Source organism: Cetorhinus maximus, chromosome 20, assembly GCF_964194155.1.
Source record: "Cetorhinus maximus chromosome 20, sCetMax3.hap1.1, whole genome shotgun sequence".
Taxonomy (NCBI): domain Eukaryota; kingdom Metazoa; phylum Chordata; class Chondrichthyes; order Lamniformes; family Cetorhinidae; genus Cetorhinus; species Cetorhinus maximus.
This window is the reverse complement of record NC_135898.1, coordinates 45,107,079-45,179,167: the sequence shown is the minus strand read 5'-3', so window position 1 is coordinate 45,179,167 and position 72,089 is coordinate 45,107,079. Positions and strand designations below refer to the sequence as shown.

The 72,089-nt window shown below is 44.0% G+C and overlaps 1 protein-coding gene across 1 annotated transcript; it reads right to left on the bottom strand.

The window, feature by feature from the left end:
* Positions 1-38,653: 38,653 nt before the first annotated feature.
* On the bottom strand, positions 38,654-62,516 carry htr7 (5-hydroxytryptamine receptor 7). The gene is made up of 2 exons (XM_078565254.1): positions 61,969-62,516; positions 38,654-39,407 (listed from the first exon to the last, which is right to left on the bottom strand). The coding sequence occupies exons 1-2, from the start codon at positions 62,514-62,516 to the stop codon at positions 38,654-38,656; spliced, it is 1,302 nt and encodes a 433-aa protein (XP_078421380.1).
* Between the last annotated feature and the right edge of the window lie 9,573 nt (positions 62,517-72,089).

Sequence of the window (72,089 nt, the reverse complement as noted above, 5' to 3'; positions counted from 1 at the left end):
TTCCTGCCAATCTTTCGTTCCAGTCTATCCGGCCCAGCTCCATTCTTGACCCCATCAAAGTCAGCTCTTGCCCAGTTAATTATACTTACTCTGGATTGCCTGTCGCCTTTTTCTATCATTATTCCAAGAAGTACAATACAATGATCACAGGAACATACCATCATGCTCAATAGTCTTTGTGATGCTGGCTGCCACATGCTTGGTTATCATCTCCTTTTACAATGCTCAGGAGAAGGAGGCTTCCTTGTCCACTACAAATTCTGCTCTCCACCCTTCTATTGTGGACCAGCTTGTCCAGAAAGATAGAGGCAGAATGTCATTAATTGTGTAGCAATGACTTTGGGTGAATTGCCTACCATGGCTGAAGAGCAAAAGGCATATGAAAGCAATGAGTAGTGGGTGTGAGGCTGACAGCATTGGTAGGTGTGTGAGGGTGAGGTGGAGTAAGTAAATGTTAGGCTATGATGTGACTCCTGGGGCAGAACTTTTCGTCCCGTGGGCTGGTGTGCACCCACCTGGGGAGTAAAATACTGCGCGATGATAGCATTGCACGATATTTCGCTCGGCGGGTGCGTGTGGGTGTCGGAGCGGTGCCCGCCATTAATTAAGCGGTCACTTAAGGCCCTTAACAGTGCAATTGGCTGTGATTTTTCCTTCCCATATGACTTTCTGCTCGTCGTATGGACAAAACGGGCAGGCGGCCAGCCGACATTTTCACAAACCTCATCCAAGGGCGGGATAAAAAGGGTCAGCAGCATTGTCAGTGTGAGTAGTGAGGAGTTTTGGAGATAGTTTGCAACTGGTTGCGTATTGGGACTTGGCAGCTTCATCTCTGTTCGGGGCTCCATTCTTAACATTTCCAGGCCTCATTGCAGGACTCATTGCTGCCTCCAAGGCCCCCAGAGGATTCAGACCGTGTGGACCCTTCCAGGTATCAGACAGCCTTCTGTTACCCTGGTAATGGGGATTGTGGTCTCCACTGGTGGCACCTCCTCTGAGGAGGAAGAGACGGGAAGAAGAAAGAGGAGGTCAGGTGTCCCAATGCAGCTTCCTGGGGAGGGACCTGTGGGAGGAGAGGTGCAGGTACAAGGGGTGCAGGGCCAGCAGGCAGTCCAAGGCAGAAGGGGCCACAGAAGCCACCAATATCCTGCTGCGAGGGTTTTCAGGCGGCGTTGCAGCTACCTCAATGCATCCGAGGTGCAATGCAGAAGGAGGCTCCTCCTCTCAAGCAAGACCGTGACCTCTATTTGCCAGGTGATTGGTCCTGAGATCAGCTCCATCTGTGTGGGTGGACACCCCATGCCAGTGGCGCTGATGGTCACAGTGGCCCTCAACCTCTATGCCTCCAGCTCTTTCCAGGGCTCAGTGGAGGATCTGTGTGGAGTCTCCCAATCAGCTGTCCACAGTTGCATCAAGCTGGTGACAGAAGCTCTGTTCAATGGGTACTGACCTTTATTCATTACCATACGGACGAGGCCAGTCAAGCTGAGTGAGCCAGAGGCTTTGTAGCGATTGCTGGCTTCCCCTGCATCCAGGGTGCTATAGACTGCACACATTTGCCCATCAAGGCTCCAGCAGGTGAGCCCGGTGCCTTTGTCAACAGGAAGGGCTTCCACTCCATGAACGTGCAGATAGTGTGTGACCATAGGATGCAGATTCTGCAAGTTTGTGCAAAGTACCTTGGCAGCTCCCATGACACATACATCCTCAGACACTCCCAGGTGTCAAGGCTTTTCAGTGAATGGATGGCTGCTGGGTGACAAGGGCTATCCATTGAAGTAGCATTTCTGCCACTCAAGAACAGAGGCAGAGAAGCGTTACAATACAAGTCGTGCTTCCACAAGGGTAGTTGCAGAGAGGTGTTATGATCAATGCAGTTGGTACAGCTGAGTTATTTAAAAATCCCAGAGGGAAACTTTAAACAACTGTCATAAACTATCATTTTAAGTGTTATGTTTGAGATGTGACTCTAAATTCAGGAATCAGACCACCAGTTCTCGAGGTTTTACATTAAACTTGATGAAACATTTTATTAATTTACACATGTTAAAATATATGTACACATGGCTTCAAATTACTGCTATCACAACTTTTAACAAATTCCCAAACTAATCTCCATTAAGGCAACAGCAACCCATAGACTCAACCAGACACCAGACAAAGCATCTTCACCTTACGAATTCAAAATTAGATTCTTTTCACTTTGGTTCCTGTGGAGACAGTTGAAGGCTTACAGCTGCTGTTGACCTCACATTGCCTCTGCTCTGCACACCCGAAAACTGCTAAAGTTATACAAAGTACCACTCATTGAATGTAAATTCTCATTGTGTCACCAGCATCTTCTAACAATTTAAACACCTTTCATAGTTCCAATTTATTATTAATATAAAATATTGCTTGGTATCTGCTAGATAGGTATTAGTTTTCATCCCACTTCTTGAATGCTCTATTCAAAAAATGCAAATGAACACTATCTCTCTTACATATCAAAACTATTACCCATCAAAGCACCCAGACTAGCTGGCTTTAATCCAGTTAAGACACACCCACAGACTAAACCTCAATTGTAAAAGAAAAATATTTTCCAATAATATTATATACATAAATAGCTTCATGACATCCCCCTCCTTATTGGAAAATGAACCGTCATAATTCTAAAAGATGGCTTCATTTTAATAACCCATCTCACACTATCTCCTATAATTATTACACTATTACATTACCAGATGTATGCATAACATAAGTCCTTGGTATCAACAGAAATCACTCCAGTTCAATGTCCAGATTTTTAAAAAAAAAAGTCCCATTTTCTTTTAAGCTTCAAACTTTTGATAATGTACCTGTGAACAGATTTTCTCTTTCAGCAATATGTATGATACGTAGATTAAATGGTTGTAATAATAGACTCCATCTGAAAAGCCTTGCACTTTTGTCACAAATTTGTCCAAAAACTTCAAAGGATAATGGTCTGTATAAACAATTGTTTCTGATGAATTGTTTGCAACATAAATTTCAAAATGCTGCAATGCTAATACCAAACCCAACGTCTCTTTTTCGATTGTTGAATATCTTCTCTGTTATACATCCAGCTTCCATGAAAAATACCCTATCAGTTTTTCAATTCCAATGTTATCTTCGTCTAATAGTACAGCCCCAATGCCTATATCATTAGTGTCAATGGCCAACTTGAAGTGCTTGGCATAATTGGGTAGTGCCAAAACTGGTGTTGTAGTTAATACAGTTTTCAAACTATCGAATGATTTCTGACACTCCAGAGTCCATTGAAACTTGTTCTTTTTTAATAGCTCAGTCAGTTGAGCAACCACTTGGCTAAAATTTGGTACAAATTTCCAGTAAAACCCACTCATGCCCAGAAATCTCAAAACTTCTCACTTTGTTGTAGGCACTGGGAAATCCACAATAGTCTTGACTTTCGTTTCTCTCAGAGGCACCTTACCATATCCCATTGTATGGCCTAGATGTGTAACTTGCGCTTTTGAAAATTCACTTTTAGACAAGTTCATCACCAAATCAGTTTCTTGTAGTTGAGTAAATAATTGTTCCAGATGGTGTAAATGCTCCTCCCACGTCTGACTGAAAATAATTAGATCATTAATATAAACCGCACAATTGCTTAGATCTGCAATTACTTTGTTAGTCAGTCTTTGAAATGTTGCAGGTGCATTCTTCATACCAATAACATGACTTTAAACTGATACAGCCCACTTGGCGTTACAAAAGCTGATATCTCCTTTGCTTTCTCTGACAACGGCACCTGCCAACACCCTTTTAGCAAGTCAATCTTTGTGATAAATTTCGATTGTCCCACTTTCTTAATGCAATCCTCCAACTGTGCTATGGGATATGAATCCGCTTTTGTCACCGCATTCACCTTTCGATAGTCAACACAAAGTCTTTGTGTTCCATCTGGTTTCGGTACCAGTACAATAGGCGAACTCCAGTTACTGCAATTAGACTCAATAATATCATTTTGAAGCATGAAATCAATTTCTTTTTGTGCTTGTGATAACTTTACCTGATTTAATCTATAAGGTTGTTGCCTTATTGAAGATGATATTCCAATGCATACATCATGTAAAGCTAAATGTGTTTTTCCCAACTTATTTCCACAAATAGATTTGTGTGACTGCAATAGCTTTTCCAAATCACTTTGACACTTGCTTGGAAGGAAACTCAACATTTCATTTAAATTTTCAAGCACCCCCTCATTATCCAAATTGATTAGAGGAAAAACAGTTTCAGAGTCCTGCACTTCTACCTCTTTCTCATCATCCACCATCACTAATATCTCTTTATGTTCCTCTTCCCTGTCAAAGTATTTTTAAAGCATATTTACATGACACACCCTCTACTTCTTTCTTCTGTCTGGAGTATTTATTAAATACTTTACTTCACTCAATTTCTTTTCAATCCTGTAACACCCACTAAATCTTGCATTTAATGAATCACCTAGTACTGGTAACAAAATTAGTACTTTCTCTTCATAAACAAAACTGTGAATTTTAGACCTCTTATCTGCTTTCACTTTTGTCACTTAATGTCATATCTTTAAATCTTCCCTAGCCAGCTCACATGCTCTTGTTCAATCTTTCCCTGAAATTTGATACGTAATCTAGGAGAGTAGTTTCTGAAATTTTACCCACCAATTTCTCATGAATCAATTTCAGGTGTCCCCTTACCTCATGACCATAAACCAGTTCAAAAGGGCTAAAACCAGTCAATGCATTAGGAGCGTCTGTAATAGCGAGTAACAAAAATAGAATTCCTGTATCCCAATCCTGTGCATAATTCTCACAGTATGCTCTTATCATAGTTTTTAAAGTTTGATGCCACCTTTCCAAAGCTCCTTGTGACTCCCGATGATAAGCTGTTGACTTAAACTGTTTTATCCCCAAATTGTTCATTGCTCCCTTAAACAGCTGTGACATGAAATTTGACCCCTGATCTGATTGTATTTCTTTGGGAAAACCATATCTTGTAAAAAGTTTAATTAGCTCCTCCACAATCTTCTTAGTTGTAATATTTCTTAAAGGTATCGCTTCAGGAAACCTAGTAGACACATCCATTATTGTCAATAAACACTGATTTCCACTTTTAGTCTTAGGGAGGGGGCCTACACAATCAGTCATGACCCTGGTAAAAGGTTCTTCCAATGCTGGTATTAGGATTGAAGGCACCGTCTTAATCACTTCTTGCGGTTTCCCTGTTATTTGACATGTATAACAGGTTATACAGAATTTGACTACATCCCTATGCAATTCTGGCCAAAAAAATCACTGTATCTTTTCCTGTGTTTTCCTAATTCCTAAATGTCCCCCCATTGGAATTTCATGAGCAATCCTCAGAATCTCATTTCTATAGCCTAATGTGATAACAATCTGATGCACTTCTCTCCAGCTTTCATTTGCTGAGACGTGATCCGACCTCCAAATTCTCATCAGAATACCTTTCTGGAGATAATAACATACCAGAATACATTTTGCTTCAGTTTCTGAAAAAGCTTTCTGATATAATTGTTTTAATTGCAAATCATTTTTCTGTAATTCCACTAACCTCTTTGACTTAAACACTTCAACTGCATTCCTTCCCCCTGAACAATGTTATCAAATACAGTGCCAGCAAATTGGATTTCAGCACCTTATTCTTGCCTTTGAACTGCCCACTTATCTTGTTTATCTTGTTCTTCCCAATGGGCCTTTGATCTCATTATAACACAATCAGGAAACAATCCAGGATGTTCCTACTGTAACTCCTCTGTTGAAAAAACTTCTACAGGCTGCTCAACTACCAAAGGCATCACCCACATTTGCAATCGAGCTATATCATTACCCAGAATAAATTGAACCCCTGTGAAGGGCAGTTTTTCCACCACTCCAACTATAACTTCACCATTCTTCGAATAGCTCTTTAAATTTACCTTCCACAGTGGAATAGATTTAGCATCTCCATGAATTCCACTTATTATTATCTTCTCCTGCAACACTCCCTTTGAACAACAAATATCACTAATCCACAACATTAAGGATTGACTAGCCCCTGTGTCTCTTAAAATTTTAACATCTTTACCTACTCCACTCTCTACACATGGAAAGACTTTCCCTTCACATACAAAATCTTTATACATTTCTGCTACCTGCTCCTCAGAATTCTCTTGAGTAAACTGTGAACACATTCTCACTTCTTTACCTTTCACTGATTCTCCCTGTTTCACCTGCACACAAACCATTGGTTTCTCATGTGCCTGAACCTTAGAACCCACAGTACTTTTACTTCCAGAGCTTTTCTGTACCCCAACAATTCCTACAGATTTTTCCTGAAATCTCCAACACACTGACTTCATGTGTCCCACTTTATTACAATGAAAACACCTCAATTTTCAAATGTCACATCTACCTTCAACATCTTTTTTATTCTGAGAAAAGACTTCCTGGGAACTTCCAGCTACTCCTTCTCTTCCCTGACTACCTGCCTTCCTTTCACCATCCCACTTTTTATCCTTTTCCAATTTGAAAGGGTGATGAAAAAAAGGTTTAGCTCTATGAACTAGCTCATAATCATCAGCTATCTCTGCTGCTTGTCTTACAGAATCAACCCTCTGTTCCTCCACATGAGTTCTCACTACTGAAGGGATTGACTCTTTAAATTCTTCCAAAAGAATGACTTCCCTAAGAGCTGCATAGGTTGTCTCTATTTTTAATGGCCATATCCACTCATCAAAATTACTTTGTTTTACCCTTTCAAATTCAATATAAGTTTGCCCAGGCTGTTTTCTCATAGTCCTAAATTTCTGCCCATATGCTTCAGGAACCAACTCATATACACTCAAAATAGCCTTTTTCACCACATCATAATTCACCAACATTTCTTCTGAAAGTGAAGCATATACCTCAAGTGCCCTAACAACCCCTTCCAACCTAACAACTTAGACTGTAATAATAATGTCCAGTTTTCCTGTGGCCATTTCATCTGCTTAGCTAGCTTCTCAAATGAAATAAAGAATTCTTCAATATCTTTTACCTCAAACTTTGGAAGAGCTTGTACAAATTTAAACATATCTCCACTGGGTTCTTCACTGAAGATAAATCCTTCCTCACCTACTGACATCTCCTTTCTAACTGCCAACATTTTCAGTTGGAATTCCCTATCTCTTTCTCTTTCCTCCTTCCCCATCTTCGCAATTTCTAATTCCCTTTTAAAAGCCATTTCACTGTCCGTTGCTTCTAATTCAAGCTTTTTCATTTGCAACTGAAGTCTCACTGCCTCCAGCTGTGACTCACTAGTGTCAGGTTTCACTTGCAACTGTAGATGCTGTGCTATACATTTAATTATATCTGATTTCCTAGCCCCTGCAGGTAACCACAATTTTAACTTATCTGCCAATTTTGTTATCTTACCTTTGGTTATTTTCTCCAACCCAATCAGTTATCTCTTCTATTCCCAGACAAGTCTTAGTAATTGCCAAAGCCATTTTGCTGTCTCACCACTTCTAAAATACCTCACCAACTCCTGAATTCAAAGTGCCTCTCGTACTCATAACTTCAAGATTCACCAATTCCAAGCCAATCAAGGATTTAGAAATATAATTTATCCTGTTAGAGCCCCCAGTTGTTATGACTGACGCAGTTGGTACAGCTGAGTTATTTAAAAATCCCAGGGGGAAACTTTAAACAGCTGTCATAACCTATAATTTTATGTGTTATGTTTGCGATGTGACTCTAAATTCAGAAATCAGACCACCAGTTCTCGAAGTCTTACAGTAAACTAAATGAAACATTTTATTAATTTACACATGTTAAAATATATATACATATGGCTACAAATTACTATTATCATAACTTTTAACAAATCCCCAAACTAATCTCCATTAAGGCAACAGCAACCCACAGACTTAACCAGACACCAGGCAAAGCATTTTTACCTTACTAATTCAAAATGAGATTCTTTCCACTTTGGTTCCTGTGGAGACAGTTGGAGCCTTACAGCAGCTGTTGATCTCACATTGCCTCTGCTCTGCACACCTGAAAACTGCTGAAGTTATACCTAGCACCGCTCATTGAATGTAAATTCTCATTGTATCTCCAGCATCTTCTACCAATAAAATCCCTTTCATCGTTCCAATTTTATTAGTAATATAAAATATTGCTTGGTATCTGCTATATAGGTGTTAGTTTTCACCCCTGCTCTATTCAAAAATTGCAGATGCATGCTATCTCTCTTACATATCAAAACTAGTACACATAAAAGCACCCAAACTAGCTGGCTTTAATCCAATTAAGACACGCCCACAGACTAAACTTCTATTTTAAAATAAAAATATTTTCCAATAGTATTACATACATTAATAGCTTCATGACAAGAGGACCTTGGGTCTTCTCAAGCTGCGCTTCTGATGCCTGGACTGTTCAGGGGGAGCACTACAACAACCCCAGAAGCGGACCTCACTGATCATGGTTGCATGCTGCGCTCTCCACAATCTGGCATTGGCAAGGGGGAACCACTGGTGGAAGGGAATCTTGACGCAATTACACAGGCCAAAGATGATGAGTCCAGTAGTGAGTCAGAAGAGGAGCATGGTGAGGAGAATGCTGAGGGCATGGAAGCAGACCTCGGTAACTTCCAGGAGGCTGGGACACCAGGGATGCCTTGATCCAACGCTCCTTCAGCGAGGCTACCAAAGATCAGCTTCAACCATGTGCCTGGGCTGCCTCCTCCATCCCAGATGTCTGAAAGGACCCTTTCATTTAAGCACAAAGCACACTCAGTGCCTGTGCAATAAAGTTCAGAGGCACTTACGTCCGGCATCACATACTGGAATACCCCGCACCAATAAAATAAAAAGGTGAAGCATACTCAGGCCATGACGCCAAAAACGAAATTTATCTCATGTGGAAAATTCCAAACTATTTACATAGACTTTTCTGGCCCTCATTCCCAGACCAGTATAGGTAAAATAAACATAAATGAACATAAAATCACCCATTACCTGTCCCTCTTGTGCTCATGGTGCCTTTGACTTATGTTTGCAAGTGCTACATCTAGATGCTCCCCCCTCACTGTCAACAGCATTGGAGACAGCCTGCTGACTCTACTGTCTTGTTGGCCTTGATGACCTTGGCAGTCGTCCTCTGGCCAGTAGAGCCAGTGCTGGCCCCGCCTAGGAGGGAACGGCCAGTGCCACGGCTGGCATCTCCTCAATCGCCGCAGCCTCATCAGATGCGACCGTCACTGGCGGAGGGGCGGAGCTGCTGTTGCCATCATCCGGAGCACCCAGATAGGAGCCCGCAGAGACAACAGGCAGACCGTGCACCAACATGAGGTTGCTCTCCCTGCAAGCCATTGATGGACGGGCACCTAGCTGAGATACTAGGTGCTTCATCCATCTCCCACACGGACACTGACCGCCTGAGGTCAGTGCCTGTGTGAGGGTTTGCAGGTCTGAGCACAACCCAGGAACCCCTCAATCTGTCCCTGGATCTGCCGCTCCATGAGAGTCGCCACTCCCTCAAGGGAAGAGGCAGTGCACTCAGCCATGAGGGTCAACGTAGTGTCGATGCTCCGCATGGACTCCTCCACAACGGAGACCATGGCATCCAGACCCTCATGGATCTCTGCCAGATCCTCCTACACATCCCGCTGGACATCCAGCATCTGCCGCCTAATGGATGACTCCAGAGGCTCATCATCAGCCTTCGACTGAGCATCATCCTGATCCCCAACAGTCCTCTGACTGCTGGCGCCCTGGGCACTCTCTGTCTTCACCTGTACCTCAAGCGACTGAGAAGTGCCCTCACCATTGTGCATCGAGATACTAGTCATTGAACTAATGCCCATCGAGGTGCTGGTGTCTGCGCTGGTGCCTGCTACAGAGAGCGGGTGTGACGCAGGTGAAAGTGATGCCCGGTGGTCCTCCGATGTCAGGTGTGGCCCTTCGGGGTCTGCAGATGAGACACCTGCTGGTGAACCTAAAAGGGAGAAGATGGATATGTCATCAGTTAAAATCATCACATTGTCACTGTGCATGCCAGGCACATGGGTGAGAAAATGGAGATCTGCATCATGGCGCCATCCTCTTTCAATGATGAATGGGAACTCCAGGCCCGAGGCTCCCATCAAAGAAGAGACTATGCTAGAATGGTTGCACAATCCAAAAGCCTCACCTCTGTGCACTGCGCTCTTACCTTCATCTGGCACCCCCGCCTCTCCACTCCCAGTTGCATGGGAAGAATGCTGGCTGTCCAGCTCTAGGGTGTCCTGTTCGAAGCTGGTGAGCAGCAGCAGGTTGGGCTGGCCTCTGCCTGTATGTGCCCTCTTGGCTTGGTTATGGCTCATCTTCTCCTGAAAGGGCAGAGGAGCATTGATTAGTCCACTCTCTACCTGCAGCGCCATTGCAGCCTGGCCAACCCCAGCTGAAGAACACCTCGCAGTCATGGCCCTTGAGCCACAAGGCACTCAGCCCAACAGCTAGAGCTCACCCCCTTGGCCAGTTCTAGTGTGATTGGCAGTTGGCAGTCAGACTCTAGCACCCTAGAGTCTGGGAAGAGTGTCATGCAGCTAGCATCGCTGCGAAGCAGCCTGGGAAGAGTGTCTTGCAGTCATCATCACTGTGAAGCAGTCTGGGAAGAGTGTCCTGCAGTCAGCATCACGGTGAAGCAGTCTGGGAAGAGTGTCCTGCAGTCAGCATTGCGGTGAAGCAGTCTGGGAAGAGTGTCCTGCAGTCAGCACCATGGTGAAGCAGTCTGGGAAGAGTGTCCTGCAGTCAGCATTGCGGTGAAGCAGTCTGGGAAGAGTGTCCTGCAGTCAGCACCACGGTGAAGCAGTCTGGGAAGAGTGTCCTGCAGTCAGCATCACGGTGAAGCAGTCTGGGAAGAGTGTCCTGCAGTCAGCATTGCGGTGAAGCAGTCTGGGAAGAGTGTCCTGCAGTCAGCACCATGGTGAAGCAGTCTGGGAAGAGTGTCGTGCAGTCAGTTCTTGTTGAAAATAATGAGTGATATCATAAGACAGCGCGAGAGAGCATGAGGTCCTGCAAGCAGAATTTAGGGATCTAGGAAACAGATTAAAAAACAAGACCTCAAAGGTAGTAATCTCTGGATTACTTCCAGTGCCACACGCTGGTGAATATTGAAATAGGAAGTTAGTCCAGATGAATGCGTGGCTGGAGGGATGGTGCAGGAGGGAGGGCTTTAGATTTCTGGGACATTGGGACCGTTTCTGGGGGTGGTGGGACCTGTACAAGGCGGATGGGTTGCACCTGAACCAGAATGGGACCAACATCCTTGCAATGAGGTTTGCTAGTGCTGCTGGAGAGGGTTTAAGCTAACTTGGCAGGGGGATGGGATCCTGAGAGGAGGTTTGGCAGGGGGAGATGCACAGCCAAAATTAGAAGAGAGAGCAAGTGAGTCTGGAAGGCATAGAAATTATAGGCCAGTTAAGGCACAAGGAAGTTTGGCAAGGCTGAATGGTATTTATTTTAATGCAAGGAGTCTGATGAATAAGGCAGATGAGTTGAGGGCACAGATTAACACGTGGAAGTATGATGTAATTCCTGTCACAGAGAAATGGTTGAGAGAGGGGAAGGATTGGCAGCTCAATATTCCAGGATACAAGGTCTTCAGGCGAGACAGGGAAGGAGGTAAAAGAGGAGGGGGTATCGCAATATCGATCAAGGAATCAATTACAGCACTAAGGAGGGATGACATCTTAGAAGGCCCCTCAAATGAAGCCATATGGGTAGGACTGAAAAACAAAAAAGGAGCAATTACATTGCTAGAAGCTTACTATAGGCCCCCAAACAGTCAGAGAGAAATGGAAAAGCAGATATTTAGGCAAATTTCAGAGAAGTGTAAAAATAATAGGGTAGTAATAGTGGGGGATTTCAACTTCCCAACATTAACTGGGTTAGTCATAGTGTGATAGGTTTAGAGGGAGCGGAATTCTTAAAATGCATCCAGGAGAGCTTTTTAAGGCAATACATAGAAGGTCCTACAAGAGAGGGGGTGGTCCTGGACTTAATTTTAGGGAATGAGGCCGGGCAAGTGGTAGAGGTATCAGTGGGGGAGCATTTAACAGATAGTGCTCAAAACTCCATTAGATTCAAGGTTGTTATGGAAAAGGACAAGGATGGACCAGAAATCAGAGTTCTAAGTTGGGGAAAAGCTGATTTTAATAAGATCAGATACGATTTGGCCAGAATGGACTGGGGGCAGCTACTTTTAGGTAAATCTGCGTCAGAGCAGTGGGACTCATTTAAGAAGGAAATAGGGAGAGTACAGGGCCAACATATTCCAGTAAAGACAAAGGGTGGGACCAACAAATCTGGGGGAATCCTGGATGTCGAGGGATATACAAGATTAGATAAAGAGAAAAAGGAAGGCTTATGGCAGATACCGAGGGCTCAAAACAGCGGAGGCCCTAGAGGAGTATAGAATGTGTAGGGGGGAACTTAAAAAGGAAATTGGAGAGCAAAAAGGGGGCATGGAAAACATTGGCAGGTAAAATAAATGAAAATCCAAAGTTATTTTACAAGTACATTAAGAGTAAGAGGATAATTAGGGAAAGAGTGGGGCCCATTAAGGACCATAGTGGTAATTTGTGTGTGGGGCCGGAAGACGTATGGAGGGTTCTAAATGGATACTTTGTGTCGGTGTTCACAAGTGAGAGGGACGACATGGGTATGGAAATCAGGCAGAAGGACTGTGATATAATTAAAGAAGTTAGCATAGAAAGGGAGGAGGTTCTAAGTGGTCTGGCAGGCTTAAAAGTAGATAAATCTCCAGGCCTGGATGAAATGTACCCCAGGCTGTTGAGTGAGGCAAGGAAAGAGATAGCAGGGGCACTGGCAATAATTTTCAATACAAAAACAAAAATACCTGGAAAAACTCAGCAAGTCTGGCAGCATCTGTGGAGAGGAACACAGTTAACGTTTCGAGTCCGAATGACCCTTCAACAGAACTAAGTAAAAATAGAAGAGAGGTGAAATATAGGCTGGTTTAAGGGGGGGGGGGGGGGAGAGGTGGCGGGGGGGTGGGGGGGGGTGGGGGGGAACAAGTAGAGCCAGTGATAGGTGGAGATAACAAAAAGATGTCACAGACAAAAGGACAAAGAGGTGTTGAAGGTGGTGATATTATCTAAGGAATGTGCTAATTAAGGGTAGAAAGCAGGACAAGCAAGGTACAGATAGCCCTAGTGGGGGTGGGGTGGGGTGAAGGAATCGAAAAAGGCTAAAAGGTAGAGATAAAACAATGGATGGAAATACATTTTAAAATAATAGAAGTAGGTGGGAAAAGAAAAATCTATATAAATTATTGGAAAAAAAGGGGGGAATCGGAAAGGGAGTGGGGATGGAGGAGAGAGTTCATGATCTAAAGTTGTTGAACTCAATATTCAGTCCGGAAGGCTGTAAAGTGCCTAGTCGGAAGATGAGGTGCTGTTCCTCCAGTTTGCGTTGAGCTTCACTGGAACAATGCAGCAGGCCAAGGATGGACATGTGGGCATGAGAGCAGGGTGGAGTGTTGAAATGGCAAGCGACAGGGAGGTCTTGGTCATGCTTGCGGACAGACCGTAGGTGTTCTGCAAAGCGATCATCCAGTCTGCGTTTGGTCTCTCCAATGTAGAGGAAATCGCATTGGGAGCAACGAATGCAGTAGACTAAATTGAGGGAAGTGCAAGTGAAATGCTGCTTCACTTGAAAGGAGTGTTTGGGCCCTTGGACAGTGAGGAGAGGGGAAGTGAAGGGGCAGGTGTTGCACCTTCTGTGGTTGCATAGGAAAGTGCCGTGGGAGGGGGTTGAAGTGTAGGGAGTGATGGAGGAGTGTACCAGGGTGTCCCGGAGGGAACGATCCCTGCGGAATGCTGCCAGGGGGGGGTGAAGGGAAGATGTGTTTGGTGGTGGCATCATGCTGGAGTTGGCGGAAATGGCGGAGGATGATCCTTTGAATGCGGAGGCTGGTGGGGTGATAAGTGAGGACAAGGGGGACCCTATCATGTTTCTGGGAGGGAGAGGAAGGTGTGAGGGCGGATGCGCGGGAGATGGGCCGGACACAGTTGAGGACCCTGTCCACCACCGTGAGTGGAAAACCTCGGTTAAGGAAGAAGGAAGACATGTCAGAGGAACTGTTTTTGAAAGTGGCATCATCAGAACAGATGCGACGGAGGTGAAGGAACTGAGAGAATGGGATGGACTCCTTACAGGAAGCGGGGTGTGAGGAGCTGTAGTCGAGGTAGCTGTGGGAGTTGGTAGGCTTGTAATGGATATTGGTGGACAGTCTATCACCAGAAATTGAGACAGAGAGGTCAAGGAATGGAAGGGAAGTGTCAGAGATGGACCATGTGAAATTTTCAATACCTCTCTGGCCACAGGAGAGGTGCTAGAGGACTGGAGGACAGCCAATGTGGTACTGTTATTCAAGAAGGGAGGGAGGGATAAACCAGGGAACTACAGGCCAATCAGTCTAGCCTCAGTGGTGGGGAAACTATTGGAAGCAATTCTGAGGAAGAGAATTAATCTACAGTTGGAGAAGCGGGGATTAATCAAGGACAGTCAGCATAGTTTTGTTAAGGGGAGGCTATGTCTGACCAATTTGATTGAATTTTTCGAAGAGGTGACCAGGTGTGTAGATGAGGGCAATGCACTTGACGTAGTCTACTTGGATTTCAGCAAGGCTTTTGATAAGGTCCTGCATGGGAGAATGATAACAAAGGTAAGAGCCCATGGGATCCAAGGTAATTTGGCAAATTAGATCCAGAATTGGCTGAGTGGCAGGAAGCAGAGGGTGACGGTCGAGGGGTGTTTTTGTGACTGGATGCCTGTGTCCAGTGGAGTTCCACAGGGATCAGTATTAGGTCCCTTGCTGTTTGTAGTATATATAAACGATTTAGACTTGAATGTAGGAGGGTTGCTCAGTAGGTTTGCGGATGACATGAAAATTGATGGGGTGGTAAATAGTGAGGAAGATGGCCTTAGATTACAGGAGGATATAGACGGGCTGGTCAGATGGGCTGATCAGTGGCAAATGGAATTTAATCCAGATAAGTGTGAGGTAATGCACTTGGGCAAGACAAACAAGGCACGGGAATACACAATGAATGGTAGGACCCTGGGAAGTACCGAGGATCAGAGGGACCTTGGTGTACATGTCCGCAGGTCCCTTAAGGTAGCAGGACAGGTAGATAAGGTGGTTAAGAAAGCATATGGGATACTTGCCTTTATTAGCCGAGTCATAGAATATAAGAACAGGGAGGTTATGTTGGAACTGTATAAAATGCTGGTTAGGCCACAGCTAGAGTATTGAGGACAGTTCTGGAATCCACATGACAGGAAGGATGTGATTGCACTAGAGAGAGTGCAGAGGAGATTTACCAGGATGTTACCTGGGCTGGAGAGTTTTAGTTATGAAGAGAGACTGGATAGACTGGGGTTATTTTCCCTGGAGCTGAGGAGATTGAGGGGGGACATGACTGAGGCGTATAAAATTATGAGGGGCATAGATAGGGTAGACAGGAAAGAACTTTTCCTCTTGGTGGAGGGATCAATAACCAGGGGACATGGATTTAAAGTAAGGGGCAGGAACTTCAGAGGGGATGGGAATCTGGAACTCACTGCCTGAAAGGGTGGTAGAAGCTGAAACCCTCATAACATTTAAGAAGTATTTGGATGTGCACTTGCGATGGCATACAAGTCTAAGGACCTAGTGCTGGAAAATGGGATTAGGATAGTTAGGTACTTGTTTGATAGGTGCAGACTCGATGGGCCAAAGAGCCTTTTTCTGTGCTTTAGGCCTCTCTGAATCTATGACACCCTGCTAACCAGGGCTGCCAGCTCCTCCCATGCCCTCTTTGTGAGGTGCGGTGGCTTCTGCCTCCCACCTCTGGGGACAAAGGTGTCCTTCCCTGGCAGTCTTTCTGAGGTTGCCTGGGCCATTTTTAAACCGGCTGACGGGTCACCAAAGAACCCGGTGGCCAACAGGCCCCCGCCCCGCTGGCCCTTCCTGGCCAGCTTGAAGCCTTGTTTCACGCTGGGCAGACCCTAATTGGCCCGCCAGCCTGAAATCGCAGTCGAGGCCCGATCGCGGGTGGCGACCAGTTTTGCGGCCGCTCCTGAGTCCACCCGCTGCACTTGCCCGACAAGGGAAAATTCTCCCCCTGAGTTCCAAAAAGTGCTGTTGGGTGTGTAATGGGGGTGTGGTGCAACAAACAACATGAAAGGTTGGTTGTGTGAGCAGTATGTTATAAAACCATGTTTTATTTTTTAAAAAAATAAGGGATAGCAGCATACCATCAGTAGAAGGGAAGTGTGTCATGTGATCCAGTCTCACTTTCACTTTGGCCTGTGAGCAGAACACAGCACACACAGCTCTGCTGCTGATATTTTCAAGCTTTATACCTTCGTATAAATGTTTTCATGTGCTGCGTGGGATTTTAAAAAATATTCTTTCTTGCGATGTTGGCGTCACAGTTCAGGCCAGCATTTGTTGCCCAGCCCTAACTACCTTTGCGAAGGTGATGGTGAACCACATTCGTAAAGCACTGCAGTCCATCTGGTTTGACTTATCTGTAGTGGTTTGGTACAACCAAATGGCTTGCTAGGCCATTTCAGAGGTCAGTTAAGAGTCAATCACATTGTTGTGTGTCTGGAGTCATCTGTAGGCCAGACCAGGTAAGGATGTCAGATTTCCTTCCCTAAGAGACATTAGTGAACCAGATGGGGTTTTGATGACAAGGAATGATAGTCTCATGGTCATTATTACTGAGACTAGCTTTCAATTCCAGATTTATTAATTAATAAAATTTAAATTCCACCAGATGCTGTGATGGGATTAGAACCCATGTCCCCAAAGCATTAGCCTGGGCCTCTCATCAAATGATGTTGCTACTGTACCGCCATCTCCCCATCATATTATGATATAGTGGCTATAATGGAAACCTGGCTAAACATGGGTAGGACTGGGAACTAAATATTCCTGGCTTCAATGGATAGAGGGATAGGGAAAAGATTTGGAGTGAGCACAAGGAGAGGGTGGCAGTATTGATCAAGGATGATATTAGAGTTCTGCAGAGGGATGATATACTGGAGGGTTCAAAGACTGAATTTAGTTGGTTGGAGTTAAGGAACTGAAAAGTAGTTTTTACATTACTGGGTGTTTACATTACTATTGACTCCCAAATACTAAGAAGGGGATAGAGGAACAAATCTGTAGGAAAATGTAAAAATTATAAAGCTGTTAGATTTGGGAATTCGATTACCCTAATATAGACTAGGAAAAAACAGAGGAAAGGACAAGGAGAGTGAGGAATTACTAAAATGCATACAGGAAAACTGCCTTAAGTTAGCGTGTTTTTAGCCCAATGAGGAAGGAAGCTCTATCTGGTTCTGGGGAATGAACAAGAGCAATTGGAACATGTTGGAGTGGGAGAACCCCTAGGTAATAGTGATCATAATATAATTAGGTTTAAAGCAGTTATTGAAAGAAAAATCAGAAGTGAAAATACCTATCTAGAGGTGAGATAATTTCAGTGATTTGAAAAGGTATCTAGTACATTTGGACTGGAAAAAAAGATTGGCCCAGGAAACAATTAATGAGCAATAGGCAGCCATCAAGGTGCAGATACTTCAGGTACAAACTAAGCATTTTCCCATAATCAAGAAAGATGAGGTATCCAATGCTAGAGCTCTCTGAATGATGAAAGAAATAGAGGTTAAAATAAAACAGAAAAAGGAAGTTAATGAGAAATGTCAGGTGCAGAATACAATAGAAAACTGGGTACAATACAGAGAGTGTGGAGGGAAATTGAAAAAGGATATAAGAAGAGCAAAAAAAGATTATGGGCAGAATTTTCTGCTCCAGAGACTAAGTGTGGCGGCAGGTTGGAGAAGCAGCCTGCTTCCCACCGGCAAGAATGGCAGGTTTACGTGCCAGATGGTCTGCTTTTCAGCTCATTATATAAGCATGAACGTGATCCATGTCAGATCTCCTGGCTGGTGGGCTACGATTCATCTGCCCCACTGTGACCTCATCGGACGCTATATTTAACCCGTATCCACACATTTCATTCACTCTCTGCTGCCCAGGACTGGTCGTGGCAAGTGATGGCCCCCAAGGGAAAGCAGTTGGCTGCCCCAAGTTTAGTGACAAAGCACTGGGGGTACTTCTAGACTCAGTGGAGGCATACCGGGACGTCCTTTACCCCAGTGATGGGAGACGGAGGGCCACCAACCTCACCACTCTGGCTTGGGGGAACATCGCCAGTGCAGTCAGTGCCAATGTGCCCTACAGGAGAACCAACATCCAGTGCAGGGAAAGGATGAATGATCTGATCCGCTACACCTGGGTAAGTCAACATTCTCCTGACTCTCAACTCTCATTCTCACAAACCCATCATGCAATCGCAGGGTTACAGTCCACAGGGATCTCACACACTGCCAGCACAAGGGACATCACCACTCACACATCTGATATCTTCATGTATTTTTGCATTCTATGCAGCTCGCAACCTCAGCCCTTACAGAGGCTCACTCAGGCCCACAAAAGGCAGACATCCTTATCATTTGCCTTTGCATCCACCCTGCTTACAGTCAGTCCATCTGTCTTTATGCAGGACAAGATCACCCGCTACAACAGGGAGAGACCCTGGAACTGAGGGGGATGCCTGAGCTCAGGCCCCTCACAGAGTTTGAAGAGCAGGTTGCAGAGCTGGCCAGTGAGGAACAGGACCGCACCTGAGCCAAAGGTGAGATTGGAATCTCCCAACCCAGTGAGGACCAATCACCATATTGCCATTCAGCCGACAGAACTGTGAGTTCTTGTTATGTCGGTCACTATGCAGGCAATCACTAGTAATCTCTTCCCTTTGACAGGTACCATTACGAAGAGGAAGAGAAGCACAGGCAGCCAGCCCATCAGCCCCGGCCCCACACCACCTTGGATGAGGATCCAGAGGACCCACTAGATAAAGACCTGTCACAGCATTCACCTGACGAGCCTCTGGACTCGGCCCTAATACAGATGTTGGAGCTGCAAAGACAGACACGGGAACATCAGGCAGGATTGTCGGATGCCATCATCAGATTGCAACCCCTTTGTAAGGAGTCATTCGCGTTTTGTCTGACGTCATTGCTCTGACATGCCAGCTCACCGAGGTCAACACTGGTAGGATGGCAATTGCCATGGACACCTTGGTGCAAGACATAGCACCTGACATATGGAAGGATCTGCACTCCATCGTTCGAGGCATAGGTGGAACCCATCAGTGGCTAAGCGAGATGGGGTCAGGGCACCTCGACCTCACTCCAGGTGCCCCTTCACCCCAAGGAGTCAGGCAGGGCCCTAGTCAACCGATAGGGATGATGACCAGCAGCTGGACACCCAGGGGCCATCCACCCAGGTGATTTTTTAAAAATTCATTCACGGGATGTGGGCTTCACTGGCTGGGCCAGCATTTATTGCCCATCCCTAATTGCCCTTGAGAAGGTGGTGGTGAGCTGCCTTCTTGAACCGCTGCAGTCCATGTGGTGTAGATACACCCACAGTGCTGTTAGGGAGGGAGTTCCAGGATTTTGACCCAGCGACAGTGAAAGAACGGTGATATATTTCCAATTCAGGATGGTGAGTTACTTGGAGGGGAACCTCCAGATGGTGGTGTTCCCATCTATCTGCCGCCCTTGTCCTACTAGGTGGTAGTGGTCGTGGGTTTGGAAGGTGCTGTCTAAGGAGCCTTGGTGAATTCCGAGAGTGTCCAGCCAATCCCAATCTCCTCTACCTGTGACCCCATCAGGTCCAGCTCCACAGGCCGAGAAGGGTGCACCTGCCCCACAGCAGGACACCCCAAGCAGGCTGGGGCCCTCCAGAGGACACAAGCCAAGATCATCCCAGACAACAGGGAGTAGCAGTAACATTAGAAAAGTTAAGGAATACTAGGAGCACAAAGGTAACATGCGTGTCCGCTATTTGTATAATCTTTGCGCATATGTGAATATATTTCTACTCATTCTACTTCTCATGTTGCATATGCCTCTTCTTTCTGATGATATACTCTGTGACCACTCAGGTGTCACTGATGCCCACCGCTCCCCCACCCACTCCTCCCAGATGTTCCATCATCTGCCTCAGCTCTATGGTCTCTACAACCATCCCATTACAGTGTCTGTTCGTCCTCTGCTCAGTAGCGGCCTGAGTGAAGTGTCAGCCTCTAAGAACTTTGTGGTTGGCCAGGGCATTAATGAGTCCTGCCTCAGAGGCTCATGTCATGGTGCCTAATGAGTTCAGTACCTGCAGGCTGCTTTAGCCCCCCATACTTCTACATTGTAGAGTGATCAATGTGTATCCTAGGGGATTTAATGGTGGTGTGCATGGAGTTGGTGCTTCTTTCATTGGCCTCCAAGTACTTGCTGACAGGCTTGAGTGTGCTTGGCTTCAGAATGAAAACTCACAGCTCTTATTCAGTTCTGTCTGCCTGCAGTGTTATCTCAGGTCCACATGTACATTTGAACATCATCCCATTATTAGTCCCCACCTTCCCACCTCCATGATGCAGAGCTAAGGGTCTCGTAGAAACATGCTGAGCCTTGCGATTCCTGCCAAAAGCTTACAAATGTGAGGCCTAGGATGTGAGTGCAGGGGCCCCAGAAGGCTCACTTGGACATGGGAGGATGCAGCGCAAGGTCAGAAGGTGTGGCTAATATCTTGTGACATTAACCCCCTGCCATCTTTCACGTGGTCAATCGGCATGGCAATGTGTTACTTACAATGGCATCGCCTGCTTGGTCTCGATGTGCATATGTAAGACTGATGGAATGAAAATTTGGAGTTTGCACATGAGATCCGACTGAGACTGCAACAGATCTGATGTCTGCTCCCTATTATCAATGATTTAGATCCTTAAGGCTTAGATGGAGTGTCAGCATTTTTGGGCCAACAAAAGCGATGACTGGGCAGCGTGGAATTTTGGGAGATTGAAAACAGATGCATGGACATGAGTGCCTCATACGGATCAGACTGTCCATCTCCTGAACCTTTCGTGGTCCACTGAGAGGCGAGTTGAACTGCAGTGCTGCATCCATCACTGAGAGTTACAGCTGACTGCACTGTAAGGATAACACTGGGGACTGAGTAGGATGAAGAGGCCTGAAGAGGCAGCAACGATTGCCTGTTTAGAGAAACCCCAGGACGGATTCACAATGACGCTGAGATATGAAGCAGATAACCAGTGAGTGCTGATTGTTGTCCTTGAGGCACCTTGCATGAATGCAGGAATACTGCCACGAGAACAATGAGGATGGCAGTACTGCTCCTGCTTCTTGAAGGCTGCCATAGGCAGTGGAATGTTGCTGGGATGTTTGCGGAGGCTGCACAATCTGAAGCCTGCTCACCAAATGCCCTGTTGCAGTTATTATCCCATGACAGAAAGGCCACATGCTCCTGAGGCTTCATTGCCTTCCAAGGATGTGGATGTTGTGACGCTAGTGTAACTACTCATTCAGAGATAGCTGTGCTGTATTCTCATGATGAGGGTCGCAATGAAGGTGCTTACGAGGGCCCAGCATGGAGGGCACAGATCAAAGAGGCGAATAGTGGCTATTCATCATCCTCCCCCTGGAACCTAGTAGCTATAAGCCTGTCATGTGCTCACCTGCCTCGTCTGGCCCATGCTACGGCCTCTTCCTTTGGAACTGCCGCTTTCTTGCCCTCATCGAGTTCAGCGTCCTCTTCATTGGAGGAGATGTGCATCTCCTCCATCTCTCATTCTGGCAGACGTTCCCCCTTTGGAGCGCCAGATTGTGTAAACCACAGCAAGACACGATGATGCGTGAGAATCTCTGGGGAGAGCACTGGAGAGTGCCACCTGGCCTGTCCAATCATCGGAAATAAATCTTCAGGGTGCCAAAAGTCTACCCAATCAATGAGTGTGTTGCAGCATGAGCAACATTGTACCTCTCCTCAGAGGCACTTTGTGGGTGCTGAACGGCCATCATTAGAAGGCAGCTCACCACCAGCTTCTCAAGGGCAACTAGGGATGGGCAATAAATGCTGGCCCAGCCAGCGAAGCCCACATCCTGTGAATGAATTTTTTTAAAAAGCCACATCTTTAATGAGTAGCCTTTGTCACTGAGGAGGCAGCTTTGGATGCTCTGAGGGCTCTCAAAGATCTGTAGTAGCTGGGAATGACGCAAGTTGAATGAGTTGTGGGAGCTTCCAGGGTATCTCGCACATACCTGTATAATCTGCTTCTGGTGGTTGCAGACCAGCTGCACATTGAGAGAGTGGAACCCATTCCTGTTGATGAGTTGTTGTGGCGGCTGCCAGGGAGCTATTAAAACCACACGTGTGCTGTCTCTGGCAGCCTGCATATGTGAGAAGCCGGAGATCGCTGCAAATCCCACTGCTCTGGCAGCCTGGCTGGCTTCAACTAGGGAGAACTGGACATAATTGTGCACCTTGCTAAATAGGGTGTCTGTAATCTCTTGGCTGCACTTGTGAGCAGATGCTTGAGAAATCCTGCAGTGGAACCCTGGAACGAGCCACTTGGGAAGGAGTTCAGAGTCTTGTCTGCACAGCCTGGCAACGGAGTCGGAGCAGCAGCGAGTGCAGTGCAATGAAAGATGGGCAAACACACCTCGAGGCCACAAGCGAATTGATGCTCGCCAGGTGCACATCACTTATATCCAGTCATGAATTATGCCCGTCTAATTAGCCACCAGTGTGGCCCTATGATTTTGGATCAGGGGCGCGATACTAACAAGCTACCTTTATAATGAGTATTAATGATATTTAAATGAACACAAATGCAGTTCCCGACATGACGTGGGGGCTGCCTGATCCGCCATGAAAATAGGGAACGGACAATTGGAAATTTTTTATGCTGGCGGGAAACCAACTTTTGGCAGTCGTCCGCATTTTCCTGTCCCACCCGCCCACTGCTGATGGGACCGGAAAATCCACCCTATGAGAAAGTATTAGCAAGGATGTTGGGAAGTTGGGCAAAATGTCTCCGAGGGCCGGAATGTGGGAATCCCGTCTGCCAGCAGTGGGAAGGCAATTTAGCTGATTAACGAGCCACTTAAAGCCAAATATTCCTGAGCCTATCAGGATTTAGTGGTTGCTCAAGGATTTAATGGGACTCACATGGCTTTCCCTTGCCTCCCGAAAGTCATCCAGCCAATCCTCGAGGGGGCGGTGGGGAGGGGATCCGCCATTGACAGGCACTCAGCGCCTGATCGCGAGACATGGCATCGGGGAGCGGGGTGGTGGGGCACTGAAAGCCACCCCATGCCCTTTCCCCCTCGCCCTTCACCCTCTCTCTGGTGACCCCTCTCCCCACGACTCCCATCCCACACTCACTCAGCTGTGTTCTGGGATCCAGTATTGATCCTGACACTGAACTGCACAGCATTATCGGCAGCAGCCACCTCTTCCAGTGGCACTGTCAATAATGCAGAGCTGCAGGCATCTGATTGGCCAGCAGCTCTTGGGGGCAGGTTTTCTGCACCACTGGGGCCTTAATCACACAGGAGGCCTGACGCTGTCCAGGGAATTGCCTGACGGGCACCAAACTGCGTCAGGTCTCCTAAACGGAAGCGATGTGAGGTTCCTGCCCATTCTCTAATCGGTGGAAGGAACCCATGGCACTGGAACAAAATGTAGCCCAAAATTGATTCTTACTTGGCGAAGCAAAGGTTAGTTAGAGATAACCAGCACAATCTATTTAGGAAAATAGAAGCACATGGTATTAAAGGAATGGTGTTAACTTGGGTAGCAAGTGGCTGAAGGATAGGAGGTAGAGGGCCATGGTGAACAAATGTTTTTCTGGCTGCAGGGAAGTATGCAGTAGCATCCTCAAGGGCCAATATTTGGAACATTGTTTTTATTGTTTAAATCAATGATCTGGACTTGGGTCCAGGGAGCGCAATACCAAGGTTGTGGAAATACAAAACTTGGCACAAAGTAGCAAATGGAGCAGTAGCAGACTTCAGGAGGACATAGACCAAACGATGAAATGAGGGGATGCGTGGCAGATGCAGTTTAACATGGGTAAGTGTGAAGTGATGTACTTCGGGAGGAACATTGAATCGGGAAAAAGGAAGTCATGTTAAATCTTTACAGATCTCTGGTTAGACTTCAGATGGAGTGTTGTGTACAGTTCTGGGTGCCACACTGACACAGACTGATGGACCAAATAGTCTCCTTCCGTTCTGTAAGATTCTATGATTCTATAAATAAGGGGCAGGATTTGCTCTTCATTAGGTGGGTTTAGCAGACAAGCCTGGGAGTGGCGGGAAAAGCTCCTCTGTCTGCGATCAGCCCCCGACTGCGATTTCACGCTGGCTGGCCAATTAATGAGGCGCTCAGAGCTGCCGGGGTGGGGGCGGGAGGAGCGCGAGCGCTGAAGTCTGTGCATGCACGGGGGAGCGTGCACTGAAAGCTCCCTGAAGGCATAGAGCTACCTCAGGGAGCTGAAGAATTGCACACCCAAAAATAAAGATTTTACAAATGATATAAACATGTCCTCGAATGTGACTCAGTCACACAAACAGGGACACCTTAAAAATGATGTTAAAAATTTTTTGTTGTTTTTTTATTTACTGTTGGAAACCTCATCCCGCCAGTGGATGAGATTTCTTAAAAAATGTAAAGGCCATCTGACCGATTTGCCCACCCGCCAACCGTAAGGTTGGACAGGCAGCAAAAAATACAAATTAATTACTTGATTAAGGCCCTTGATAGGCCTCTTAATTGTCGCGAACGTATTGCCAACTCTCACGCGCGCCTGCTGAACGAGTGCGCGATGACGTCGGGATGCTTGCCCGATATCATCGCGCACTATTTTACCCTTGATTGGGCTGGGCGTGTGCATGCCCGCGGGATGTAAAATTCTGCCCAAGGTGTTTTAACTTGATCCCAATTAAGACACAAATCCAACTTTGGGGCCTAGAGCACCCACGAATGTAGGGATAATTAATTGGACATTATGATGCCCACACATGATGTACAAAACATTGCAAAACCATTGCATGCCTACATTTTGGAATATGAGATCAGATTTAACAGTTTCAGTGTTGACCTAAATCAAAATATCCTGTATAATATGAATTAAAAAGATATTCTGTCAATGGACTTAATACAATGCAGCATTGGTTGAAAACTATTTAACTCTTTAACTAACCAGAAATCAAAAAATGAACAGCAATACAACAAATCTTTAACATTCCTTTATTTTCTTTTGTGTGCAAAGATAAAATTTCTGGAATGATCATCACAAGAAGTACTGTAACTGGGCTTCAGAGTCATGACTGCACAACTCTAACAAGTTTTGACTTAATATGGCACAATCACAACCTTAACATTACAGTATCACAACCTTAGCTGTGTTCAGTTTAACTTAACCTTTCCCAGTTCAGCTTCATACATTCCGGAACTACACTATGTATAGTGTTTATTCTCCAGTGTGTATACCAGCATAACCAAGTAGAAGTGTGTGTTTTCCATTTAAATCCATGGTTTACAACCTCTGCTTCATAAATGGATTTATTGTGGCAACTTGCAGCTGTCTCTGCAGGCTGAGGCATCTAGGTTATCCTTCAAGTTGTCTGGAATAGACAGTACTTCTCTCTTTTTAACTGCTAGTAAATTAATTGCCATGGAATTAAATCTCACTCTGAACTTGACTGAGCACTTTTTGATTTCTTCCCCAGTACAAATTTCATTTTTTTTAAGCTTCTGAAAGAGTTGATTTCCTTTACTATTTCCTTTCCAGTATTTCCGGTCTCTCACTGAGTCCATTTACATCTGTATATGACTGTACACTGCTAAAAGTGCTTTAAATCTTAACTTACAAAAGGTCTATAGGCCTTCATTTATATTATTGATGAGTATTGTGGTAATTGAAGTCTGGAGACATACAGACCTCTCCTGACGAGAGTTGAAATGTTCCATTAATTTTGGAGGTTTCGAGCCTAGAGTCTGGACTTTCTGACCGTTACCGTCTAATTTTTAGAGGGGGATTTTGGAGAGTGGGTGCAAAAAATGAAGCAGAGATCTGTTTTTCAGATCTCCCCCCATTTCTCTACCTGCCCAATATTTTGATTAAATTTCCAGGGAATGGCAGAAGTTCCTGTTCGACTTTAAATGAAGCAATAAAGACAGGGTCATCTCATTCCTTCCATTTCCCACCTCAAGCACTGAGAATAAATCAAACCCACACTAAAGCAAGCAGCTAGCATAGTAAAATATTGCAAGGCAACAAGGTAAATTCAAGTGGATTTTTAAAAATTCATTCATGGGATGTGGGCTTTGCTGGCTGAGCCAGCATTTATTGCCCATCCCTAGTTGCCCTTGAGAAGGTGTTGGTGAGCTGCCTTCGTGAACCGCTGAAGTCCATGTGGTGTAGGTAGACCCACAGTGCTGTTGAGGTAGGGAGTTCCAGGATTTTGACCCAATGACAGTGAAGGAACGGCAATATATTTCCAAGTCAGGATGGTGAGTGATTTGGAGTGGAACCTCCAGGTGCTGGTGTTCCCATCTATCTGCTGCTCTTGTCCTTCTAGATGGTAGAGGTCGTGGGTTTGGAAAGTGCAGTTGAAGGAGCCTTGTTGAATTCCTGCAGTGCATCTTGTACATGGTACACACTGCTGCTACTGTGCATCGGTGGTGGAGGGAGTGAATGTTTGTGGATGTGGTGCCAATCAAGCGGGCTGCTTTGTCCTGGATGGTGTCAAGCTTCTTGAATGTTGTGGGAGCTGTACTCATCCAGGCAAGTGGGGACCATTCCACAACACTCCTGACTTGTGCCTTGTAGATGGTGGACAGGCTTTGGGGAGTCAGGAAGTGGGTTACTCATTGCACGATTCCTAGCCTCTGACCTGCTCTTGTAGCCACAATATTTATATAGCTAGTCCAGTTCAGTTCCTGGTCAATGGTAACCCCCAGGGTGTTGATAGTGGTGGATTCAGTGATGGTAATATCATTGAAAATCAAGGGACGATAGTTGGATTCTCTCTTGTTGGAGATGGTCATTGCCTGACTCAAGTGTGACGCAAATGTTACTTGCCACTTGTCAGCCCAAGCCTGGATATTGTCCAGATCTTGCTGCTTTTGGACATGGACTGCTTTAGTATCTGAAGAGTCATGAATGGTGCTGAAGACTAGAGGCTGTTGTGAAAGGATTTATTACAGCTTATCTAGTATCTGATTTTGATCTTTTTTTTTGCAATTACTTCACATGTATCTTTGTGCCTTTTCCTGTGGAGCTTCTAGTTTTTCTCCAAACCCCCATTCTATAGAAGCTACAGTTTCCACATTGGGTGTTCCCCTGGACTTCTTTGTAGGAGTAACAGGGAGATGACAGGTTGGTGTGTGGTCAGTTGGTGCCCTCACTCCAGAATACATAGACTGAGGTAATCCACATCCCGCCATGGCAACTGGTGAAATTTAAATTTAATTCATAAAATCTGTAATATAAAGATAGTCGCAGACCATGGCAACTATATTGATTGTCATAAAATCCATCCGGTTCACTAATGTCCTTTAGGGAAGGAAATCTGCCATCCATACCCAGTCTGGCCTACATGTGACTCCAGACCCAGAGCAATGCGGTTGACTCTTAACTGCCCTTTGAAATGGCCTAGCAAGCCACCCATTTCAAGAACAACTGGGGGTGGGCAACAAATGCTGGCTGGTTTTTCAGGACTGCGTTTTAAATACCAAAAATGTGCTATCCTTTTCAAGGAGCTCAAATTTCAAACAAGATGGAGTTTATTATCATAAAATTAATACAAATGTAAGCAAAAATCTCTATTTTCAGTCCTCACTCTGCCTTTAGTAACTGATAAAATAGCAGGGGTATGAGCTATTTTGTGTACCTCCCTCTCCCTTGCGCAGTATATTCACTAATATAAAACACTGTATAACGTTCCTTTATTAATGCAAATGTAATGTGTGTGACTTCAGGAGCAAGGCGATTACACAAGTATTGCACTTATCTGCTGTGACCAGCTATCATAAACCTACTCCCATCTGCTCGTCAAATTTTGAAAAAAAAGCGAAACAAATACAAAGGGAAACCAACAGTGAGACAACAAATTCAAACATGTACGAATGCGACTGAAAAGAACTCCAAAAATATAAAAAGTATGCAAAAACAGAACATATACATCAATAAAATGAGAGTATCAGAGTATCATTTGAAGTATCAGAGTAGAATTGTGAAATTTAAATAAATGATGCTATTATTGTATAAATAGAATAATGCACAAGCATAAAAATACATTTAACATCTATGGTCCTGGTGGGACATAACACATTTTCATCTTTGCCACTTGTTAGCTTATTGTTTAAGTTTATTCTTATTTGGGAATTCCCTTAGTATCTTTTATCGATACTATAATATGCCTCTTGCTGTAACATGTTTTTGGATGGCTACCCCCAAAATGGGATGTTAAAATAATAACTCTGAATCCTGGTCCCAACCCACCTCCAATTCGCCCACTTGCAGTTTTAACTGTTGGGGAATGGGGGCCAGCAACCAACCAGCTCGGAGAAGATGACAGGTCAAATAGTTTAATCAGGCCGTGTGCTTCCTATCCAGCAAGCATTTTAAATTTAACCCTGCTCGGCTGAGTTTTCTGCGAATGCAAGTGAAAGGAAGCGAGGACTGCTGGATCCAGGAGATAAGTGCCTTTCCATTTACCTGCTGGATCAGGTATACCTACTTCACGAAGCCTATATGACCAACCCTTCCAATCTGCTCCACATTGCCTCTGATCTCTCCCCCGACCCTTCCAATTTCCTCTGACCCCAGTCTCTGATCTGCCTCTGGACACCAATCTGCAAAATCCTAATCTCCCCCAAGGTTGCATGGCTGCATACCCTGATCATTCCCAGCTCTGTCTCCTCGGTCTTCCACAATGCTGGACCATGACCTTCCTTACACTCCCCCAGCCCCCCAGATCCCTCCCTCCTCTTTGCTCCCAGGCTGTGATCTAGTGGCATGAGCCTAACCTCCCATCAACCTTTCAATCTCACCATCTGCGGCCAGGAAACGGAGACAAAAAAATGTTAATCAGATCCAGCCCCTGAATTCAGAAGGACTTTTGGGAACCTTGTCCTTCTGGGTTTTGAGACTTTAAACCAACTCCCTCTTGCACCTGATTTAACATACTCCCCAATAACAGGGAACATTTAAATAAACCATATGAATGAAGACACAAAGTTTGCAGACATGTCTAGTTGTTCTAATCTACACACTTCCTTCAATTTTACAATGCTACAGCTCCATTTCTAATGCTTACAGATTCTCAATGGAGTGCACCTTTTGACAGCAATCAATATAAACAAACCATATAGAATTTGGATTAAACCCCAGTTTTTATTCTCTAATTCTGTTTTAGCTCAGGATTTTAAATTTTCTGTGTATTTACAAAAAGAGAAATATCACAAGGCCAGCAACCACAAATGGATATTAACCCACCTAGCTCATTCCCTCCTGCTGACCCTAATTCTGGATCCAAACTGACATTGGTCAAACTGGTTCCATAAACACAGTGATGGTGTTACCATTCAGATCTGGGCATCATGTTCAAACACTTGGGTATCCGAGGAGCAAACATTTTTTTTTTCAATTCTGAAGGTGACTGTCTATCATAAGCTTCAGTGCAGAATGGTATCTGGATTAATCGGCAGCTTAACGAGAATACGTTTTTCTTGCAATAGTTGACTATTTCTAGGGAAAAATACTTCACATTAATTTCAATTTCAAACAACAACCATTCCTGTGTAAATACAATTAATGGCAAATAGTCATGAATAACAACTAATTAGGTTTGTTGTAATTAAGCCTAATTGGAAGAAACTGTCAAGAAGTAGGGAAACACATTTGTTTGAAATCTGCCATCACATGAAGCGATGATCCCCTCTAAATGTTCCTCGTTGTGAACAGCCTGTTTATTTCAATGCATGGTACCTTTACATTTTTCCTGCAGCTGCACACACAATGTCTTGAAGGGGCCAGCTTCTGAGCAGCCTGCACATTGTTTTCACAAGCGCAGTGCAGTTATACATGCATGCAGCTTAGAGGGAATGTTGGCATGGAATAATACTTTTTAATGTGCCTACCTATCATATCCACAAACCATATCCAAAGTAAGGAGTTTTTTAAGGTGTTCATTCAGTTCCATTTAATATAATTTGTTGTTGGTGGCTATACAATCTTGAATCTAGAAGAATTTCTCTATCTATAAATTGCATTGCAGTATGTGATACATATTAAATATTGATCAGCAAAGACAAAATCCTACATTTACATGTATGCTGCATCATTTTGATGCTCACATTTCATACAACTCACATCACAGGAAGGACAGCACAAAGCCAGATGCAAAACAACTTAACTCAGTATATGGAATAGTCATCCTCTTTAATAAGATAGATTAGCTATCTTGTGGGGCTTTCTGCATTCTTTGAATGATAGACATCCATCACATATTCTAGTAGCTTGCTCAGGCTTGATTGTTTCTGTGGAATGGAGATACTTTAGAAAGCCTGTAACATTCCTAGCACAATGCCATTGGCACTATGTGATCATGGGATCACCTACTCCCTCACTGTGCAAAGCCCAAACAACTGCAAAATAGCACCAGTTTGGTTTGTCATGGAACTAACAGGCACTGACAATAATAATCCCGACCAATACAAGTCAACCCTAACAGGGATTGGAAGGATAGGATCAAAGTTTGGAAAGGATATCTGTCATTTGACAAGTGAAGAAAGCCCCTCAAAGAACATAATCTATCTTCATTCCAGTGCCCATCACACAGCAAAGGAGCCAAAGTGGCAGCGGGGAACAGGGAGGCCGGAACTGGAAAACTCCAAACCCCGTTGTCAAAACAAACTTACCAATATCATCAACCGTGCATTAGTCAGGCTTAACTGTAGTATTTGGTATATGTATGAACAGAATTCCATGGAGCTGCTTTGCAGACACCGTCAACTAAATCCTGATTAAGCAATGCCTAAGAATAGACCGAAGAATGGGTGGAATAAATAATCTTCACCTGGACTCCTGGCAGGAGTGAATAACAGGTCTTACCAGCCACCTGCTGCCCAATTATCAAGTTCTTTAGGGTAAATTGTCTATGGGGTATGCCTAATTTTTTTTACATTCACTGAAAACTCAGGCGTTCAAGGCAAGCAGCTTTGTGAGTATCTGCACATCGAAACCTAATTGATAAATAAAATGAAGGACAATTCTTGTGATTTAATTGAAATTGGGAAACACATCTGGAGAGAGACCTAGGTGAGTCCCAAATTCCATTCTATCCTCTCCTCATGACAAATCAAGAAAGGTTGATCCCTGACTCTGGTAGGCATTTTACTAGCATTGCCAGTCTAAATTAATAACTGTTAGTAGCTCTTTCAGAGATAGAGCTATGGTGATGGGCAGAAGGGTCTTCTCCTGTGCTAAAAAATTCCATGATACTAATAAGTCAGAAGCTTTAAATTGCTTGTTTTTTGAGTCTTGAGTGGTATGTCCATTAGTTTACCAGGGACTATGTCAAGATCCCAATTGAAAACTAGAGAAGGCCTGCCTAAGTGTAAATTCCTGCCATCCTGCATGAAGCGAGACACCAAAGGATATTCTTCACCAGCCTCAAAATCAAAGGCCATAATAGCAGCAACACATAAATGAAAGCCCAGTTCAAATTAATGTCCTATCTACTCTAATATAACGTAACCCATATGTGGTAAGGTTAGTTGGCTGGGAAACATGTAATTCTATGGGCAGAATCTTCTGCCTGTCAGGCGGGCTGGTTGGGAACGGGCTTGGGCGGGCGCGCCGCCATTTTACGTGGGAGGGCCAATTAAGGCGCATGCGCGCGAAAGAGCACAGAAATCTCTCTGAGGCACGGAACTGCCTCAGGGTGATTAAGTTCAGATTTAAAGTTTAAAATAAAGAAAGTTAAAAAAATCTTTTATACATGTCCCCTCATGTGATAGTGTCACATGAGCTAGGACATGTTTATGAAATGTTTTAAAAAAATATTTATTAATTTAAGAAAACCTTCATGAAACCTCATCCCGCCCGTGGATGAGGTTTCATGAGAAACACGAAGGCCGCTTGGGCTCTTCACCTGCCCACCAACCTTAAGGTTGGATGGGCAGCCCTGTTAATTATTTAAATTGGTTTTTAAATGGCCTTAACAGGCCTTTGACAATTCGGCGGGCGCGCAACTGCTTCTGGCATGCGCCTGCCGAACAGAAGATCGGAATGACGCACGGTGACATCAGGACACACGCCCAGCGTCACCGTGTGTTATTTTACGTGTTGGCATGTGGGGCCCGCCCCCACACACTGACGGGAAAATCCTCCCCTATGAATTTATGTAATTTAATACTATTAGTAGACGTGTTATGGGAATAAATCAAACTGCTAACTACATTCAGTTAAGAATTTGACGCTAACAGTTACCAGCATTCAATTTTTTTGCTTAAAAAATAGTCGAAACGAAGACAGGTTCCTATCCCAGTGTATTTGCTGGTCATCGTTTGTAAGCTGAATAAGAAGCTAGAAACTTGACCTTTGACTCTTTGCCAGCTCTCCATGTCAGTGGATTGGCCAATAAGATTTCCTATTAAACCAAGTACTATGATGCTTCTTGCTGGAGCTCCTCGAAATTACCTCCTGAAATTTTAAAATTAATAGACTGTAATAACAAAATGAGGCTATGTGGTCCACAGGAGGTCTAATTGGCTTCCATTCTCTTTATATGAAATGGTTGTGCGCAGCACCACTATACAATTAGCTTTAATTCACATCTCCCAGTTCTTGGTTGCTCAATGATTTTAATCTCTCGACAGTTAAATTAAGTTTAATTGAGTGGAACTGTTTCATATTAATTATACAAAGGCTCTTCTGTGGAGGCATAATCAAAAATCCTAAGATGGACAGAAATTTTAAATTTGAGGTGTTCAGGGACCAGGAATCAATGTTATGAAAATCAGAAAGCATACGAATGTTATTCATCCTTTTGTGACATTAGCTATTCCCATGGTTTAAGCAAATGATGTACTTCACCCCATGTCCCTTTGTTGTTCCATACCCTTCAGCCTCTTTGCCACATAGAAAAGATGTTCAAACCTAATGGTACAAATTCCCAATCAGGGTCGTAACCCCTGGCTGGAATTTTCCAGCCTCTCACGCCGACAGGATCTTCCTGTCCCGCTGGTGTGAATGGAGATTTCAATGGCTCACCGGCTCTGCCACGAGGTAGGGGGTGGGGGGCTGGAAAATTCCGGCCCCTGTGTCCGACCCTAATCAGACAAACAAAGCTATCCACTTATCTTCCTCTGATTTTTCTGGTCAAACGTCCAAAGGAGACCCCAGCAAAATTCCCTCAGTGCAGGAAACCTCGAAGTCATCAGAGAAGGAAATCCACACAGAAGTTACTCCCCCTTTTTACGGCATTAGCCCAAAGCTTCTTTGAAAAGCTATGGAGAGAAGGTATAGCGAAGCAGATATTGCAACCCATTTCAGCACTTTGCCTCCCATTAAAGAGTTGCCAGTTTGTTTGATGCAAAAGAAAACTGGGCACCAACTCTCGTTCACTTTATTCAAAAGTTTCTCGGCATCAGTCTGTTTTTGGCTGTTGATTGCACTATCACTATCTAGGGTCCACTAGGAGATATGTTGAACCAAACCAAGTACAATATTTATTGACTGTGCCACTTTAGGTGATATCTACAGGAGATTTATAGAGTGTGAATTTCATCTTTTAATTAAAAGCAGGAAAATCTCCAGAATTATCAAACTACTAACGAAATCACTGGAAAATATGGCATCAAAAAGTATGATTTCAGAGAATGTAATTTTTCTCGTAAGTTGTTAATTAATTAGTGAGAAAGTTAGTGTTAGTGAATGAGTGCATGAGTAAATGGGTGAATATGTGGGTGTGTAAGGGGGTGGGCTGGGTGAGGTAAGTGGGTATCGGAATAGGATGAGTGAGGTAAGTGGGTAGGGTAGTAGCTTTGTAGGGTGGCAGCTGGGTTAGGTGGTAGCTGAGTAGCGTGGTGAGGCTGGTCAGGTCAGGTCTGGGGGTTGGGTCAAGGGGCGACAGGGGTTTGGGGGGGAGTCAGGTGGTGGGGGTAGTCAGGTGGTGTCAGATGGTCGGTGTTAGAGTCAGGTGGTACAGGCTAGTCAGGTCGGGTCGGGTGGGAGTCAGATGGTGAGGGAGAATATTTGGGTGGTGGGGACTAGACAGGTCAAGTCAGGGGGTGAGTAGGGGGGTCATGGGAGGAGTCGGAGGTTCAGGGGAGTCAGGGGTCAGGGAGAGTTGGGGGGTCAGGGTGGTGCCTATTGTTACCCAGGATTTAGATTAGAATTTTCTGTCCAACATTTCCTAAGTAACCATTCAGATCAGTAAATCGGAATCCTCCGAAGTCTCTAACTGACTCATGGTTGGAGACATTTTGGAACGGCCCTGAGGACCTGGGCAAATGTCCATTGGAAGTTCAAACACTGCAGGCAATTCCCACGGAGTCAGTGAGTTGGGACTTCCATGGGGTCCCAATGCGCATCTCCGGTTGTACATCTGGTCTCCGTTGATCTGGAGACCAGAAGATCTGGGCCAATGAGTACCATTTACTATTTTCCACAAGAAGGAGTCTACCGAATCTTCCAACAATAAATGGAATGGAAAGACGTCACCTTAGTTGAAATTACTCTGGGGTATCTGTAACAAAGAACCTGATTGTAAACACCGAGATGGCTAAAGATGTCTGCACTCATTCAAAATGCCATTTCTCAAACTCAATTTTCACTCACCGCCAATCTTTGGTTATCTGGTGTGCAAGATGAGCAGATCAAAAGATCTAATAAGTGTTTCTGCTCTTTGCAGACTCAGCCTGGGAGTTATGGGTATAACCTGGGGGATCATTTTAGTTTCAATGGATTCTATAGAATTATGTTAGTGGTATTCTCCCAGGAATGTATTTGAAGACTGTCCAGTAGCCACTCAGCATTCTGGTAACGCCCCCCCATGAGCACAACTTAAATATGACACTTCTCTGTCGTATAGGTACAGCCAGAGGTAAATTAGATACTGATTGGCACAGGGGTGCATGATGATAATAGGCCTGAGTCAGCTATCCTATCCCACTTCCTGAAATTGATTTTTAAGGATCAGCATCTTAGACTGATAAATATCTCCATGTACTCTGCTGCTTCTTCCCTTGAGGGGAGACCAGATGCTTCCTGCTCATAAGAACTTGACAATGAATGATTTTGGACTATGGGGAGAATTTTATGCCCCTCTCCCATGCTGGCCTATTTGAAGATGGGAGAGGGGTATGTAAAATAAAATGGGTGGCCAGCCCGCCGCATTCCTGCCCACCCCCGAGCTGTCCTGTCCCTCATATTATATTGAGCGAGTAGGGCATCTGGCAGCCTGCGTGTCCTTAGGCTGATTGAGGTCTGTAACTGGTCAATTAAACGCCACTTCAGGGCCGCTTATCATCTCTGCTGCCATAATATGTTAGGCAGGGGAAAGTGGAAGGAAAGTGGCCAGCCCGCTACTTTCCCAACTTGGGGTAAACAGTGGGAAGGGGGGGGCAGGTACCTCCTTTAGAGGGGGGTCCTCTTTGTGCATCAGGAATACCTGCCCCCCCCAAAAAAAGTTGTGCCAATCCCTTTGTGCCTCCTCCAGCCTCTAAAACTTGCCCCACCCTGTCCCCTCACTAGGGTCTCCGATCCCTCCCCAAAAGCCCCAGACTTACCTAAGTCTGGTATCCATGACCGTCTTCTTGGGACTCCCTTGTAGACCCAGCAGTGCCCTGGAGCTGCTGGGACCAAAGTGCTGGTCAATCAAATTGGCTGGCAGCTCATAAGGGTGGTACTTTCCCTGTTCCTGAGGGGCAAACGTCCTACTCTCACCTCGTTAAGGTAACCAATCACCATTCCGCCCTCCAATCCCACCCCCCAAGTATCTTGTCCCTGCAGGGCCACCCTTTTTAAATGCAGCAAGCTGCTAACCAACTTTTCTACCAGGGGTAGGGGAGGGGGTGGGTAAGCAATATGCCGCCTCCCCTCTATAAAATTAACCCCTGTTTCTTAGAGACATTTCTTTTCCTTTCATGGGACATAGGCACCACTGGCAAGGCCAGCATTTGTTGCCCATCCCTAATCGCCCTTGAACTGAGTAGTTTACCACACCATTTCAGAGGACAGCTAAGAGTCAACCACATTGGTATGGCTTTGGGTTTTTAGGACAATGGCTTCCTTGGTTACCATTACTGAGACAAGCTTTTCAATTCCAGATAATTAAATTAATTTAAACTCCACCAGCTGCAGTGGTAGGGTTTGAACCTTTCCCCCCCTCAAGAACATTACCCTGGGCCTCTGGACTACTAGTATAGTGACATTACCACTATGCCATCCATCTCCCCCGGCTTTGTTCCATCCTAAAACAGGGAAAACATTGACTTTGGGGCGATGTGTAAAATGGGTGATATTGATTCAGCTGCCTGTTATAAATCGCTTATGACTTTCATTCACGATGACATTGAAACACAAGTACCAACATTGCAATAATGGATCACATTTTAGAGAAACTCAATTTGAGCAAATGACCTGCCCCTGTGCAGTGGAGCACAAATTGCTGTATTATTTTACAGCATTAAAGCTTCTGGTAGAACAGGAAGGAACAAAATATTCCATCCTCAGGTCTGAATATTGTTTCAATTTGCTCAGCGTGGAATTACCAGAAGTCAGTCTCAGTTGCTGGTTTAACTCTTTTTTTCTAAACCATTGGGAGTGGCTAGGTGTTTAGTTTGCTTCTCTTCATTTATCTTTATTGCTCAAATTTGGCTCAGCACTGGAGACCACTTGAATACTTATAAAGTTGTGGTGTTTTCTACTTCTCTTTGTCAGAGTCTATGAGACGGAACCAAAGTGCCGGAGTATTCCTATCCATAGAGAGGTGATTTGTTTCCAATAAGTGAGGATCAACAGATCTCCTAAAGCATATAGCAAATTAATGTTTACCTCTGTTTTGTCCTGAATTGCTATTCAAAGATCCAGGTGCTAAAAGAGAGCACCATGAAATGATTGAAACCAGACAAAGGGGCTAATGCCATACTTGTCATCTGTAGCTCAGTGACAGCTCAGTATTTTCATCTCTGAGTCAGAAGGTTGTGGGTTCAAATCTTATTCTACAGACTCATGCAGAAAATCTTTACTTTAATCTATGCTTGCATTGGAAGCAGTTCAAAGAAGGTTCACTTGGCTGACTGAGTTGTCTTATGAGGAATGGTTGAGCAGGTTGGGGGTCAGGCAGGAAAGTGGAGTTAAGGTTACAATCAGCCATAATCTTATTGAATGGCAGAGCACGCTCAGTGGGCTGAATGGCCTACTCCTGCTCCTATTTCCGATGATTTTACTGAGGGAGTGTTGCACCGTTGGTAGGTGCCACATTTCAGATGACATGTTAAACGAAGGCCCTGTCTGCCCTCTCAGGGAAACATAAAAGATCCCATAGCACTGTTCAGAAGAAGTGCAGGTGAGTTCTCCCTGGTCCCTAGCCAATACTTACTCTTCAGCCAACACCTAAAAGCAAATTATCCAGTCATTATCACTTTGTTTTTTGTTGGAATTTGCTGTGTGCAAATTGGCTGCTGCAATTTCATCAATTTAACAACAGGTATGCTTTGAAAAAGTACATTGTTTGCTATAAAACACTTTGAGATGTCCTGAGGCACTATGTAAATATTAGTTCTTACTTTATTCTTACCCCTTCTAAGATACAATTAAAGCTGTAAAGAATGGCTCCAGAAGTTGGGAAATTGCAATGCTAGAGGCAGACCATTCTCCAAAAAGTAGGAAAAAAGAGCTGGCCCAATTGTGAGGGATCCCAGAACTTTACATGGAATGGGAATGGGAGCTCCTATGAAGTACAGCTCTGAAAACATGCTGCCAGTTTTAGGGGCTTGTTAATCACTTGGTGATGTCGATTTTGAAGTATGTGCCTTCCTTGGGTGGGAGACCAATGGGAGTGGTTAACGGCCTGAACCATCTTTTTTTTGGCATTAGGAGCAGCTCACTGATTGGAGATGACATAAAATATGACAAGCTGCTCTGCAGACCACATCTGGTTACAATAAGCTAAAAGATGGAGTTGGGGAGGTGAAAATCATAAGGGAGCATTGCAGAGGGTCATCTGTCAGGGAGGAGTGGGTTTGTGGGCTCAGGAGGAGCATTAACGCAGCAAACCACTGGTTAGGCCTCCCTATGCCAAGAACTAATAAGCAGAATTTGCTCCACCAATTGGTACTTCAAAGTTGCATCGAGGTCCTATTGACATCCTAAGACCCCAGGTTACATGGGCTAATGAAGGTTCAGCCCGTTTCCACTGTAAAACTGAGTGACCCATTTCCCAGCACCAACCAAAGAGATGGGGCTAGCACCCTACTCCCATCTGGCGGTATCTCTAGAACTAGCCCAACTCAAGCAATCTCTTTGCTGTGTGAAGGAGATCTTATGAATGAACAATTTCTCATTTGTTTCTGTTTAAGAGCCCAAGATACTGCAACGACAGTTTACAGACTTAAAGAGGATTCTTCTCTCCCTGAGGTATTTCTGTTTCAAGAACCTGCCCCTCTTACAGTACCAGTTCTGGCCTCTCTGCCATCTTGAGAGCTTCGTGCATCCCTGCTGCAGAGAGTTTACGGTTAATATTCCTGTACCTGCACCGCAACAAGTTGTGGTAGGTTGTCCGCAGATCTCTGTTGAATAATGCATAAATGAATGGATTTAGCAGAGAATTTGTGTAGCCAAACCACATGATTGTTCTTTCCAACCAAAGGGGTATACAGCTGCACTCAGTGCCACAGATGAAAGGTCTTGCAGTCGAAAGTATGAAAAATGGCAGCCAGCACACAGTGAATGCCCCAACTACAATGCCAAGGGTTGTCGCAGCTTTCTGCTCCCTTTTGAAGATTGACATGTTCTTCCTGTCATTTTTCAAAAGTCGGGCAAAGTGGGCACATTCCTCCGACTCTTTGTGTGGTTTCATTCCTATTTTAGCAGCCTCACTCATGCGCTTGTCACCCGGCCGAGGGAATCCTGCAAATGTATGTTTGGCAGCGCTCTTCTTGGCAGCCTTGAAAATCTGATGGTACATCAGAAGCATGACCGACATTGGGATATAGAATGCCACTGCAGTAGAATAAATGGTGTAACCAAAATCTTGGCTGATCAGGCAGACCTTGCCATCATTGATATTCTTGGCCCAGCCAAACAGAGGTGGTAGTGTAATGGATGCAGCCAGGAGCCACACACACAGGATCATTTTAGCCATGCCTTTCCCATTCTGTCTGACTGGATATGTCAATGGTCTTGTTATTCCTAAATACCTGCAACAGAAAATAAATAATAATTGATCTTACACATTCAATGCGCTCAATTTTTATTTCATTGAGTGTTTAAAAATGTCTACCTAATAAAACTGGCACCACATATGAAAGAAATTTTTACAGTCCACATTTATTTCCATGTGTGTGCACAGTTGAGTCCAGTACAACAATAACTTGCATTCATATAGCAACTTCACTGCAGTAAAATGCTCCAGGAGAAATTACCAAATAAAAATTGACACTGAGACGCATAAGGTTAAAGAAGTAGGTTTTGAAGAGCATCTTAAAGGAGGAAAGAGACGTTGAGAGGCAGGAGCTTTAAGGAAGAAATTCCACAGCTTAGAACTTCGGCAGCTGAAGACATGACTGTCAATGGTCAGACAATTAAAATTGGGGATGTTTAAGAGGCCAGAATTAGAGGAGCACAGAAATCTCAGAGGGTTGTGTGGTTGGAGAGGATTACAGAGAAAGAAAGAGTGTGAAACCATGGATGGATTTGGAAACAAGGCTGTGAAATTTAAAACCAAGGCATTGCCAGACCCAGGAGCCAATGTAGGTCAGTGAGGGTGATGCATGAGCAGCACTTGGTGCAAGTTAGGATATGGGCAGCAGAATATTGGATGAACTCAGGTTTATGTGGTGTGGAAAATGGGAGGCCGTCTAGGAGACCATTGGAATAGTCAAGTCTAGAAGTAACAAAGGTATGGATGAGGGATTCAGCGACAGATGAGCTGAGGCACAGGTGGTGTTGGACGCTGTTACAAAGGTGGAACTAGTCTTGGTTATGGAAGGAATAGTGGTTGGATGCTCATCTCAGGGTCAAATACGACACTAAGATTGAGAATAGCTTGTTTCAGTCTCAGACGGTTGCCAGGAAGAGGGCTGGAATCAGTAGGTAGAGAAGGGAGTTTGTGGTGCGGACTGAAGACAATGGCTTTGATCTTCCCAATACTTAGCTGGATGGAGTTTTTGCTCATTCAGTACTGGATATCAGGGAAGCAGTTTGACAGAGACAGAAGAGGGATTGAGAGAGGTGATGGTGAGGTAGAACTGGGTGTTGTCAGTGTACAGGTGGAATTTTACGTTTCAGGTGAAGTCATTATGGGGCAGCATGTAGATGTGAAATAGGAGGGAGCCAAAGATAGATATTTGGGGGATACCAGGGTTAATAGTTCATGAATGGGAAGAGAAGCCATTGCAGGAGATTTTCTGGCTATGACCCCATAGGTAAAAATGGAATCAGAGGAGGAGAGTCCACCCATCTGGACAATGGAGAAGGTTGGTGTGGTCAAGCGTGCCAGAGGCTGCATGAGGAGGGATAGTTTATCACTGTCACAGTCATTTAAGATGTCCCTTGTGACATTAATAAAGGCAGTATCAGTATTGTGACAAGCCTGACCGGAGGGATTCAAAGAAGGAGTTGGTGAAAAGTTGTGCCTAGACTTAAGGGACAACAGCATGTTCAAGGACATTGGAAAGGAAAGAGTTGGAGATGGGATGGTAGTTTGCATGGACAAAAAGGCCACGGGTGCAATTTTTAGGAGAGCAATGATGATGGCAGATTTGAAGGAGAAGGAAACAGTACCCGAGGGGGTTACTGTTAACTGTTCTGATGAAAGATTATTGAACTGAAACATTGGGCCTGAACTTCCGCAGAGTGGCAAGCAGAGTTGGATTGCCACTCTGCTCCAAGTTCCTTACCTGAAAATTTTTTCGATTCTGTCTTGCCTGACCTTCCAACTATGCAGAGCGGCGCACTCCTTAGCCCTTCAGTCGCGCCCCCACTGCTGGATCGGACGGAAGGCGGCCACACTCCCTTTTTTACGGTGCCGGCTGCTGTAAACCTGGCGAGTTTAACGGTCCAGCCACTCTCAAGCCAGGGAGAAGGTAGGATTGTCAGGTAAGTGATTAGTATTTGGGGTGGGGGGTCAGCCAGTCAGTAGGTGGGAGGGGGGGGGTGTCGGCCACCAAGGGTGGGGGGATAGTCGGGACCGTGCAGGGCCAGCCAGCCAGGGAGGGGTTGGGGCTGGGGTTTGGAAGGGTTGGCCAGTCGGGGGAGTGTCAGTCAATCTGGGGATGCGGGGGGTGAGGTGGGTGTTAGAGAGTGAGACAGGGTGGGGGGTGGGGGGGGGTCAGCCAGTCAGAGGGTGGGAGGAATCAGGAGGGGCAGCAAGTCGGGGGAGGGGCTGGACAATCAGTGGGGTGGGGTTAGTGAGTTGGTCAATCTGGGAGGAGAAGGGGGGGGTCGATCAGTCAGGGGTGGGGGGTTGGCCAATCGGGTGGTGAGATAGTCGGCCAGTTGGTGGGGGGGGTGGGTGCGGGGAGTGGGGTTGGGGTGGGGTGGGGTGGGGTCGATCAGCCAGTCGGGGAATGAGGGGGTGTGATTGGCCAGTCAGGGGGTGCAGAGGGTGGGGAGGGTGGAGGGTCGGCCAGTCTGGGGTTGGGGGTTTGGCTAGTCAGATGTGGGGGCGGGCATGGGAGGGGTGGCCAGTCTTGGGGTAGGGGGTTGGCTAGCCAGGTGTGGGGGCGGGCGTGGGAGGGGTAGCCAGTCGGAGGGGTGGAAGTGCTGTCTGCCAGTCGGGGGGGTTCACACAGTCAGGGGGAGCTCCACCGGGTGTTGAGGACAGTGGGGGGAGGTGGTAATCAGTGTTGGGGGATGGCCTATGGGGGTTTGGGAGTGCGGGGGGAGTCCTGTGGGGGGTTCAGTGTGGATATGTACAATAGTTACGCAGAAGTCTCAAGTGGTTTTAATTGTTCTAACATTTTCTGGGTAACTATTGCTGTAAGACAGTTGGAACCACAGAAGTTTGTGATTTAAATCACAATTTTCGGATGGTTCCCAGTGCAGGAATTGCCCTTCGAAAGTTTGCGCTTCCCAGGCCTGGGAACCTCCAGGGGGTGTAGGGGTGGGAGTTCCCCAGCACATTTTTGGGGTACGCCCAGATACACTTCCCCAGAGCACTGAAGTTATGGCTCAGACAAGATGAACTCAGCGAGGGCATCAGGGGATATAGGAGAGAAATTAGAGGAAGATGCAAGTTCAGGGCTAGGGATTAGAGAACCTTTGGTTCAGTGGGCCAGGGGAAAGGAGGGAAGCAGCAGAGGTGGCTGAACAGAGAGTCTCAATGAACTTCTCACTTGTTGTCAGAGGTGAGGGTGAAGGGGACAGGAGAGAGGGGTTTAAGAAGACAATTTCGAGTGGAGAAGAGAAGCTGGCAGTTGTCTTTGTATTCCCCAGGATGGTGAGCTGGTAGAGCAGGAGCTGATTGTGGTTTACGTGGCCTAGAGGCAGTGAATAGCTGAACCAGTTCCCCCCCATATCTCTTAAGTCTGTGTGTCTTGGGCTTAAGGAATCAGTGACAAGGGATATGCCATGGGGACAGCTAGCATGAGAGAGAGTTATGATTTTAATAGGGAAAGGGCATTAAAGATGGAGGTGAGGGTGTGATTGAGCAGGTCTGTAGCTGCAGAAATGTCGTACTAAACAGAGCGTCACAGGCTAGACAGTTGGAATTTTGCAAGTACAGTTGGGGGAATGTTTTATCCAGAGGTGGACACAGAAAGATGGAGGAAGGGGGATATGGATGGAGGGATTTACAAGGAAGTGATCGGAGATGACCTTATCTGCGGTTGACATGATGGGAATAGTGAAGCCATAGGAGATGACAAGGTCAAGAGAGTGGCGGTGAGTATGTGCAGGGGAATTTATAGGGAGGAAGAGATTGAAGCAGGATAGGAGGACAGTGAACTCAGAGGAAAAAGTTCATAATGAATTGGGATAGAGGGCAAGAGCCAGTCTATATCTCTTACAATAACACATTAAATGAATCACACTTAGACAGTGAATGCAGGTAGGGTGGCTTTGAAAATGAAATTTAAAGTTACAGTGCTGAAGGTTAAACATTGAGCTGTGAACCAATATAAAGCATGGATAGAAAGGTAATGGATGAATGTAATCAGATAGGTTCAAAAGCAACCAACCAGTCTGTCAAATATGAAAGACATAAGTGCTATTAATGTAAGTACCAAGTAACTTTTACAAGTTTAATTTAATAAAGAAGGAATGATTGTGATTCTACATTCGAGGTCAGCTAGTAAATTGTGTGGTATTTAATGGGCACCATCTCCACATTTTTCTCAATATCTTTTAAACAAACACTGCATTTCTGGAACTCTTTTGCACTTGCAGACATAAAATCAAGGACTTTCATGTGAAGCAGATTAGTAGATCTATCCAACAAGTCTTCATTTGTCGAGATTTGTTTTTGCATATATAATTGGTCTCTATGACAAACCTGGGTAGTGACTGAATAAGTCAAGAGCTGGAAAGTCATCTCTGATAAATAATTATTTGAAAGACAAGTTGCGTATCGCTTTCAAGATTACAGAAGCTATTATAATTGCTTCATTACCCTATTTGTAACATATAACAATGGGCAGCTTCAGATTCCAGCTGGTAACTCTTCAGTTATACCAACAGACTGGAAATCTGCACTGCTGGATGGAATTGTGTTTGCTGAAGGATAAGGCATGCATAAAAATTGCTTGTTGCATTGTACCTGCCATGTATGTTGTATGAGCAGAAAATAGGATTTGGCACGTTGCTCACTGTGATTGTTTATATTGAAGACTATGACTACATGACCACACGTTTGAAAATACCAGAGGAACCTGCTACATGCATTAGGTCAGTACTGACAGAAGGTGAGTTTAAACCAGATCTGCATGAAGCAAGAGGGTAAGTTACAGTTCAGAGGGCAGGCAAGAGGGTAAGTAACAGTAAGTAACAGTAACAATTGGGTTGAATTTTCCTGGCAGGGTGGGATGTCAGGATGGGAGACATATTGCCCACTGGGTGGCAAATTGAGCCACCATAGTGGTTAATTAAGGGTCACTTCCCATCCCCGCAAACATTTTGCCCATGTTGTGAGAGCCTGCTGTCATGTGGGGATACTGCTGGGCAGCCTCCCTGCGAATTCTAGGAGGACTCTCCTTTATGGATGCTCCATGGCCCACAGAGAAAGCTCCTTGGGGCAAAAGATGTCCTCACACCAACAGTGCTGCCAGTGCTGAATGACCAGCATGTCCCATTCTGATTGTTGGGGCCTGCTTGCTAAGCACTGGCTTCACTCAATCTTACTCACTTGCCTTCGAGGGTGCCCCACCATTGGGGTGCTCTCTCCCCGGTGTTGTAGCCTCAGTAATAGCTAATGCTAGCAGTGGTTCTGCTGTGCTGCTGGTCCTCTGATTGGGCCAACAGCTCTTGGGGCCTGGTCACCATCCTTAATTGAATGGCAGCAGCCGTATCTGATTGACTGGTATTGACAACATACCTCCCCAGGTCCTGTTGTCCACCAAAGTGGGGACACCGCCCGCTTTAGACTCCAGTGCTGGGACCTCCAGGTTGGCAAGAAAATTCAGTTTATCCTTGTTCTTGTGATATGAACAATTCCAGCATGGCCTTATTTATAGTCCATCTCTATTTTCACCTTCTAGAACTTTTGCAGTCCTTGTGGCGATGGTGCTTGCACAGTGCTGTTAGGTAGGGAGTACCAGAATATTGACATAGCAATGATGAAGAAGTGGCAGGTAATATATGTCTAGGTCAGGATGTCGTGTGACTTGAAGGGGAACTGGGAAGTGACAGTGTTCCCATGGCACTGCTGAGTTTCTCCCTGTCAACGATAGGAGTCATGGAGAGGTAGATCCTGTCGAAGTAGCTAGTGAGTGCTACAGCCATGCTGTATACTGCTGATGGAGTGGGTGGTGAACATTGTTCCCTTTAAGCTGCATTAATTCACAGCAATCTTAAAGCAACTGCACAGCGCAACAAATAGGCCATGCACTTCAAAGAAAAATTAGAGGGATTATTAGTGGTGAGTCCAATGGCAGAAATATTGGTCAGGCAAACTGCTCCATTATGTATACGTAATATGCAGACTCGAGACAAGGACTGGCCTCTGACATTGTTTACCACCAGATTATGGGTGTAGTAACTAGATCTCATTACCCTTCAATCCCTGTTCTGTACGTGTCTGGTTCAGATGAAAGCCTTGATTGAGAGCTGAAGACTTGAGGCCAACACATGTGCCTTATTTATTATTGTTTGGATACTGGATCCACATTCGTGATAAATCCAAAATACCATCTAAATTAATTGGGAGAGGAGGTATAGAAACTGCCAAAAAAAAGTATTAGGTGCTAGAAGACTAAACTTGGAATGAAAGATGAAAGGTACTATACATAGGCAAATCCAACATGTCATCCATACACTGTGTTTACATCGACAATACAGTTTCTATCTATTAATTGTCGAGTTCATTACTGAGAATTGTCCTACAGTTCTCACATAGTAGTTGGGCTTTGTGTCAGAAGGTGAACTACACAGAGAAATACCTGTATACAATACAATGGAGGCTCAGAAAGGAAGCAATAGAAGTTTGGAAGTTGGTTCTCCAAAATGCAATATTAGGAATTAAGATTGGCAAGGGACAGATATGTTGGGAAAGCTGTTGTCGGCAGATTAGGATACAGGATTCAGGGGAGTTGGTGATAGACTACATAGAATTACATAGAACTTACAGCACAGAAACAGGACATTAGGCCTAACTGGTCTGTGCCAGTGTGTATGTTCCACATGGGCCTCTTCCCACCTTACTTCATCTAACCCTATCCACTATACCCTTCTATTCCTTTGTTCCTCAGGTACTTATTTAAGTGTGCTTCCCCTTAAATGCATCTACATTATATACCTTAATTATTGCCATGTGGTAACATGTTTTTCATTCTAAATATCCTAATCCACAATCTGTACTGTACATTGGCTGTTTGTATAAGTTGGTACTGCATCAATGGCATCAGATGTTATATCTGCTGCACCACAAGGTTCCACAATAGCCAGTAATGGATTAGGGACTCTTTTAGATGAAAGTTCAGCATTATCACTGAGAACTACTAAGGGAACAATTCAGTGCAGTTTGCACGAATCGAATTTTACAGCACAGTAGGAGCCATTTCTCCATCTGTGCTGGCTCTCTGACAAAGCTATCTACTTAGGCTTATTCCCCTGTCCCTTCCCTGTACCCTTTGGAAATGTTCTTTTTCAAATATTTATCCACTTCCCTTTCAAAGGCTTTTATGGCTTCTGCTTCCACTCATTGAGGGTAATTTTTGCCTTCATCATTTGGATTTCTCGCCAGTGTTAAGAAACAGATAGTTTAAGTAAGTTATATTTGCATTTGCGGGTGTTAGAAATGAGTTTTAGCTTTAAAGTTTAAGTTTGATTTGTATTTCTATATTTGTATGTTAAGAAAAGACCAAGTTGAGTTTTAGTTTTACTTTAAAAGGTGCCTGCATTTCTAAAGAATTTTACAACTCTAAGTTAAAGGAAACACAAGACTAGAAAAAACTGTGCTGCTGCCTAGCAACAGGGGTCCAGAGAGGCAGGCCTCATACACACGCACGCACAAATAGGCAGAGCAGTTGAAAGCAGTTTGAGTTTAGTTGGAAGAAGGTGCTAGGACAGATAGGACATGAAAAGGGACAGATAACAGGTTTAAAACTAGAGAAGAAAGTCCCCCAAATCCAGGGGTTTGCAACAAGAGAAAGTCCCAAGAAGATCTTCCAGTCAAAGGAAGGACAGGGACCTGGAAAAGGCCCTGTTCTGTGGAAGTGAAAGTGAGGAGCAGAGAGGAAGGCTCCATGCTTCAAGCTTAAAGGAAGCAGATTTAAAGTGAGAGGCCAGAAAGTCTATAACTCTTTGCTATGGGCATGTGAAACAGTGGTGTACTGTTGACGGCTGAGTCAGTACAAGAGAGTGTGTGGAAGAAAGCTTGAATGCACGCAGTGACCCAGGGGAGAGGAACATCAGAAGGAGAGTTTGAAACCCTGGAGGTGAACCCTTGTGGAAGGCATCTGAGAGAAAGCATAGGTTTGGTAGAAGATTCTAAGGCAAGTTCTTTGAGAGTGGAGATTGGAAACCCTTGTGTGAAAGATGGAGTGCAGTGAGACCGGTTGGCTCACAGTGTGACCAGCATCTGGGGGGAGTTGATGAGAGATCCATAGCATCTGTCTGGGGTAGCATGTGTCACTTAGTCTCAGAGTGTAGTGTGCCTGACCACAGGTCACCTATTGGTTTACATGGACTGTGTATGTACTGTGAGCACTAGAGTACAAGACAAAATATGTATGTACCTATAAAGGTATAGTTGCGGGTGAAGGAGCATTGTAATACAGTGCATCTTTTCTTGTTGAATAAATGTTTTATTCTTTTGTTAAAACTTCATCAGCTGACTCCTGTGACTCTGTTCAGTAGCTACTCTCCACATATCTAAACAAACAAATAAACGTTAGGATCCATCAAGCTGGGTTCCACCTTGGGATCAGGCTTGTCCAGCTGCAACATCAGCTGATGTTTCCTAATGTAAGGCATGCAGAATTTGCCACAATATTCTAATTGTAGCCTAGTGAATGATTTGTTCAACATTACCTGTTTGCTTTTATGAACTATACCTGCATTTCTAAAATCTAACAGCTCAAGTGCTTTTTTTCAACAGCTTTACCAATTTATATCTATTTTAAAGGTTGCAATATCTGAAACATTAAATCTGTCCTCCCTTTCTAAAGGTTGATTTTTTAATGTGCGTGCCCTTTCCTGAGGCATACATCCAAAATGTATCAGTGATATGATTTACAATAAATTACATTATCTGAGACCTAATAACATTATTCATATGAGTATCTGTGGTCTTTTAAAAAGGTTTGCAGCCAGGAATTGTCTATTTTGAAATCCTGCTATGCTAGTCTTCAGAAAACACAAGCCAGGAGCGTAATGGGATACTCTCCAACTGCCTGAATGAGTGCAGCTCCATCAACAGACAAGAAGCTCAAAACCACACAAAACAAAGCAACCCATGTGATTGGCAACCCATTCACCACCCTAAACATTCATTCCCTCCACCACCAGAGCACCGTGGCAGATATGTGTACCATCTTCAAGATGCACTACATCAACCTGCCAAGGCTTCTTTGACAGCACCTCCCAAACCTGTGACCTCTATCATGTAGAAGGATGAGTGCAGAAGGCAAATGGCAACACCATGATCTGCAAGTTACGACCCTCACTAAAAAAATATATTGCCATTTCTTCATCATTGCTGGGTCAAAATCCTCGAACTCTCTTCCCTAACAACACCGTGAGTGCCTACACTCTATGCTATACTATGTACTATGCACTGCAGTGGTTTAAGAGGTTCCTCACCATCACCACCTTCTCAAGAGCAATGAGGGATGGGCAATAAATGCTGGCCTTGTTAGTGAGCCCACATTCTATGAATGAATAAAAAAATCCACAAAAACTAAAACACCTCTATAAAGAATAAAATTGTAACAAATGCAAAGTTTGGTGATGGTCAGCATAACAGGATTTCAGAATAGGTAATTCCTGGCTAATAAAGGATTTACATAACAATACAGCAATAATTTGCATTTATATAGTGCCCATAATGTAGCAAAATGTCCCCAAATGCTTCACAAGAGTGTCAACGAACAGAATTTGACATTGAGCCACATAAAGAGATAAAAGGATAGGTGACCAAGAGATAGATTTTAAACAGTGGCTTGAAGGAGGTGAGCGAGGCAGGGAGATGGAGAGGTTTACTGAGAGTATTCCAGGGATTAGGGCCTTGACTGCCAATGGTGAAACAAAAAAAAACTGAGGATGCACAAAAGACCAGAATTGGGAGAACCTAGATATCTTGGAGGGTTACAGGGCTGGGGAAAGTTACAGAGATGGGTTTGGCTACGGTGAGGCCCTGGGAAGATTTGACAACCTGAACCAGCAGCAAATGCAATTCAGCAAGCACAGCAAGGATGCTGGGTGAATGGGACTTGATGTGAGATAGGATACGGGAAGAGCTCAAGATAATGAAGGGTGCAAAGTATCATTTAGGAGGGCAATGGAATAGTCAAGCATCAATCGAATACCCCTCAAAGGTGTGATCTTAGCCATTTAAGTGGTTGTTTGGTCGATGAAATACATAGCATAATTATCTCCTGAGCATGGCTGTTCACAAACTCTAGGGAAGTCTTCACTGAATGATGTACTGAATAATACCAAAAGAAAGATATCCTTAAAAATATAGGGAACACCAAGGGAAAAACCAGGAAACTTCCTAAAGAAATGTTCTGTAATAAAATGAATAGCATTTTAGAAGAGTAAAAAAGGGAGAAAAAGCAATAAAATCTTTCAAAAGGTAGAGATGAAAAGAAAAATATAAAAAATAGGGATAAAACCCACTAGTGCTGGAAATACACAGCAGATTAGTGAGGATCTGAATGAGAAAGGCAAGTAGATATTTCCCTTCTCCTTCACATGCCGACTTACTGCCGTTGTACTTGAAACATTTTCAAAAGGTGTGCAAGTAGTCACCATGAGCCTTCACTTAGTGACAACTCCAGCTGATCATTAACCTCTCCTCAACAACTTCCATTTCGCCAAGTTGCCAAACCCTAACTGAGCGCTTGATGGGCTTGGTTTCAATTCAAATGAAACACATAGCACTTCTTTCCATGCACTAAAGTAGCCCAGTAAACTTTATATCACAGTCTCTTTAAAAGGAAAATCTCCACTCCCTTTACAATGTAATACCATATTGTGACTGTATTGTGATACTTAACAATAACTGGCACCCAAGTCCTCCAATTCACATAAGAAACAAAATAAAATGGAGTTGTTTTTGGTAATAATAGTGAGTTCTCCTTACTTCAATCTGACAATAAAAATTGCCTGCTGATAGTGAAATCATCCACAGCCACTTAGCACTTCCCCAAGATTAAAGCTCAACTATCAGACACAGTAAGGATGAAAAATTGCCACCCTATTGGTGTCCCCTGTGCTATTGGTCTCTTCCTACATGGCTCACATGTCGTTCTGCCAGGATAAGGGTGGAGGCAGGTCCGCACCTTGTATGTGACCAAAAGGCTCTGATTTGGGTGGGTGCGGGGGCAGCAGCGGCAGAGCCTCTGTGTCTGCAGCATGACAAGGGGATGGAGCAGAGGACAAGTTCCATATGATCCCCTTCTCCACATTGGAGTCAGGTTCCTCCAGCGACAGGAGACCTGCGGGCCAGCCAGTGCACCTAATGTCTCCGTGTGCATGTCCATCAGCGTCCTCCTATGTGCACTCAGATTATCTGAGTTCTCTGCAGCAGTACCCATTTGCTATCTTGCCCCTGATGAACTTGCCCCTGACCTGGCTGCAGCCTGCTCATGCTGGATGCTTCACCACATACTGATCCCAATTCTATACTAGTCTCCAAGTTATGTGAAGTGCCAGTATCTGAGCTGATGGCTGCGAGTGTCAGTTCAAGTATCTCTTTATCAGTGCTGTGCTGCTCCTCTATTTCCTCCTCCTGGGGTTCATGAAGCTTGGCAAATGTCAGTTTTTGGGGTGTCTGAAAGCAGGAACTCAGGTGGGGAAGTTTGCTGTGTGGGAAGTAGGTGGAGAGCAAGAGGTTAATGGTCACGCTATCAACAGCTTGCTCACCATGCCAGACAGCAGGGTGTGGGTGAGTTGTGGGTTGAGACAAGGCAAGAATAAACCGTCATCCTCAGTGTTACCAGGGGTTATCTCACTACTGGCCCCATGATGCAGAGAACCATCTCCTCTGTGGGACTCAGGAAATGCAGACATCCTTGTCCCTCATTGGTTCTGCTCTGCCCCCTTCTATTGTGTGCTACCTTTTCCTGCAATAGAGAGAATAAAATGTCAGTGGCTGTGTTGTGCTGTGTTTGGCTGATGTGCATGACATAGCTGAATAGTTAAAGGTATGTGGAGGCAAAAAGAGATGGGTGTGAGGCTGGCAGCCTCAGTGGGTGGGTGAGGATAAACTCAACAATCTGGGTGTTACACGTGAATAATGACTGTTGAGTGAGTGATAGGGGGATGGGTGCATTGAGCAGTGTGAGAGGCTGATGTTTTAATGGATAGGAGATGTCATGTGAAGATGCATCCGCTGAAGTTCATCACCTACATGAGCTTGTGAGACTTTTGCCAGGGTTCTCAAGACCAGACTCTGGGAGTTGACTTTCCTGGCCACTTTCTCCCAATATCTCCACCGCCACCTTCTCAAGGTCACCTAGGGATGGGCAATAAATACTGGCCCAGCCAGCAAAGCCCACATCCTATTAATGAATTTTTTAAAAATAAAGTGGTCCTTGAGCGTCTCCCCATGTAACCCCACCTCTCCGTTCCCCCTTCCGCACCCCAATGGGCCCATGGCATATCTCCTCCTGTCAATCTGCACAAGTAAGTCCTCCAGCATTTCACCCATCACTACAGATCCCTCTTTGCTCTGGTGTTCACTTGGTAATAACATACCCTGCAGAAATATTTTTGTGCAGCTTTCCTTTCAGATACAGCATGCCTTCAAGAACAACAGTCTGGCTATACCATGGGGTCTGCAAACAATATTGCCAGGCTCTCCTGCTAAGCACAGACACCAACAGTAGTGCTCAGGAGTAGACAGTAGAGCAAGAGACTCTCAGACCAAAGCTACAATCATTCAGGTACGGTTGGTACAAGAAGTTTACGTATTGTCCACCTCATGAATCGTGACGCCCCATGTTCAAAAAATGGGGCCCACCAATTTCTAGCAATGGACACTAAAGGTAAATTGCTCATCATTGTCATGTAACTGAATCAATTTTGCTTGTGGGATGACATTTATCAACTAGATTGCTGTGAATGTTGGAAATTGATCAGCTATTCTTGCATGGTATCCTTAAAGGTTACGTTTAAAAATGTGAAACGTGGAAATACTTCTGCATTAAAAAAAAGTGTAGCTTTCCAGTCTTAACACTGGCTTTAGATTTGAATCACTGCTTCCATTTTCTTTCAGGCAGTTGGTAATGGAGCATTGCTGCAGCAGGGCCACTGTGAGTGGAGGAGGTGTCGGCTGGTGCTTGGGGTGGGGATTCCCTATCAGTACATGTCTGGCAGGATGCTCTGCACCCCTGAAATTTATCTATTTCTTCCTCCACTAGCCTGGGAATTGGAAGCCTTTTCCGTTTTACCGTACTTTCAGCACTTCCCTTCCCCTCTACTGTAGCCACTTACATCTCCTCTGAGGCATCTTTCATTTCAATACTTGTGCCATTATCACGTCCTTTTGCCTTGCAGCATCAATCCCTGCCCTCCAAACTGCACAGGCCTCTTCCCTTCTTTCTCTCCCTGTACCCTTTCCCTGGCTCTCTAATTGCTCAGAAGTTGTTCACCTCTAACATCTTCCTGTTGTCATGAAAGGTCATCGATATAAAATGTTAACTCAGCTTCTCTTGCAAAAGATGCAGTCTGACCTGGGGTCTTTCCATCATTTTCCCTTTTCACTCCAGATTTACAACATCTGGAGTATTTTACTATTGACTAATAATTATTCTTGCTGTAATATACAGTGTGACCCTTTGTGCAGCTGCTGTTTTTGTGTATTTTGGGTTTGTGACACACAGACTGTTTTATGAGTGTAATGCAGTTTGAATTATTAGCATTGTTTACTTAAAAGATTAGAGTAGATGCTAGAGTTTGAAACAGGCTAAGTGTATTTCTGAATCTGTTGACTAAGAAGCTAAATTTTGTCTGTCATTTTAATTCTCCACCCGACACCTACTCTGACCTCTCTGTCCTTGGCACCCTACATCATTCTAATGAAGTTGAAAGTAAGCTCGAGGAACAGCAACTCATCTTTTGATTAAGAATTTTACAGCCTTCAGAACTCAACATGGAGTTCAGCGATTTCAGTTCATCTGTCTCTTTTTTGTTTTTTGTGTTTCCCATTTTTGACTGCAGCTGTTGGGGATGATTCTGTTTTTCTCATTTGCACCGTATCAAGACCCATCTTTTGTTTCTTTACTTGTTCCATTACCATCTCATGTTGCCTTGCACCATCAACCCTTTAGTCATTTATTTATTGTGGCCTCTACCCTATCACTTTTGTTCTTACCCCCTTTCCCTACCTCTGTTCTTTTTGTTAAAGCAATTGCATCTCTAAATTTTTCGAGTTCTGACGAAACGTCACCAACCTGAAATATTAACTCTGCTTTTCTCTCCATGGAACAGATGCTGCCAAAGCTGCTGAGTATTTCCAGCATGTTTTGTTTTATTTCATATATTCAGTGTTCATCGTATTTTGCTTTTGCTTTGGCTTCATCTAAGTCCCTGAACGAGAGTTACAGACCTTGGTACTCTGATATAACAAGTTTCATGAGAAGACAAAGTGTCAGGAAAAATCTTATCAGATCTACAGAAACTCTCATCAATTTAATTAATAATTTTATTAAAAGTAGCTGGTGCATTATAAATGTTTTCACAATACATATTGCATATATTTGCTGTTCCTAATATTTGCTTATTTTTGTGCTTCCAAATTACTATTTAATTGCAAATAAATCTACTTAATGCTTTAGTCTATAAACATCTGGTCTTTTAGTCCATTATAGTTTATAGGTATTAAGCTTAATAAAGAGTTTGGCAGCATACAATAGCACAAGACTCTGCAAGTTGCCTAAATAAATTGCTACAAATGCCATGATTATTAATCCTTAAAATGAAGAAAAACTGCTATTTCTGGATTATAAGGGACAAGGTTTGCTCACAAAGTATGGTTATATTGAAAGGGAAGACAACTCTGCAAAATCCTCAGCTTCTATAAAGGCTCAAATATTATTTAACCATCCAAAATAAATCAAGGCTCAGCTTAGAGATATGCTCTTGTTAGCCTCTGTGTTCACATGTACTCATACCATGTGACTGCAGTGAAATATATAGGATCTCAAAAGTTAGAAGTTAGAAATATATATGTTAATCAATGTCTGCTTTTGTGCAATACCTCAGTTTGGATCTTCATTTGAGCTAAGAGGTAAAGTAAAACTCTACCTCTTGGACCAAGGCAATAATGATGCCTGCAGCTGAGTAGCCCCAGCAGGATCCAAACTGAGTATCGGTGATCAAGTTATTGCGCAGTACATTCGGCCTGATACCATTGTCGACGACACCTTTGATCACTTTGCTTATGATTGAGAATAGACTATGAGCTGGATCAGATTCATATTGTTTTTTGTGGCCAAGACATACCTGCGAATTTTCCAGATTGTTGAAAATGCCTGTGTTGTAGCTGTACTAAGGCAACTGAGCGTGCCCTTGTTCTGGAGCACAAGTCTTCAGTATTACTGCTGGGATGTTGTCAGGGCTCATAGCCTTTGCTGTATCCAGTGTCTTTTGCCATTTCTAGATATCACGTGGAGTGAATCGAATTGACCGAAGACTGGCATCTGACATAGTGGGACCTCAGAGGTATCTCAGAGGGATATCATTGAGGATAAGATATTTTCCGAGCTTTCTCCTCTGGTTAGTTGTTTAATTGTCCACCACCATTCATAACTCATTCGTGTGGGAGATGGTGGCATAGTGGTAATGTCACTTGACTAGCAATCCGGAGGCCCAGACTAATACTCTGGTGATACGGGTTCAAATGCTACCATGTCTAATGGTGGAATTTAAATTCAATTAATAATATCTGGAATTGAATGCTAGCCTCAGTAATAATAACCATGAAACTATCATTGTCATAAAAACCCATCTGGTTCACTAATGCCTTTTAGGGAAGGAAATCTGCCATCTTTACCTGGCCTGGTCTTCAGGTGACTCCAGACCCACAGCAATGTGGCTAACTCCTAACTGCCCTCTGAAAATGGCCTAGCAAGCCATGCCCATGCAGTTCAAGGGCAATCAGGGATGGGCAACCAACGCTGGTCTTGCCAGTAATGTCCACATCCCATGAAAGAATAAATAGAAACAAACTGGAGGAGGCAGGTCTGCAGAGCTTTGTTGTGGGATGACTTGGCTCTGTCTTCATCTTCCGCTACCCAGCATGCATGTAGTCCTGTACTGTAGCTTCACCACATTGGTTCCTTATTTTTAGGTATGCCTGGTGCTGTTCCTGGCATGTTCTCCTGTACTTCTCATCGAACCAGGGTTGGTCCCCTGGCTTGATGGCAATAGTAGGGTGAGGAATATGCCAGGCCATGAATTTACAGATTGCGGTTGAATACTGTTGCTGATGGCCCACAGTGGCTCATGAATGCCCGATTTTGAGCTACTAGTGGTGTTCCTCAGGATATTGAAAGTTGGCAGCTTTCCTAGAGAAATGTTTTCTAATGTTCAGCTATCAAAGGAAGTCCTTTTTTCTATCACCAAATGCCAAGTATGTTTGCCTAGATTTTGCACTGAAATACACCATGATATATCAGCCAGAAAGTGTCACAACATTGAACTGAAACAAGCATTCACAAAAATTCCCATTGTTCTAAAGCTGTATAATTCAATATTGTTAATTGAGTACTTTCTGTTTTACTCTTTTAGGAACTTTTTAAAATTTATTCTTTCATGGAATGAGGGCGTTGCTGGCTAGGCCAGGATTTGTTGCCCATCCCTAATTGCCCCTGAGAAGGTGGTGGTGAGCCACCTTCTTGAAGCACTGAAGCCCATGTTATTGCACCCACAGTGCTGTTAGGGAGGGAGTTCCAGGGTTTTGACCTAGCAACAGTGAAGGAAGTTCCAAGTCAGAATGGTGTGTGGCTTGGAGGGGAACTTGCAGGTAGTGCTGTTCCCATGCATCTGCTGCCTTTGTCCCTCTAGGTGGTAGAGGTTGGGAGGTACTGTTAAAGGAGCATTGGTGAGTTGCTGAAGTGCATCTTTTATATGGTACACACTGCTGCCACTGTGCGTCGGTGGTGGAGGGAGTGAATGTTTAAGGTATTGGATGGGGTGCCAATCAAGCGGGTTGCTTTGTCTTGGATGGTATCGGGCTTCTTGAATGTTGTTGGAGCTGCACTCATCCAGGCAAGCAGAAGATATTTCATCACACTCCTGACTTATGCCTTGTAGATGGTGGACATACTTAGGGGAGTCAGGAGGTGAGTTACTCTCTGCAGAATTCCCAGCCTCTAACCTCCTTTTATAGCCACAGTATTTATATGGCTAGACCAGTTCAGTTTCTGGTCAATGGTAACCCCCAGGATATTGACAGTGGGGGATTCAGTGATGGTAATGCCATTGAATGTCAAGGGGTGATGGTTAGATTTTCTTTTGTTGGAGATGATCATTGCCTGGCACTTGAGTGCCATGAATATTACTTGCCACTTGTCAGCCAAGACTGAAATATGGACATAGACTGCTTCAATATCTGAGGAGTTGTGAATGGTACTGAACATTGTGCAATCATCACAGAACTTCACCACTTCTGACCTTATGATGGACAGAAGGTCATTGATGAAGCAGTTGAAGATAGTTGGACCTGAGGAACTCCTGCAGCTATACCCAGGGACTGAGATGACTGACCTCCAACAACCATCTTCCCTGGTGCTGGGTATGACTTCAACCAGTGAAGAGATTTCTCCCTTATTCCCATTGACTCCAGTTTTGCTAGGGCTCCTTGATGCCACACTCAGTTAAATGCTCCCTTGATGTCAAGGGCAGTCACTGTCACCTCACCTCGGGAGTTCAGCTCTTTTGTCCATGTTTTGACCAAGGCTGTAATGAGGTCAGGAGCCGAATGGCCCTGGCAGAGCCCAAACTGTGAACAGGTTATTGCTTAGTAAGCGCTGCTTGATAGCGCTGTTGACACCTTACATCACTTTACTGATGGCCGAGAGTAGACAGATAGGGAGGTAATTGGTTGGATTGCATTTGTCCTGCTTTTTGTGGGCAGGGCATACCTGGATAATTTTCCACATTGTCGGGTAGATCCCTGTGTTGTAGCTGTACTGCAGCTGTTTGGCTAGGAGCATGACAAGTTCTGGAGCACAAGTTTTCAGTACACTACTGTTATCGGAATGTTGTCAGGGTCCATAGCCTTTACAGTATCCAGTGCCTTCAGCCATTTCTTGATATCATGTGGAGTGAATCGAATTGGCTGAACTTTGGTATCTGTGATGCTGGAGACTTCAGGATAGCCTGTGATTGATCATCCACTTGGCACTTCTGGCTGAAGATGGTTACAAATACTTCAGCCTGGCCTTTTGTACTAATGTGCTGGGGTCCCCCATCATTGAGGATGGGGATATTTATGGAGCCACCTCCTCAGTTGTTTAATTGTCCATCATCATTCACGACTGGATGTGGCAGGACTGCAGAGCTTAGCTCTGATCCATTGGTTGTGGGATCTCTTAGCTCAGTCTATTGCATGTTGTTTCCGCTGCATGGCATTAAAGTAGACCCTTGTTGTAGCTTCACCAGGTTGACACCTCATTTTTAAGTATACTTGGTGCTCTTCTTGGCATGCCTTCCTGCACTCTTCATTGAACCAGGGTTGATTCCCTGGCTAGATGGTAATGGTAGAGTGAGGGAGATGCTGGGCCATGAGGCTACAGATTGTGGTATAAGAACTCTTAAACCACTTTGTTATATTCTATGGAGAATGAAAAATAAATCAGCCTTACAAATTAATCAAATCAACAGCATCTAGAAAATAAATAAATAGACATAAACTTTTAGTATTACCTCAAATTTAGTTTCCTTAAGCAAGGTTGACGTGCCAGATTGAACTGTTGTGATAAATATAAACACAGTCAGGAATAACAAGGAGAATAAATGTAGTGAAACAAATGATGCAAGATCACAATGATCATTTCTATATTCATTAAGGAGGTGCTTATGAGGTACAGTATATTCATTACAGGACTATATTTATAAGTAATTAAATAAACAAGATAGGAACGTCTACTTTCTCTATATACTTACTTTACTTATGTCTGCTTCCAAAACTATGGATTAACACAAAAGTCACAACTCACATTTTAAGGTTTAATTTGTTGCTTTTTCTGATTATATCGCTGAAGTACAGAATTCTCAAACTTTGTCTTTTATCTTTAAGAAAATTATGCACAGTTTTATAAGGACAGCTAACTGCATCAATTTCTTAAAAATGAGAATGCATTTTCCTCAATAATCAATGTAATGACAATAAAGGAATTTCCCCAAGTTTTTTGGAAGTCCCTAACAGTGAACTGTGTGAGGGAAACAAGATTATAGTGTCACCTCCTCAAATCCCAAGGAGCACATCCCACTTTAGCAGGAAATCTTTCTTCCCTTTTAAAAAAAAATCTGTCCACTTTTTCTCCCTTCCTATCCTCCTCTCCTGAACTCATTATTAGCTTTCTATGGTTCCAAGGATATCCAGTGACATGTGATATCTTGCTGGAATATTGTTCCAAAGCTGCTGCTAAATCTCTAATACCTCAGCTGATAGTGTGCTGGAATATTATTCCAAGAATGCTGGTGATTCTCTGATATCTTGCTTTATGTCTTTCTGGAATGGAATTCTGAAACTGCAGATGGTGGTCCAATACCTCACCTCATATCTTCCTAGATTGTGGTAACAAGGATGCTGTTGATCCTCCAATATTTCCCTTAGTACCTTGCTAGTAAATGGTTCCAAGAATGCTGATGGTCCTCCGATAACTTACCAAGTGCCTAGTATTTGAGTGAGTTGTGGCAATGATTTTTATTACACTATAGGCAGACTTTTTATACTTTTATAATTGGGCTTTAAAGAGTATAAGTACAACCCTGCTATTTAAACAAACCCTGCTATTTAATATTGTCTATGTGTATACTTGTCTCTTCACCTGTGAGTTGCTACTGTTTTATAGGAATGGTCTGCTTTCATGATAAAAGGAATTTCATATCACCAAAAACCTGTTGGTGAAGTCCTCCATCAGGCAGTGCTCATAATATTGAGTACCTGAATAGGCTGAGAAGAGATCATTGAGTGTATTAGCTTTTAAGCTGTGTTTATGTATATATCTTATATTTTTAGACATCATTGTTATCATATAGATTCTTAAGTTATTCACTCATCAAAATATAGGTTTTTCTTGAACTTCTGCAGTTGTTTTCCCTGATCATTCTCTACAAAGTTTATTTAAATTTCATAATATTCGGGCCTAGTGCTCAGGACTGATCATTTTTATTTAAATTACATCTAAAGCACATGCCATAGGGTGAAAGTAGTGCAGGTTAAGGGAGTGTTAAGCAAGACCTGGACAAAAACCAGGCTAGGGATGATAAGTGGCAAGTAACATTCATGCCACTTCAGCGCCAGGCAATCTCAGACAAGAGAGAATCTAACCACCAGTGTCATTCAATGCCAATACCAGCAGTGCATCTCCCACCATTAATATCCTGAGGGTCACATTGACCCAAAAACTAAACTGGACTAGCCACCTAAGCACTGCGGCTACAAGAGCTGGGAGTTCTGTGGTGAGTAACTCACCTCCTGACTCTCCGAACCTTGTCCACCATCCACAAGACACAAGTCAGGAGTGTGATGGAACACTCTCCACTTGCTTGGATAAATGCAGCTCCAGCAACACTCAAGAAGCTCGACATTATCCAGGACAAAGCATCCACTCGACCGGCACCCCATCCACCATATTAAACATTCAGTCTGTCCAACACTGGTGCACAGTGACAGCAGTGTGTACCATGTACAAGATGTACTACAGCAACTCACCAAGGTTCCCTCAACAATACCTTTCAAACACCTAACTCTTTCACCTGGTGCAGCGGGTGCATGGGAACACCATCACTTGCAAGTTTGCCTCCAAGTCTACACCATCTTGGCTCAGAAACAGATCATCATTCCCTCATTGTCGCCGAGACAAAATCTTGGAACTCCTTTCCTATTAGCACTGTAGGTGTACCTTCACCATATGAACTTCAGAGGTCCAAGGGGGCAGCTTCACCACCACCTTCTCAAGGGCAGTAGGAATGGGCAGTAAATGCTGGTCTAGCCAGCGATGCCCACACCCTCTGAACGAATAAAATAAAAAGTATAAATTCAGAATAGGAGATAGCATTTCTAGTGGTGCCAGATGTTCTGTCAAGTGGCACCTTCTCCATTTCTGCTTACCCTATAATAAAAGAATTGCTTTTCCAAACCCAGAGCCTGGCATATATACAACTGTTGGGTTATATGACAAGGAAACAGATACAAGTTGCAGTAAAACTATGCCAATAGATGGGTTTATTTAAAACTGCCCTCCTCTTAATTCGTAAATTGCACACCGAAAAATGAGCAAAGCTGCCCATGTAATGGAAACAAATGCCGCACAAATCAAACTTGTTTTACTTTAAAGATGTTATGAGCACTCCTTTCTTTCTAAGGGGTTCCCTGTGGTCCATTAAAAAAAATTGAAGTTGCAATTTGTAATTAACTTCAATGCTGTTGATTCCAAAGCTGATGCTTCTTCAGTCTTGGTGGATTTATGTCGACGCAAAAACTTTGCAATAGGATTTTCTTTAATTAAAGGCAAGCTTTTGAATTCAAACAGATGCTATTTGAATGACTGTGCATAACGATTAACTAACTTGAACTGATCTACACCATGTGCTCATCAATATGCTGACTGTAGGCTAGAGGGGCTGAAAAATGTTCTCGCTCTTATTTTAAGATATCCGCTTCTTGCCACATGTTTGCAACGTTAAATCCCTCAACAGTCGTGTGGTTCGGAGAGGTTGTGCTGGAGCGCTCGTGTAATCTCAGGTGTCGCAACACATTCAACTGATCGAAAAGAAGCGTTTCATTCTATACTGTTGCTCACTTCTAAATGCATGTGTTCTGTTGAAGGGTCATTGACCTGAAAAGTTAATTCTCTTTATTTCTCCACTGATACTGTCTGACGTGCTGAGTTTTTGCAGCGTTTTCTATGTTTGTGTGTGTGTGTGTATGTAGCCAGGCGATCAGAGAGATCTCTACAGCAGGGGAGAGCTGCTGAAACAGGAATACCTGCTGAACAGGGACATCGATTCCTCTATATCAGCTACAGACACGCTCTGCTTGCAGCAATTACAGGTGTAGAAAAATGAGCGTGGGTCTCTAACAACTTCATTCAGCATAGGCATTTAAACAACTCACTGTACGCACACACACACACACAAATAACTACGGCTGTGTCGCCATTGTGATTGTGCAGATGTATCCAAGACCCGATTGTAGGTGGGACAGCTAAAATCCCTTCCCTCTGCCCATCCATCAACCGAGGATATCATGCCTGTACCTTCAACATTCAGTTAAATGAGAATTTGAAGGGGCTGCAAACTGAAAGTCCAGAATCACACTACCCGTACGCCTTATATGCCTATTCCTGTTCATAATCCTGTTCAGAGCACCCTTTGTCAAAATGGCACATTGATTCCACAAGTTTTTGCAGAGGGTTCATAACACCTTAGCTGAGCACAATGAAATAGTTCGGATGTAATTCACTCAATTTTAAATGGATAAATCCACACCACTCGTCTCTTTTTAATTGATATTTTAATTAATTCTTCATAACTGAGCCAACTAATGTTATTATTCCTTTAGAAGCAATCGATTTATAATCCCTTTCTATAGCTCTGTTTGTAGCTGGACAGTTCATGCAATTCCTACCCTCCCACTCACACTATGGAAGGTGCAGCATTAAAAAGGGAGACCGATTTTCTGCAGCAAGTATTTGGGGAGCTCACCTGTCTATACTTATGACACACAGAGTCATGATCGAAGCGGTGCAGCACATCACGTCCATCGCGATGAAGACATTGCAAAAGACCTGTCCAAATATCCACTGGCCGCCTATCAGGTCGGTGACGATGACAAAGGGCATCACGGCCAGAGCCACGGACAGGTCAGCCAGAGCGAGAGACACGATCAGGTAGTTAGAGGGCTGACGGAGTTTCTTCACGAAACACACCGAGATCATGACCAGGCAGTTACCAGAGACGGTAAACAAGGTGATTATGGACAGGATGGCCCCGATGATCACCTTCTCGGTGTCGCCATAGGGAAGAATCTGCTCCCCGCAGTTGGTGCCATTGTGCTGCAGAGAGGTGGCCGCAGTGGGCCGAGCGCTTGCGGTGGGATAGTGGACAATCTGAAGGAGCTGGGCATGCAAAGAACCAGGTCTCATCATAGGGGTGTGGAGTTCTTGCAGGGTTCCCTCTCTGGTGTGCCAACGGACATTGCTTATATAGCTGCCGTTAATGTCCATAATCAGGTCTGAGACTGCCCAGAGCATTTGGTCTGTGGAGGACCTCTTAAATTCACACAGCGAGCGCACTGAATGCAAACTCCCTGTCCACCCGGACAGCCCTTGTCCACTCGCTCGGCCAGGTTAGCTTTGTCTGAAGTTATTGGTACAGGGGATGAGCCTCGTTGAGAAGTCTAAACAAGCGACTGGGATCTGTAGGTCCCTCTACCTGGGGCTGTCCAAGAGGAAAATTCTCCCGGTGCCGGTCAGAGCCTGGGACACTGCAAGTTCTTTCCAAAGGTGTGCGGTCGCTGGCCGCTTGTCACATAAGGAAGCCTCCAGCCTCAGAACCGATGCGACGTGCAGTCCGAGAGGGATCAACATATTCTCAATACTGAAAGGTAGACACAAAACCAAATGTCCTTCCGTCCACGACAAGGCAGAGGAGTTAGGTTTCAAACTCCCCGGTTAACTCTTCCTGCTGGATATCACTGGGGCTTCCTTTTGTTGTTTTACATGGCCCATCATCCAGTTTGACCATGTCCATGTCAGACTGAGCTCAGATCCCACTTTCCCCGAACTCCCTGTTTTCCTTACCTCCGGGCTGCAGTCTGTTGTTTTTTCCTTTTCTTCCCGGTAAAAGTTTTCTTTTCGCTCTTGTTATATCCAGTTTTTGATAGCAGCTCTCAGCTCGTTCACGCACTGAGGGATTTTAAGACGCAAGTGTGAAATATATACCACCAGCCTGACGTGACAGGAAACAAGGGTGAGCAATTATACACATGTCGTTCGGTTGTGTCTCTGGTTAATCAGCATATTGATTCAGTTGGGGAACGAAGCTGTATCTGCGATGCCGTCTCTTTCCATATTTGGGCTCAGGACTGTTCCCATAGACAAACTGGCAACACACAGGTCAAAATGATTATTTTCAAAATTATTTAGTGCATTATTTGTGAAGGGTAATTCCATTTGTATTGATTTATCTGATGCGGTCACTTCATTCTGAGACTGAATTTCTGCCTGTATAGGCGCAGAGAACTTTTGTTTTTGCTCACACGTTGCTTGAGTTGAAGGCGTGAAAGTGGAGAAAGAAATAACTTCCATTTATATGGTGGCTTTCATGACCTCGGGATATCCCAGAGATATGCCATTGAAGTCATTTTGAAGAGAAGTCACTTGTAATGGAGGACAACCAATTTGCACACAGCAAGCTCCCATAAATAACAATGAGACAATGACCAGATAATCTGTTTCAGTAACATTAAATCCATCTGAGGGGAAGTCCGACCCATTATAATACTTCATCCGGAATATGGCTCCTCCACCAGCCTAAATTTGATGCTCACTTCTATGTGCTGAGACTTGAACCTACAACCTTCTGACTCTGAGGCAAGAGTGAACCATGGCTGACATAGTTTACACACCCAATGACCAGTAGATAATAACCAGCGCCATCTCTTTAATAAAAACAAGCCTAGCATCCTTCAAAATGACTATCACAAAAACAAACCTTTCCAGCTCTGGAACTTGCCACCACTATACAACCCCAATCCCTGGGCTATCCTGTTCCAAACATTCACCACCTCCAAATGATGTGGTTCAATCTAAATTGTCTGTTCACAACTAGAGCTTAGGTTGTGCCTCCTGTTTGCAGAGTTTTTAAGTCATGGATTCAAACTCCACTTGAGCATAGCCTTGATTGACACTTCATTGTGCTGTTGGAGTTGACATCCTTTGGATGAGATGTTAAACTCAAGTCCCATCTGCCCATTCTGGTGATTGTAAAAGATCCTATAACACTACCTGAAGAAGGGAATGGGATTTCTCCTGGTGTCATGGCCAATATTTATCCTTCCATCAACACCACCCAACTATTGATTAACTGATTGTTATCTCATTGGCCCAGATCTTCCGGTCTCCAGATCACCGGACACTGGATGTAGCCCCACCTCCCCCCACAAGATGCATTACGGAACTCCTCGGAAGTTCCAATGCACTGATTCCCTGGGAATTTCCCAGGAAGTTTGAACTTCCAATGGCCAATTCCCCTGCTCCTTGAGACCCTCCAAAAAAAGTCTCCAACTCTGAATTAGAGTCAATGATTTGGACAGTTACGACTTACTTACCTGCATAGTTACTCAGGAAACATTAGACAGAAAAATCCTAGTGTAACTCCTGGATATCTATAAAACTAACCCCTGACTCCCCCTGTGACCTCCCGACTAACCTCCCCATGATCCGACCTGACTTCCAACTGATCCCTTAACTCCCCCCCGACTGACCTGACCTGACTAGCCCCCACCACCCTACTCGCCCCTGACTCTCTGACCCGACAACCTCATCACCCTACCCTGCTGTCACCCCACTCCATTAGCTACTTACCTCACCCACACTACCCATTACCCACTTACCTCAACCACCCTGCCTTTTACATACTCCATCCCACGGTACCCCCTTACCCACTTATCTCACCCACCCTACAACATTCATTCTGAAAAACTGTTTAAATGCCCCAAAGCTTCTGTGTGTTACTGAACACTTACCAGAATATAACAGCTAGTGCTGTAAAAAGGAGTGTGGCTTCTGTGCGGATTCACCTTACTGATGTTTCCAAGGTTTTCTGCGCTGACTTGAGTTCTGCAGGATCCTCCATCGGAATATTGGCCAGAAAAATCGGATGAAGGCATGTGGGTACTTTTTTGATTGATCAGGATTGGAAGTAGGGCTCTTGACCCTGATCGGAAGATTTGGGCCATTATTCTTTGTCGGACAGCAATGAGCTCAATTTGGCTGCTACATTTGCTAAAATAACAGCAGGGCAACGACACTTCAAAAATAATTAATTGATTTTGAAATGCTTTGGTAAATCATGAGGACATGTGACTAATGAAACCTCTATTTGTACTTAAATTAACACTTTACTGAGAGTTTAGCTTACCAATGTGAATCTTAAATACCTTAAATCTACCATTAGGTTTCCCCAGGGCTGCCTTTTGCCAGCCATCTTGCTGTCTCTTCATACCTCATAAGCCTAGTCCTGATATTACGTTAATTGTTTTTCTATGCTCTGCTTCTGCAGTCACATTTACCCAGTTTACCCATTTACCCAGAACCCAATGGGGTTGACGTGCAAGCTCACCTGCATTGTCTGGGACTAAACTTTTATCCCTCTGGCAATGAAATCTAAGAACTTGTTTATCTTCTTCAGTGCTGTCTCACACTTCACTGACGGTTCTGCCGAAGGGCCATGAAGGCTCGAAACGTTAACTGATTTCTTCTCCGCCGATGCTGCCAGACTTGCTGAGTTTTTCCAGGTAATTCTGTTTTTGTTTCAATATGTTGTTGGTTGCAATGAACCTTCTCATCAGCAAGAAAGAAAGAAGAATCTGCATTGCTATAACTTATTTAACAAGTGCAGAAGGCCCTGAAGCATTTCACAGCCTATGTAGTAATATTGTAATGTAGGGAAACTACCCCCACAAATTGTTCTCCTGTCTTGTGTCATTTCATCGGCTGCAACACTGTTGATTCTCCTTCTCCATTTTCATCAACTTGCACTTTTCTACATTATGCCCATGCCACGTTAAATTACTCAAGCTTGTCAAATAGTATTATATTTTCACAGGGGTATTGTTATTTCTTGGCAAATCACCATTATTGATATTCATACCAGTCATTATGTTTCTAACAAGATGAATCCAGAAGACACTTAGAGCATACCAAAAATACTAAATGATCATGGTGCAAAAGTAGGGGGGTTGGGTTAGGGGTGGGGGGGGGGAGGAAATAAATACAGTAACTATCACGAGAGAAAAAGTACTAGGGAAACTAATGGGGCTAAAGGCTGATAAGTCACCTGGACCTGACGGGTTGCATCCTAGAATATGAAAGGAAATAGCTGCAGAGATAGTGGATGCACTGGTAGTAATCTTCCAAGAATTCTTAGATTCTGGAAAAGTCCCAGAGGACTGGAAAACTGCCAGTATAACACCCTTCTTCAAAAAGGCAGGGAGACAAAAAGCAGGTAACTATAGGCCAGTTAGCTTAACATCTGTCATTGAGAAAATGTTGGAGCCCATTATAAAGGATGTAATAGCTGAGCATTTAGAAATGCATAATCTAGTCAAGCAGAGTCAGCATGGCTTCATGAAGGGGAAATCATGCCTGACAAATTTATTGGAATTCTTTCAGGAGGTAACAAGCAGAATAGATAAAGGGGAACCAGTAGATGTAATACATTTGGATTTCCAAAAGGTGTTCAATAAGGTACCACACATAAGGCTACATAATAAGATAAGAGCCCATGGTGTTGGGGGTACTATATTGGCATGGATAGAGGTCTGGCTAACTAATAGAAGATAGAGAGTTGGTATACAGGGGGCATTTCCAGGATGGCAACCTGTAACTAGTGGAGTACCACAGGGATCAGTGCTGGGACCACAATTTTTTACAATATATGTAAGATGAGGGAAATGAATATATTATCGCCAAGTTTGCGGATGACACAAAAATAGGTGGGAAGGCAAGTGGTGAGGATGACACAAAGAGTCTACAGAGGGCTATAAACAGGTTAAGTGAGTGGACAAAAACATGACAGATGGAATATGATGTGGGAAAGTGTGAGGTTATGCACTTTGGCAGGAAGAATAGAGGAGCTGAATATTATTTAAATGGAGAAAGACTGCAGAGAGCTGCAGCACAGGGGGATTTGGGGGTCCTCGTGCATGAATCATAAAAAGCTAACATACAAGTTCAGCAGGTAATAGGTAAGGCAAATGGAATGTTGGCCTTTATTTCAAAGGGAATGGAGTATAAAAATAAGGAATTCTTGCTAAAACTATACAAGGCACTAGTTAGACCACACCTAGAATTTTGTGAACAGTTTTGGTCCCCTTATGTAAGGAAAGATATACTAGCATTGGAAGCAGTCCAGAGAAGGTTCACTAGGTTGATCCCGGGGATATAGGCATTTTCTTATGAGGAGAGGTTGAATAGGTTGGGCCTATACTCATTGGAGTTTAGAAGAATGAGAGGCAACCTTATTGAAACATATAAGATTCTTAGGGGGCTTGACAGGGTAGATGCTGAGAGGTTATTTCCCCTTGTGGGACAGTCTAGGACCAGAGGGCATAATCTCAGAGTAAAGGGTCGCTCACTTAAAACTGAGATGAGGAGGAATTTCTCCTCTCATAGGGCAGTGAACCTATTGAATTCTTTACCGCAGAGGTCTATAGAGGCTGGGTCGTTAAGTATATTCAAGGCTGAAATAGGCAGATTTTTAATCAGTAAGCGAATCAAGGGTTAAGGAGAAAAGGCAGGAAAGTGGAGTTGAGGATTATCAGATCAGCCATGATGTCATTGAATGGTGGAACAGACTTGATGGGCCAAATGGCCCATTTCTGCTCCTACTTATTATGGTCTTATGGTCTATGGTCGAATTTTGGAGTACAAGCTCACCCATAGTGATTTATGCTTTATCCCTCTCACTACACTGGTTCCTGGTCAGACAACACCTCAATTTTAAAATTATAACCCTTGTTTTCAAATCCGTCCATGGCCTCACCTCTCCCTATCTCTGTAATCTCTTCCACTGAGATACCTATGCTCACCTAATTCTGGCCTCTTGAGCATGTCTGATATTAATCGCTCCACCATTGGTGGTTGCGCCTTTAGCTGCCTGAGCACCATGGTCTGAAATTCTCTCCGCCTCTCTTCTTGCTTTCCTCCTTTAAGTCACTTCTTAATACCTATCTCCTTGACCATGCTTTTGGTCATCTACCCTAATATCCCCTTATCTGACTTGGTGTCATTTTTTTGTTTTATAACGTCCCTGTGAAGCATCTTGAGATATTTTATACATTGCAGGCACCGTAAAGTACAAATTGTTGTAATAGAGGCCTCAAGCTCTTTTCTGAAATGACTAAAGGTTATTTTGTTTGGCTCCAAGTTGATATGCCTGGTTAGCAATGGGAGTTCAGAACTGGTTCATTATTGTGTGGTAGATTTGGTAATCCAATATCTAGGGATATATGTAAAAGGGAGATATTCCGTTCAGACAGGCTCCACTTGAATCATGCTGGGACCAGTGTCCTGGTGAATCGCATAGCTAGCGTTGTAGATAAGGCTTTAAACTAAATAGTGGGGGGGAGGGTTCAGTTGCATGGAAATATAAAAAAAATCAAAGTTTAAGGAGAGGGTAAGAGTGTAGGTTAGTGACGAGGCTGATTGTTACCAAAAAGTGAAAGGAAAGAAGGGACAGAGTGTGTGAATGCCATATTGCACCAGAGAATCATATAAGAGTAGGGAAAATTGACAATAGGGCAAAAAAGGCTTTGTATCTGAATGTGCGTAGCATTCAGAATAAAACTAATGAGTTAACTGCGCAAATAGAAATAAATAGGTATGATTTGGTGGCGATTACTGAGATGTGGTTACAGGGAGAACAGGTTAGGGAGTTGAATATCCAAGGGTACTCAGTGTTTCGGAATGATAGGCAGGAAGGGAAAGGAGGTGGTGTAGCTTTGTTAGTAAAGGAAGAGATCAGTGCTATTGTGAGGAATGATATAGGCACTGGAGAGCAAGACGTAGAGTCAGTCTGGGTAGAAATAAGAAATAGCAAGGGAAGGAAGTCCCTGGTGAGAGTAATCTATAGATCTCCAAACATTAGTTCAGCAGTAGGGTATAGTATAAACCAGGAATTACTGGGAGCATGTAAGAAAGGCACAGCAATAATCATGGGTGATTTTAATATGCATATAGACTGGACTAATCAAATTGGCAAGGGTAGCCTCGAGAGAGAGTTCATACAGTGTATTAGAGATTGTTTCTTGGAGCAATATATTGTGGAACCAACCAGGGAGCAGGCTATTTTGGATTTGGTTTTGTGTAATGAGATGGGATTAAGTAATGATCTCATAGTAAAGGATCCTCTAGGGAAGAGTGATCATAGCATGCTAGAATTTTAAATTCAGTTTGAGAGTGAGAAACTTGAGTCCCACACTAGTGTTCTGGAGTTATACAAAGGTAACTACATAGGCATGAGGGCAGATTTGGCCCTAGTGGACTGGGCAGGAAGACTACAAGTAGGACAGTTGATGAACAGTGGCAGATATTTAAGGAGATATTCAATTCCTCCCAAGTAAAATATATTCCAAAGAGGAAGAAAGATGGTAAGAGGAGGAAAAAGCACCCATGGCTAAGCAAGGAAATTGAAGATTACATAAAGGCAGAAAACTAATGCATGCCAAATTGCAAAGGTCAGTGGCAGGCTAGAAGATTGGAAAGCTTTTAAAGATCAACAAAGGGTTACTAAAAAAATAATAAAAAGAGCAAAGGTAAATTATGAAAGAAAACTAGTGCAAAATGTAAAAACTGACAGCAAAAGCTTCTACAAGTATATAAAAGGAAAGAGAGTAGCCAAAGTGAATGTTGGTCCCTTGGAGGATGAGGCTGGGGAGTTAATAGTGGGGAATGCAGAAATGGCAGAGACGCTTAATCAATATTTTGCCTCAGTTTTCATGGTGGAGGACACTAGTACTACCCCAATAGTAACAGGTGGTGCACAGGTTATAGAGAAGGGGGAACTGAGAACAATCACCATCACTAGAGAAAAAGTACTGTGCAAACTGTTGGGATTAAAGGATGACAAGTACCCAGGACCTGATGGCCTACATCCCAGGGTCTTAAAGGAAGTAGCAGCGGAGATAGTGGATGTAGTGGCTATAATATTCCAAAATTCCCTGGATTCTGGAAAGGTTCTAGTGGGTTGGAAAAATGCTAATATATAACGCCCTTATTCAAAAAGGGGGGGTAAACAGAAAGTAGGAAACTATAGACCAGTTAGTTTAATGTCTGTCGTTGGGAAATTGTTGGAATCCATTATTAAGGAAGTAGTAATGAGGCATTTGGAAAGTCAAAATGCATTCCATCAGAGTCAGCATGGTTTTATGAAGAGTAAATTGTGTTTGACTAATTTGCTGGAGTTCTTTGAAGATGTGACAAGCAAAGTGGATAATGGGGATCCTGTAGATGTAGTATATCTGGACTTCCAGAAGGCCTTTGATAAGGTGTCGCACAAAAGATTAATACACAAGGTAAGATCACACAGAGTTAGGGGTAATATATTAGCTTGGATAGAGGATTGACTAACCAACAGAAAGCAGAGAGTCGGGATAAATGGGTCTTTTTCTGGATGGCAAGCTGTAACTAGTGGGGTGCCACAGGGTTTGCTCCTTGGACCCCAACTATTTACAATCTATATTAATGACTTGGATTCAGGGATAGAAGGCACTATAGCTAAATTTGCAGATGACACCAAAATAGGTGGGAAAGTAAGTTGCAATGAAGAAATAAGAAATTTACAAATGGATATGGACAGGTTAGGTGAATGGGCCAAAATCTGGCAGATGGAGTTTAACGTGGATAAGTGTGAGGTTATCCATTTTGGTCGGAAGAATAAAAAGGCGACATTATTTAAATGGAGAGAAACTTCAGAATGCTTCAGTGCAGAGGGATCTGGGTGTCCTCGTGCATGAATCGCTGAAAGCTAGTATACAGGTACAGCAGGTAATAAGGAAGGCAAATGGGATTTTGGCATTTATTGCTAAAGGACTAGAGTATAAAAATAGGGAAGTGTTGTTTCAACCGTACAAGGCATTGGTGAGACCGCACCTGGAGTACTGTGCACAGTTTTGGTCCCCTTACTTGAGGAAGGATGTAGTTGCATTGGAGGCGGTTCAGAGGAGGTTCACTAGATTGATTCCAGAGATGCGGGGCTTGTCTTATGAGGAGGATTGAGCAGCTTAGGCCTATACTCGCTAGGGTTTAGAAGGATGAGGGGTGATCTAATTGAGGTATATAAGATGCTAAAGGGTATAGACAAAGTAGATGTGGAGCAGATGTTTCCCCTTGTGGGGCATTCTAGAATAAGAGGCCATAGTTTTAGGCTAAGAGGTGGTAGATTTAAATCAGCGATGAGGAGGAATTACTTTTCTCAAAGGGTCGTGAATCTGTGGAATTCACTACCTCAGAGTGCAGTGGATGCTGGGACGCTGAATAAATTTAAGGAAGAGATAGACAGGTTTTTAATTAGTAACGGGTTGAAAGGTTATGGGGAGAGGGTGGGAAATTGGAGTTGAGGCTGAAATGAGATCAGCCATGATCGTATTGAATAGCGGGGCAAGCTCAAGGGGCTTATTTGCCTTCTCCTGCTCCTGGTTCTTATGTTCTTATGATATGAACGCCATTTGCATTTAGCTGGGCTCAAGAATGGGATCAGGTGGCCTACCACTTGAGTCCGAAATGCGTGTTTGTTGGATACAAAACACCCAGCAAGTTGATACCCTGTTGGGTAGAGGTGCTCATAACTGAACAAGCAGTGGGATACTTATCGGGTCTCTGTGCTGGTAAGTTAGATGGTTTTCATTGGGAACCCCTGACCCATTTGCTTGTTCTGTGTCAAAGTTCTCTGGACTTAGTTATTTGGGTTGTGTCCCAATGGGAAGAATGGTACTCTCCAAGTCAAGTAAATGGAAACTCTAATAATTGAAATCCTCAATAGTTTGGAACACTTTTAAGCATGGTAATGGGCATTGTTGACCCATTTCAGACAAGCATAATACC

Coding starts and splice junctions, on each gene's coding strand:
- htr7 (XM_078565254.1), bottom strand. CDS start 62,516: ATGCTCTGGGCAGTCTCAGACCTGATTATGGACATTAACGGCAGCTAT. Junction 39,408..61,968: donor TGTGTCATAAGTATAGACAG/GTGAGCTCCCCA, acceptor TTTCTGTTGCAG/GTATTTAGGAATAACAAGAC.